The following is a 70729-nucleotide window of genomic DNA, read 5'->3' as shown; positions in this document are numbered from 1 at the left end:
GGCTGAGCCTCAGTTTCCTGGATGGGAAATGAAAAATCATACCTCTTTTCCCATGTGCCTGTGATCACGAGGGCTTAGGAACCCATTCTGGCAAGAGGCAGGTTATTCGGATTTGAATCCCACCCAATCTGTGTGGCCTTGGGCAGTTTATTGAAGCTCTCCATGCCTCCGTTTCCTTGTGGAGAATGCAGACAGTGACACGACCCATCTCCCTGAATTGTAAGGGTCCCATGAGTTTCTACACATAAAGCACTTAGTGCCTGGCACAGGGCAGCCCCGTCTAAGTGTTGGCTATAATTAGACAATGTCTGGAGATCACTTTCCTCAGCCTTGGCTCCTAATAAGCTCTTGGTGAAAGGTAGTTATTTTTAACTTCTTTCTCCTTCACTCTTTTAATCCCCTTCATAAACCCACCTTCACTTAGCCTTGCAAGTGCCCTCTAATCTCTCCTCTTTTGTTGCTAATCTGCTGCCACTACCAATAAAGGCATGTGTAAATTATATTCTCAGGTGTTTACATTCACAAAACATTTCACACACATTCCTGTTTGGGCTTCACAGCAAACCCAGGAGCCAGCCATGCAACTCCTGTCATTGCCCTCATTTTGCAGAGCTCAGGATAAGGTGTGATCTGTCCAGAAGACTCAGCTGCTAAGGGGTGTGTCCAGGACAGCAGTCAGGGTATTCCGACCTTGGGCACCGGAGCACGCCGGATGAGGCGGCCAGCCCAATGCCAGCCCATGCCAGCCCCCCGCTGCCAGTGCAGATTAGCACAGGGGGCCCTCCTGCTTCCGGTCCCAGCCTGACTGAGCGCCCACAGAGTGGGAGGAGAGAGGCCTGTGGGCTTTATAAATATCTCCATCCTAGTACCAGCCCTGGGAGACCCCAAAATGCTGTGTGGTGGTGCCCTCTACTGGACAGAAGTGGCTTCTACTGGGCTGCTGCCTCTTTGAAGGAAGAAAGGCAAGTGGTAGATTTATTCATATTTGCACAAAAATCTGTCCAGGGCCTACTATGTGCCAGGCAGTCTCCTAGGAGCCACAGAGGTGGAGGAAAAACTCAAAAAGTCCCTCCCTTCCAGGGAGATACATTTAGTGGGGAGATACAGATAAAAACATATGCAAACTTACAAGCTTTTGTACAGCAAAGGAAACCACAAACAAAACAAAAAGACAACCTACAGAACGGGAGAAAATATTTGCAAATGATGCAACCAACAAGGGGTTAAGTTCCAAAAAATACAAACAGCTCATACAACTCAATAACAAAAAAGCAAACAACCCAGTCGAAAAATGGGCAGAAGATCTAAATAGACGTTTCTCCAAAGAAGACATACAGATGGCCAAGAGGCACATGAAAAGATGCTCAACATCACTAATTATTAGAGAAATGAGAATGAAAACTACAATGACGTACCACCTCACACGGGTCAGAATGGCCAGCATCAAAAAGTCTACAAATAACAAATGCTGGAGACGGTGTGGAAAAAAGGGAGCCCTCCTGCATTGTTGGTGGGAATGTAAGTTGGTGCAGCCACTATGGAAAACAGTATGGAGGTTCCTCAAAAAACTAAAAATAGAGTTGCCATATGACCCAGCAATCCCACTCCTGGGCATATATCCAGACAAAACTACAATTCAAAAAGTTACATGTACTCCTATGTTCATAGCAGCACTATTCACAATAGCCAAGACATGGAAACAACCTAAACGTCCATTGACAGATGAATGGGTAAAGAAGGTGTGGTATATATATAATGGAATATTACTCAGCTATAAAAAGAATGAAATAATGCCATTTGCAGCAACATGGATGCAACTAGAGATTATCATACTAAGTGAAGTAAGTTAGAAAGACAAATACCATATGATATCACTTATATGTGGAATCTAAATATGACACAAATGAACTTATCTGCAAAACAGACTCACAGACATAGAGAACAGACTTGTGGTTGCCCAGGTGGGGATGGGGGTGTGGGGGAGGGATGGAGTGGGAGTTTGGGATTAGCAGATGCAAACTATTATATATAGAATGGATACACAAGAAGATCCTACTATATAGCACAGGAAATGATATTCAATATTCTGTGATAAACCATAATGGAAAAGAATATGAAAAAGAATGTATATATATGTATAACTGAATTACTTTGCTGTACAGCAGAAATTAACAAAACACTGTAAATCAACTACACTTAAATAAAATAAATTTAAAACACATACGTAGGACTTCCCTGTCAGCCCAGTGGTTGACTCCGCTTCCACTGCAGGGGGCACGGGTTCGATCCCTGGTGGAGGAACTAGGACCCCGCATGCCCCGAGGCGCGACCAAAAAAAATATGTAACATAATGCCATGTAATGAGAAGTGCTATGAAGAAAAACAGAGCAGGTCTAGAGAATGACTGGAGGCTGCTAATGATGAAGGAACAGTCAAAGCGACTTCTCTGAGGAGGCAACAAGGTAGCAGGGACCCCAGGGAAGTGAGGGGAGGCGGAGACATTTTCCGGAGAAAAAGCTAAGGAGGCCCAGGATGAGTTGGAGGGCCCCAGAAGGGGAATTTCTGGATGGGCTGGAGGAATAATGAGACCCACGTGGCCAAGAATGGTGTCAGGGTGGGGCAAGCTCGGAGACGGAGACTTCTCCCTTTCTTACTGTTATGGCACATGGAGAAGGGAGAACATCGTAAGTGCTCTGAGAAGCAGGCGGCTGGGAAGGGTACTGCGCAAAACACAGGCGGCACGATAACACCAGCTAACAGGTTCTGAGCTGGCTGTGCCCAGGGCTTTACCGCAAGCCTGTGAGGTGGGTACTCCTGACATTACCATTTTGCTGAGGAGGAAACTGAGGCTGAGAAAAGGAAACGTTATGTGGTTTGCCCAAGGACGGAAATATACAGTCACAGAGCGAGGACTTGAATCCGGGTTTGTCTGACTTCCAGAAGCAGGCTTTTACGATGATTTGTGCTCTTGGAAAAAAAAAAAGACAGGACATAAAACAGCATGCAGAGTATGGCCACATATGCGATATATATGTTTATTATATAATTATATTTGAATTATATAATAAATATATTTAATGCAAATGTGACCATATATATTACATGTATATTATTTTTTTAAGAAAAGACTGAAAAGCAATGCATCAAAATGTGGTGATCCCAAGGGATGAATTAAGCCCCTCCTTCCAGAAGGCGGGAGAGAACACCCTTAGCTTTAACAACGACCACACCTCATCCTCAGATGCTCCCTTTCAGTTTACAAAGTGTCTTCTTTCACTGTCCCGCATTTGGACTTCACGACTGCTATTTCACAGGGAAAGAAGCCAAGGCTCAGGGAGACCGCGACTCTGCCGCAGACAGCCTGTAACAGAGTTGGAACCAGGACTGACATATACATAGTCGGAGTCCTGCAAGGGTCAGGTTAAGGAAAGGACAGAGAAGGCCGAGAAGTCAAGGAAGGTCCGAAAATAAGTAGCCCAGGGGGCAATGAAAGGACGCGGCGACGGAGGTGAAGCAATTCCCTGGTCTTCCCAGCAGAGGGCGACACCTCCCCCAAGCTCTGCAAACCACCCGGGCTACGTCCCCCGCCGCAGGGACAGCCCCTTCCCGAGACCCGGGGAGCCGGGCGGAGCGCAGGGGCAGCTTTCCCCGGATTCTGAAGGGTCTGCGGGCCGTGGGGCAAGGGATGAAGGGCGGGCCCGCAGGCGAGGCTTCCGGGCGCGGGGCGGGGGTGGTGGGACGGGACGGTGTGGGCGTCCGCAGTGGGGTCAAGGGTGCTGGGGCACCGCGCGCCGCTGTGGAGCGAGAAGGTCGCGGCGTGGGCGGCGGGAGGGCGTGCGGCGTGGATGTGGGACTTCCTGAGGAGGCAAGACTTGCTGCTCCGGGGAGGCGGTTACTCGCTCAGGCTTTGCCACCTGCTTCCCTCCCAGCGAAACGAAACCCGGAGTCCCCTTCTCCACCCCCAACCCAGCTAATGGCGGCCGCACCCCTTGGCTGGGACCTGCCTCCGCACCTGAGCCCCTCAGCCGCTCGACCTCAGGGTGGGCGAAGGTGGGTGCTGCCCAGCTGACTCCGGTTTGTGCACCCAAGTGGCACTCGCACCCCCACCCCCATTTCAACCAAGTCCAGAACTTGAAGGTCAATCCTGAAGCGCCTCGGGAGCTCATGGGGCTGCTCCCCCCAGCACCACCACCAGCCTGATCTCCCCCTGCTGACCCCAACTGCTGGCCTAGACACGAACCCCGGCTCAGCCCCAGACTCCTCTCGCCTCCCCCCCCCCCCCGCCCCCGACCGTTGGCTACACCCAGTCAGCCAGCAGGTCCTGGATACCTGTGTCGTGTCCCTATGCCCCACTCCAACCAAGGCAGGGACATAGATGTGTCCAGTGGGCTCTCCTTGCTCCCCAAGAGCTCCCAGTTTGGGGGGGGGGAGAGGGCGGAGGCAGGGGAGTGGCCACCACACATCCCAACACTTACACCGTGAAGCAGAAAGTGTTTCTGTGCCAGTGGGAGGCTCAGGTCCTCAGCTCCCTGAGGATGACACGGATGACAGGACCTCAGGGGGTGCCTGAGTTCAGTCAGTATTTGGAGTGCCAAGGTTCTAGGTGGGAGGGAGTTCAGAGGCCTCCGGAATCATCTTCATTCAACATCCAATCAATAAATCCTTATTGAGGGTCTGGGGTGTTTTTAAAAATCCCGATGCTCCAGCCCCGACCCAGAACTCCCAAATCAGAATCTTATGGGGGGGCTTCCCTGGTGGCGCAGTGGTTAAGAATCCGCCTGCGAATGCAGGGGACACGGGTTTGATCCCTGGTCGGGGAAGATCCCACATGCGCAGAGCAAGCAAGCCCGTGAGCCACAACTACTGAGCCTGAGCTCCATAGCCCGCGAGCCACAGCTACTTAAGCCCCTGCGCCTAGAGCCCCTGCTCCACAACAGGAGAAGCCACGGCAATGAGAAGGCCGCGCACCGCAACGAAGAGTAGCCCCCGCTCGCCGCAACTAGAGAAAGCCCGCGTGCAGCATCGAAGACCCAATGCAGCCAAAAAAAAAAGAAAGAAAAAAGAATCTTATGGGGAGGGGTAGGGTCCTATCTTTGGTTAAATGTCCCCCAGGCGATTTGTTGCTATAGTTGGTAACCACTGGTCTTGCATTCACTTAACTAGAGACCGTGTTCCTCAGCACTAGTGGGGCTTGATCTGGGCTTTCAATCAGGGTGAAATTTGGGGAAAGCTGAAAGTGGGACCTGGGTGGCCAGTCACTCTGGTGGGGGAAGGGAGTTGCTGAATGGACTGGCCAGCTGTGTGTGTTGGAGGGGACCCTGTTAGTGACTCTTTGGGGAAGCAGTGGGGAAACAGGGACAGTATTTGCATAATCTTTACTTTTCACAGATTTGTGTGTTCTCTACTGAAAGGCTAAACTCCAGGAACAGAAAATTCGCTGCCATTTAGGATGTGTCCCTTATGGCAGCAATTCTTTGTGTCGCAGTTTAGCAGCTGTGCTTCCTCCCCTCTCCCCCCTCCCACCCCAGTCCCGGAGCCTCCAGACCATGCGGCGTTCCCTGCAGAGAAGGTAAGCTGGTTGAAATCACTGGAGTTGGATGACTTAAAAGTTCTGAATTCATTCTTCACTCCCTTCAGGCATACCTGCCTTCAGTGTTTTTTGAATGCCCACTCATTACCAGGCCCAGGAATGGTGTCCGAGAGCTTCAAATGGGTTGTGCGGTTCCAAGGAGGCCCCGCCTTGTAAGGGCGTGGGAGCGTGGCTGAAGAGGTGGGCTCGAAGGCGGGGAGCTGCCTTCACAGCTTGTTGGCTGAGGGGAAGACCCTACTTCTGCCCCACCCTGTTTCCCGAGCTCAGGGCTGAGAGGTGCAGTGTCCTGAGGTTACCACCAGGAGTCAGGCGCACCTGCTCTGTTCACCAGCGTCTGTCTCATTTCTTGGCTATCTTATTCTCCGAGGAATCTTCCTTGGTCCCTTGCCCTTTCTCTCTCACTTCTCTCGGCCTATCACTCCCTCCTTTAGGTCATCCCATCCAGCCATCAATGCAGGACCAGGCAGGCTCCCAACTCGACAGCCTGACGTTTCTTCTGACACTTGGAGAGTCCCACAGCCCTTCTCACTTCCCCAGCTTCATGAGTGACGGACTGGTGAGCAGAAAGTGTCTTCTACTGTCTCATGGTTTCCCCTCCTGCTGCCGTTCAGCTCACGTTCTCTGGTTTTGTTTCCAGGCAAAACAGGAGCGTTTATAGGTTCCCTCCTTCTAACAGCTTTGCTTATGTGTGTCCACAAAGCACTTCTCTAAACCCAAGTTCTTTTGTGACCCCCCAGAACCCAGTGCCAAGAGCCCCTCCCCACCTCACTCCAGGACAGCACCCACATCCAGGAGCCTTGATCCCTGTGGACCTGATCTCCTCCTCCTTTTGCTGTCTGCTACACCTCAGACCCTGCTCCCTCAGGTCCCACCATTCATTTACCCTCCGTGCTCCCACCTTGTTCCCCACGAGTGAGTCTTACAGCTTTGGAGGTTCAGTTCCTCAAAATGATTCCTTACCACCTTGACCCTGTCCTCACACTCCTTCCTCGACGAAGACTTCCCTCTCCCCAGTCTAGGCTCTAGAGACAGACAGATCTGAGAGAATGCTCTAGAGACAGACAGATCTGAGAGAATGCTGGCTGAAGCAGGTACCAGCTGTGCTACCTTATCCTCTCTGATCCTCAGTTTCTTCATCTGTAGAATGGGCTGTCAGATATGCTGTGAGGCCTAAGTGAGGTGATGGATGTGGACGTCTTAGCACAGTGCTGGTACCTAGGGGATGCTCTGGGAGCCAGTCTCCCGTCCTTTCCTTCAGGACAGCTGCCATCCCCACTGTCCCCCAACTCCAGCCTGCTGTCAGGAACCTGCCTTTGTCTCTGTGCACTGGCTGCTTCCGCTTCCCCCACCGCCCATGGGCAGAGCTCTGGCCTGGGCAGAGGGGGACGAACCAGGGGACTCAGGGCCATGCAGCCACCATGATTGAGGGGATGGGGCAGATGCAGGGCTCTGTGGGGACCTCATATCTGAACTCCATCTGCAGGGCTGTGTCCTCAGTCTACCATGCATGAGACCTGGGATGGCGTCCACTCTCCTCCTTCCTGTAATTACTAGGGGCCCCTTATGGCCTGTGGAGGGGGAAGGGCTCCCACAGAGTGCCCTGAGGCTTTGAGAGAACCAGAACGCTGGTGGGAGGGGAGGCAGGGCAGGGGGGATACCGACCACACAATATTCCCAGTCCCTGCTCCTTTCCCATCCACCCCCACCCCTCCACCAAACACGATCCCTGGGTTAATTTTTAGCATCACAGCTCTCACATTAGTCACTCCCTGTCACCCCACCTACACGGCAGGAGGCTGCTGTGCTGGTGCCGTCATTCCGTCAGCTGAGAGGTGGGATCCAGCCCCACCCTGGGCACCCCCTCACTCTCCTCGGGGTGCATACGGCCAGCCAGGAGCCCCCCTTCAGCCTGGGTAAGCGGTGCTGACATCACTGCCAACGCTAGCTGCTTGGTGGGGGAGGGGAGGAGCAGGCTGGTAAGAGAAGGGCTGGGAATCTATTCTAGGAGGAGAAAGCCAGGGAGGCCCTGGCAGCCCCCCACCCCCAGGAAGGTGCTAGGCTGTGCCCAGGCAGCTGGTCTCCTGGCAGCCAGGGGCTCTGGGAACAAAGGTGTGAGAGGGCCCCTCCCCTGGACCTGAGCCCCTGGGAGCCGCTGTCTGTCATCACTGCAGAGCAGCTGTTCAAACAGGGAGCTTGGGGAAGCTCTGTTTTCTTAATCAAATGTCCTCCCTCCCCAGGACCAGGGAGGGCAGGGCAGCCAGGTGCGTGTGCCCTGGCTGGAGCCGACAGCCAGCCCCGAAGGGATTTGGTGAGAAGGACCCACAGATGCCAGCTACAGATGGCGCAGGGCAGGGGCCTCCCCACCCCACCCTCCAGGGCTGAGAGGTGGGTAGGTCGTGGTCACCCCTGTGCAGGGCTGGCCCCAAGGAGGCATTCCCATATATTGAGCACCTGCCACGCGCTAGGTTGTGTGAGTCCCTGGAGCGGTGTTAGTAACACAGCTGAGTTTCCTGCCTTGGAAAGGCAAAAGGCAGATACAAAAGAAGTCAGTAAAATTACCAATTGAGAGTAAGTGCTATAAGGAAAGAAAGATAGAGGGCTCAAGGTAAAGCATAATGGGGACAGGGAACTTCTGATCAGATCACGAACATCTCTTTAAGGAGGTGATGTTTAAGATGAGATCTGAGGCTGGAGGAACCAGTCTTGCAAAGAAGACTGTTCCAGGCACAGGGAACAGTATGGGCAAAGGCCAGAGGCAGGAAAGAGCTTGGCATATTTGAGAATAGGACTAGAAAGAATGGTGTGGCTTAAGTATGATGAGTGACACAGAAGGAGAAACGATTTGCGCTTGAAGAGAATAGGACTAGAAAGAATAGTGTGGCTTAAATATGATGAGTGACACAGAAGGAGAAACGATTTGCGCTTGAAGAGAACGGCAGGGCCCAGATCCTGCAGAGCCTCGTGCAGGGCATCCCAGTACAGTCACAGAGGTTGTGCACTGCACAGAGGCTTGCAGCTGCCAAATTGTTGGGCCCGCGTGGCTGCCGTCAACCCACAGGAAGGGATGCGTTTTTGTAATTTGTCTGCCCAGAGGGACAACACATTATGGCTAGGCCATGATAAAGAGTTTGGATTTGATTTTTTTATTCCAGGGGAAACCATAATGGGTTTTAAGCGGAGGAGGGTTGTGACCCAATTTCCTTTTTGGAAAGATCACCCTAACTGCTGTGTGAAGGGGTGGTCCAGGGGTGAGAGACGAAGCAGGGAGCCATTCAGGAGGCAAGTGCAGTGGTGCAGGAGGGAGAGGCCTGCCTGCTGCCACTTAGACCTCTCAAAACCACCCCTTGTGTGCTGATTACTGCCAGGGAGAAGCACTCAGGAGGCTCAAAACTCAGGCCCAACTCTGCCACCTACTTTCTGTATGACCCTGGACAGGTCACTTGCCCCGGGTCACCTCAAAGAAGGTGGTGACCACCTCTTGAAGATGCTCTGAGCACACACTGTATTTATCGAGGCTCTGTTATGCGCTAGCGTTGGGCAGGAAATAAAGCAGTGTGAGTAGGACAGGAGAGGTCCCTGAGTCCTGCTGTATGGAGTGTATATCCTAACGGGGAAGGGAGCCAGGCAAAACCCAAAACCCATCCGGGTCGAGACAGTTTCAGAAGGGGGTGAGTAGTATGATGGAAATAAAACAAGGCTCTATCAAAGCAGAGGGTGCGGCAGTATTTTAGACCAGATGGGACGGCCCTGGGGAGGCCAAGCTGAGTACCGAAGGAGTCAGCTATGGACAGAGCAAGTGCAGAGACCCCAAGGGCAGGGCATCTGAAGTGTACCGTGGGCAAAGTGGCCAGAGCAGGGAGAGGGGAGGCAAGCAAACGAGGCAGGCAGGAGTCAGATATCCCTGCGTAAGAGCTGGAATCTTATACTAGGAGTGATGGGAAGCTTTGAGGAGTTCTAGAGCAATGAGTGACCAGTGATCGGGCCTGTCACAGGTTGGGTGGGTGATGGCTAAGGTCTCCTAAGCAGGAGACCCCAGACCCCTGGGAGAAAGGATGCCAAGCAGTTGTTTACACAAGGATAGTTCAGAAGTATAGAGGAGCCTTGACCCCACCAGTTGTGGTATTTGGGGAGGGAAGTTCTAGATACATTAAACACGAGACCCAAGTTCTGAAGGGGTGTGGGGCCTCTAGTTCAGGCCCATACATGTAAGTTAAACTCTCCCAGTCTGTTTCCCTGGCTGCAAGCTCCGAGCAAATTAGATGTAAAATATAGTGTGTGTGTGTGTGTGTGTGTGTCTGTGTCTGTGTGCGCGCGCATGCGCGCGTGCTGGGGGTCGGGGTGGTGGAGTCAGAGCTTGCCCGAGCCCAACCCTCCCCCTCGGGCAGTCACCACACTGACACAGATGCAAAAAACCGTCAATTTTATACAGTCTGTGGTTCAGAAGCAACAATATGCAAAACGGTGGAACAGTCTGTGCTGCCCCCATCCCCCCAAGACAGGCCCATTCCTGTCCCCCAAGGGGCAGAGGACCCAGGACCCCTGCCGGGCAAGAGCCCACTTAGTTACAGGCTCCTGGGAGGGGCCAAGCCCTTAGGGGTCAAGGCTGGGAGGGAGAGGGACCAGCGCTGGTTAACTGGAACTAGGTCTGTGGGGGGATGGGGAAGCGACTGGGCATAGGCCATTTCTCCCCAAGGCCAAGGGTGGGGAGCAAGTAAAGCTGAGGAGAGGGCTTCGTGGGGCAGGGTCCTCTCACCCGGAGGAGGGGTTTTCTTGGACACCCCACAAGGCACTACTGACCCAGATGTAGGATGGCACGCCCCATCTTTGGCCCCGGAACCTCTCCCAACCCCGAGCTCGCCTAGCTCTCCGTGCCCACCTCCCACTGTGGTTCTGGGGAGGAGTAAAGGGGCCTGGGGCTCGGGTTCATTCACCACTCTGCACAAGCCAGGAAGGCAGGCCAGCTGGGGCTGGCGAGGACCCTCTCCCGCCGCCTTGGGCTCCCGGAGTCTCCGCGGCCAGGCGCCCGCCCCCGCCCCCTTTTTGCACTGGCTGGAAAGAATAAATAAATAAATACCTTCCCCCGCCCGCCCCCGCCCCTACAGCTGGCTCTCCTCCTCCTCCAGGGAGCGGTTGAGTCCGGGGATGAACTTGAGCAGCCGCCGGCGGAAGCTGCGGTACTTGGTTTTGCGCAGGCCGGGGCCGCACAGGGCCTGCTCGCGGGCCTCAGTCCAGAGAGCGCTCGGCGCGCCCACGCCGCCGCCGCCGCCGCCGCCGCCGCCGCCCCCGGGGCCCGCGCACCGCACGCTGGCGCTGCGGCTCAGCACCGCCCGGGGCCCTGGGGTCGGAGCGTCGGCGGGGCCCAGGCCGGGCGCGCGCGCGGGGGGCGGGGGCGGCGGGGGCTCAGGCGGTTCAGCGCCCCCGAAGAAGCACGTGTGGTAGACGGCGTCGTCCGCGTCGCCCCCGGCCCGCCGCGCGCCGCCGCGGGAGCCCCCGGGGGCGGCCAGCAGAGGCCCGAAGGGCAGTGAGCCCGGGAGCAGGCCCGCACCATACAGGCTGGAGCGCACGGACTCCAGCGTGTCATAGATGCTCGGGTCCTTCACCACGAGGCCTGCCGGGGCAGAAGACACGAGGGAGGGCCGTCAGAGGGCACGGGTAGGAGACCTCAGCTCCTTCCTGTTGACCATCTGTGTGGCCCTTGGGCAAGTCACAACCTTGAACCTCATTCTCTTGTCTGTAAAACAGGAATTATACACTCAGACCCTTAGGAGGGTCACTTATGACACAAGAGCCACGGAAGGGGTCTGAAACAAACTTTTGGGGCCTTCCTGTTCCCATCTGTGAAATGGAGATGGTGCTCTCTCGTACTTTCCTTCAGGGAACAACTGTGAGAATGAACTAAAAATGTGTGTGCATCAGCCTGGGGCAGCATTGCATCCAAAGTAGTAGCTCAACAAACCTTTCTTCACTTTGGAGGGGGAAGTAACCCACTAGTTCTGCGGGGGAAGCAGGAATGGGGGTATCAGTAGGGGTGCAAGTGGCCCTTCACACCCCTCATCTACTCACCGTGCACCAGCCGCTGCTCCTGCACCATTAGGGACCTGTATTCTCCCCATTTCTCATACAGGGTTTGCTGTAAGAGACACGCCCCGCCTCACTGTCAGGAGCTAGCAAGAAACTAGCAGGAGGTGGGTACAGACTGAGGGATCAGGGAGTACACAGAAGAAACCTTAAGGTTAAAAGGAGGTTCAGGACTTCCCTGGTGGCGCAGTGGCGCCTGCCAGTGCAGGGGACACGGGTTCAAGCCCTGGTCCGTGAAGATACCACATGCTGCCGAGCAGCTGAGCCCGTGCGCCACAACTACTGAGCCTGCGCTCTAGAGCCTGCGAGCCACAACTACTGAGCCCGCGTGCCACAACTACTGAAGCCTGCACGCCTAGAGCCCGTGCCCTGCAACAAGAGAAGCCAACGCGATGAGAAGCCCGCGCACAGCAATGAAGAGTAGCCCCCGCTCGCTGCAACTAGAGAAAGGCCGCGCGCAGCAACGAAGACCCAACACAGCCAAAAAAATAAATAAATAAAATAAAAGGAGGTTCAAGCAGATAAACGACCCCTAAAAAAGAGTGGGGCTGGTAGGGGCAGGGGCTTGGGAAGAGGAGGGTGGCGACTGGATGTTATCTGGGCTGCTTTACCTTCAGGTACTGCAGACGAGCCTCCAGTTCCGCCTTCCGAATTGATGTCCCATACAGAGTTTCCAGTCTGAGGAGGTTGGGGAATCAAAGGTTGAGTGGGCCCACAGGGTGGGGAAACACTGAGAGAAGCTGAGCTCAGGAATCCCTCAGGGACCGCGGTACTTGGACGTACCTGAGAACGTTGCCAGACGCCTTAATGATGTCAACAATTTCCCGATGCCGGATGCCTTCCACGTTCAGGCCGTTGACACTAGCGATGGTGTCCCCTGCCAGGCAGAGAGGGGATCAGAATCTGCTCCACGGGGCATGTGGAAGAATTCCAGCCACCTTCGCCAGAAAGGGTAGGGGTAATGACCCCACAAAATTCTCCTGAACTCCCTACCCCCAGTCATGGTGCTGGGGAGATCGTGTCCAGGCCCGGCACCCCAGCAGAGGCGCCAAGGCCCTCAGACACCCACATTCTCACCTCACTCTCAGGAAGCTCTGTCCTCAAAGGCTGAGCCCTCCTGGCAAGCCTGGGCTGCCCGCAGAGCTGGTTATTTTGGTCCAGCCCACAGGCTGTCATGACACCCAGCCGAGACAGGAAGGGGGCAGGGTGAGAAGCACCAAGCTGGGAACTAACGCCGGCCCCAGGCATGAGGAGCCTCAGCTCTGATACCCTGGGCCACTGCAGAGCCCCCTGACCTCAGGCAGGGCAAGGCACCATCTCCGAGGGCCCATTTCCCATCTGGAAAAGGGGGCGTGGACCCCTGCGGAGGCTGCCATGGCGATTAGGAGGGAGGGTGGATGTGAAACTACTTTGCGAAGTTGCAATATACCACTTAGCTACCAGGGGCTGCTGGTAAATAGGCAGGGAGGTAAGGGCTTAGGGAAGGAAATGGTGACAGGACTGGGTGGGGGTCAGTTGGCTGTCCCTTCCTGGGACTTGGGACTCTAGATTTGGCCAATTCGAAGGGTCTCCTACCAGTGGCACCATTTCCTTGTTAGAGGAAGTATCACAGGTACCCCAGTTTGGGGCCAGGTTGGGAGCAAGACAGACCCTGATCCTCGATATCAAGCAGATCTAATGGAGTGGTTCCACCCCACCTCCTGCCCACGCTGGACTGCCGGATCGCCAGGGGGAAGAAAAACAGCGGCACCAACACCTGCCATTTACCAGGCCCTGGCTCTGTGCCCAGGGGATTCCCTCACCACGCTGACGTGAGGACATGGTATTGCCCCCAATTTGCAGATGGCACTGCTCAGCATCACAGAGTAAATGGCAAATCTGCCTAAGTCCAATCCATGCTTCTTTCTGGCCTTCTCAAAATAGGAGGAGGAAGGGAAATTGTTTTCAGAAGAGATTTCTTACCCCCTCTGCTTGGGAGTAAGGTCATACCCCTCTTCCCAGAGCCCTGTGTCCCGGGTTCACGCCTCACCTGGTGTGAGCCCAGCCAGCTGGGCAGGGCTGGACTCATGAACCCGGCAGACAAAGGTCACCATCTCCACGCGCTGCTCCTCCCGGTGGTGAAGGCCGTAAGTCTGTAATAAACAAGGGGACCCTCAGCCCAGGGATGGGGCGAGATCCATCTAGCCCTCTGACCAGCCTCCCAAGCCGTCCCTCCCTCTGCACTCAGCTTCTCCCACCTGGATCTCAAAGCCGAAGGTCTGGTTCTCCTCCTTCTCCAAAGTCAGCACTTTCCTGCAGGAGACACAGGGGCCATCTCATCAAGACTGTCAGGATGAAAAGGAGCTTGCCAGTGCCATAGCATGGCCCCCCGCTAAAGCTGGGAGTCTGCTCTGGTACATCCAGGCAGGGTTCCCTGTCTCCAGTGACAAGTCACACTCATCACAGGTTGTCGGAATGTCCTTCTCCCATGCGCAGCTGAAATCAGCTTCATTGAGCCACACGGCATCAACCCAGCCCCTGGTGGGGGAGGCACGGGGACAGCTGACCCCCAGAGCCGGTGGACTAGCTGAGCTTTTCAGCCACACTCCCAGCTTTCTAGTGAGCCCCAGAATACTACTTACTGACTTAGCTGAGGCCCCAAATTCGGCCACAGCCTGGAGCACCGGCCGCTGCAGAGCCCTGGGGAGAGGGCTGGCCCCACCCCCAGAGGCCAGTCACGAGGCTGAGCCCAGACCACAGCTGCTCCTCCCAGCTGCGGTGAGGCCAGCCCACCAGATGTGAGGGCTGGGGGGAGGGGAGCCTCGAGGCCGCCCCTTCCCGCACTGCAGGCCTGCCCACTGGACACAATGGTCTGGAGTAGCTCCAGATTCTCGTCTGCTGGGGGAGCCCAGAGTTTCCTCTGCCCACCCCCACACCCCCTTCCTTCCCGCCCAGCCAGAGGCAGAGTTAAAGCAGCCTGCAAAGGCCCCTTCAAGCCTCAGGGCCTCAGAAAGGCCCTGGAGACCCAGGCCTCTCAGTGCCCAACCTGACCCACATACCCCCCAAATGCTGAGCGGCAACTCCCCGCCCCAGCCTGAGCTCCTCCCTACTTTGAACGCAGGGCTTTCCCCCTCTACACGTATTGGGGCGGGAAGCAGGGTGACTTCTGTGTCTACTCCAGTGCTCTCTGGTTTTCTGGAAGGGTTGGCAAACTTTTTCTGCAAAGGGTCAGACAGTAAATATTTTAGCCTTTCTTTTCGAGCCCTAAATTATTTGACAGCCTCCGTCCTATACTGTTCTTTGTTTTTATTTGTACGACCCTTTCGAAATATAAAAACAACTCTTGGCTCAAGGCCAGTCTGGCCGGCGGGCCACAGTCTGCCGATCCAGTTTGGAAGAAGCCACGCCCAAATCAGGACGGGACCTGGGCAGAGTGGGGCCTGAGTCAGCACCTACTTCTGCCCTCACCTCAGACCCTGCCTAAGAGGCCACCACAGGACGGGACCAGCAGAGGACTGAGATTTGGGGTGCAGGGGCAGACAGACTGGAGCAGCTGGACGTAGCCTGGCCATGGTTTGGGCCCTCGGAGTTTGCTGGGCTGGGAGGGCTCAGGGTAGCCCCGAAGACTTCCTGCTTCCCTCCTCCCAGATCCAGATCTCTCCGGGGAGGGGTAACTGGCAGGGACTGGGGGTGGGTTGAGGAGCACCTGATGACTCAAAAGTCCCTATCTCCTTCCTCTGCCACCCCCTTCACACAGCCCACACCTCCACCTGCCCCTCATTCCTAGCAAGGGTGCTGTGCTGAGAGGGTGGGAGAATGACTCCCCCCTGGCTGGGCTGAGATGCTGTGTCGTGCTGCCCCCAACCCAGCGCCTCACCCTTTTGGACCAGGGCAGGGGCTGCGGTAATGGTGACTCACCGCTGCTGTTCGGGACTCTGGCTGAGGTTCTTCCAGCGCAGTCCCGAGCCCTGGGTGGGAAGGAGAGTCAGGAAGGAGCAGGTGAGAGGGAGCTGCCCTGGAGCAGATGGTGAGAGCCCTCCTTTGGGGGTTTCTCACCTGGGCTCCGGCCCTAGACCCAGCACCCCACTTCCTGTTGCCTGTGTGTCCGGCCCCAGCTCCACACTTACTCTGGTGCCGGCGTAGCTATCTGCAGAGTGCCACCACCAGCACCATTCCACAGCTTTCTCCCTGAGCTCTATCCCCACAGCCGGGAGGACTGTGGGGGCACAACAGTCTCCTGGGTTCCAGATGCATGAACCTCTAAGCCCTGTGCTGGTTCCCAACCTGGAGGGTAAGGGGTTTCATTACTCTAGATAGAACAGTCTCCACCCCCAGGGTGCACGTCTGCGGCGGCTCAGGCCCCCTAGACCCCACAAGCTGAAGCAGGGGCTCTTCCCAGATGTTATTCAAGGAAGGGCAGGGGGCCCCTGGGCTTGCCTATGAAAACACTCCAGAGGCCCCTGGGCCGGTCAGGTCTCTCCTAATTTCTCATTCACACAGAGTGGCTCGGGGGAGCCGGGGTCAGAGGCCCAGGTCTGGAGGGCTGGACTCTCAGCCTGAACATGGAAAGGCAGGGGACAGAGGGGCCCAGCCTCCTCCCTCAAAGTAGACTGTTTCAGGGACCAACTATGGATTCCAGCTGCAGGTGGCCAACTGTGCCCAGCTCCACCTGGGACTCTCAACATTGCCATATATTTCGTTGCTTTCTGGGACAAAAACAAACAAAAAAACAAAACCTTGGATTTCAAACTTGTCCATAAGTCTCACTATACTTAAGGAGAGACATTGGGAGGTTTTCTGTTTTTTTTTTTTTGGCATGGCGGATGACAGAGCTGAGGGTCCCTATCTCTTTTGGGTCCTTGAGAAACTAAAGCAGTCTCTCTCCCTCCCTAAATTATTGATCCTTGGAAGAAGCCCAGTGCCAGACCAGCCCTTGTCCTGTGTGTCCCAAACAGCCCAGGGCCTTCCTGGTCGGTGCCCTTGTTAACCCTCCCCCCAGGCTGCCCCAAGGCCAGGAAGAGAAGGAAGCCCTCCTTCTCCAGAACCAAAGATTGGCCTCAGGGGTGGGGACAGTTCCCAAATGGGCCAGGGAGGAAGGACTGGGCCGCAGAGAGAGACCCCTTTGTCTTTCCACCCGATTTTCATAAAATGCAAATTCTCAACAAGCTGTTCATTGTGTTGGGGGGAGCCAGGGGCCAGGGGGAGAGGAGGGGAGCTGAGCTGGGAAAGGCCACCAGCCCCCTCTCCTTAACCTGGGTCTTGAGTTCCCCTTTCTGAGTGCTCGGGTCCCCCTCAGGCCAGAGGAAGAGCCCTGCGCAGGGGGAGACTCAAAGGGCGGGCGCGGCCCGCATCCTTCCTGCCCCGCAGGCGCCCTGCGACCCCTCCCACCGCGTCCGGTCGCGGCTGACTTCCAGGGAGCGGTGGCCTCGAGCCCCGCACCTCAGACGCAGGGCAAGGCGGCAGGCCCCGAGTCCAGGAATCCGGGCGTCCCCTCGGAAGGGTCGGCGGCGCCGCACGCACTTCCCCCGCTAGAAGGCACGCGGCGCGTCCGCCGCCCTCCCCACCTGGAACCCGCAGACTCTCAACTTGACTGGGCGAGCGGCGGGACCCCAGCCCGAGGCCTCCCCGCTCCCACGGGAGAAGCCCGGGCGAGGCGTCCTGGGGACCTCGAGACGTCTGGACGCGGGGAGGCGGGGCTCGGGGGTGGCCGAGGACCAGCTAGGGCGAGGGGAAGGGGACCTGGGGAGGCGGCAGGAAGGAGAGCAGCGAGACGGGGCGGGGGCGCATGGGGAGTGGAGAGCCGCCAGGTCGGGGGCGGCGTGGAGCCGGGGTCGCGGGTATGGGGGATTGCTCCTTCTGAGCAGAGGATCGAGGGGACCCAGCAGGATCTGGACGTGTCCGTGGGGGATCAGCGGGCTGGGGAGGAATGGGGGAACTCGGGGACCCCAGGAGAATGCTGTGGGGGTCGGCAGGCGCGAATGGGGGCTGCTGCGGGTTGCGCGGGTCCTGAGGAAGGGACCCCGGAGGGTACCGAGAGCCGGGCGGGGGGCCGCGGGAGTTGGGGGGGATACGCACCTTTCGGCGGGGCAGGGTACCCCCGGACACGGCGAGCGCGCGATACAGCTCGGCCGGGTGATAGTCCTCCAGCGCCGCGTACAGCTCGTCCCCGGGGGTCCCAGGGCAGGCGGCTGCGGCAGGGGGGCCCGAGGCCGGGGTCGGGGTCGGAGGGGCTGGAGCAGCTTCCGAGTCGGGGGCCGGGGCAGCGGGGTCTGGGGTGGCCGCCGCCTCCTCTTTCTGCTGCAGCTTCCTGAGTCGGCGGAGGGTCATGGCTCCGGCGCCCCTCGGAGGCGGCGCTCGCTCCGCGCGGCGGGGCAGGCGGCGACTCGGGGATGCCAGCCGGGAGGGTGGTGTGTCGCCTTCCTTTATAGGCTCGGGGATCGGGGCGGGCGGGGAGCGGCCTCGCGGGGCCTCGCCCCCCGCACGGCCGACTCCGCCCCCCCCCCGGGGCGGGGGGGCCCAGCTGTCCCGGAGCCCCGCCCACAGCTCCCGAGGCTTGCCAGGCTGGGGAAACTCTTGGGGACCGGAGTGCTCAATAGGGGGAAAAGCTAGCCTCAGAGGGGAGGGGGGTCCAGGGCATCGGGGGGCGGAGCATAGGTCTCCGTGATACCTGAGGGACGGGGAGCCTGTGAAGGTGCTTGTGCACGAGATTTGAAAATTTAGGGATGGATATCTTTGGAGATTCAAGCAGTCTGGCCGTGGAGCGACCGTAGGAGTCCTTAGGAGGAGGTTTGGAGGCCGCCCAGAGTAAGATTCTAGGAGACCCAAGAGGCTGCAGGAGACTTTTGGCAAGGAGAGGGAGGCAGGGGGAGGGGTGAGGTCCCTGATGGGAGGGAAGAGATGGCCCTGAATTAACTGTGCAGAAGCCGCTAGGGAGTGAAAGGGTCCAGGATTTCCCCCTTACCCAGCTGTCCCAGAAGAGTTCAAAGAGGCTGCCTCTCCTTCGCATGTCATGGGGAAAGGGAAGAGGGGGTAACCCAAAAAGTAGTAGACTTAATTCTGGCCTGTCCCCTCAGAAGGTCAGGAGTTGTTCCTCCTGGATAAACCTTTCCTCACCTCCTGGTGTTGGAGCTCAGGTATCCTTTTCCCAGCCGATACATCCTTACTATGGGGGTTGACTCTCGGCAGGGGATGTGACCGCGCTGAGTGGGTGCTCAGGGCTGGGGGATGGTGCTCAGCCATTATCTGACCTTTTTTGGGGAGCATCTTCCCCCCACCCCCGGCTGTGTTGCTGGTGGCTGCCAGGCCATGGGAGAGGTGGGAATGGCCCAGCTGTCGTCAGTGGTACCCGAATAAGAAGTGAGAGGAGGAAGTGGAAGGCCAGGTCTGGCATCTAAAGAGTGGCCAGGCACCGCAGGGCGTCAGCATCACAAGCTGGGGGCTCCACATCCCGACGTCTGCCACTGAACAGAAGCCAGGAATGTCCACATTGTCCCCTCCTCCAGTGTTCCCAAATCCGTTATGCCTTTACAGCTGACATTTATTGTGCTGTGCACACTGTTCTGTGTAATCTTTTACATCTTCTACATCCATGAATGAATTAATTTGGTCTTTATAACAACTCTATGAAAACAGATACCATTATCATCCCTTACAGAGGAGGAAGCTGAGGCCCAGAGAGGTTAAGTAACTTGCTTCAGGTCACTCAGTGGCAGAGCTGATTCGAACCTGGGCAGCCTGGTTGCAGAGCTTGCAATCTAACCACTGTGTGACGCTGTCTTCCGCTATTCTTCACTCACCCTATGTTGAAGCCCTGCTCCGGGCCAGGTTACAGAGGCTCTTGGTCAGGTAGGGAGTGATACACGCACCGGTGCTGTGTTAGATGCATGGCCTGCGGAGTACAGAGGAGCTAGTGGCCCATCAGCCTGGGGAGGCCAGGAAAGGCTTTCTGTCTCCTGTCTCTCTCAGTCCATGGGTCTGTCTCCGTCTTCTTGCTTCCTAGTCTCCTTGACTCCGTCTGTGTCTTCCCCACCCCCAGGCCCCTGGGGCCCCAGCCCCTACAGGAGGTGTGTGTGTGGGGGGGTGCTTCTTCACCCTGCAGTGATTACACAAGTCCAGATGGCAGGATGCTCGTTGGGTGGGGGGCAGGGGGTGGATTGGGGACTGCCACGAACCAAGTGCTAGCTCCCTTAGTGCCTTCCTCTCCCTCCTCCCACCTTCCCCCTTGGCATCACCAAGTGGCCATCAGCTGAGGGGCCGAGGGGGCGTTGGTGGGGAAACACGGGACTCTATTGTGAAGCATTAGCACAGATGGACCCCTGGACCGTCTGCTGCCTGCTCCTGACAGACGGCATCTGCAGCGGGGGTGGGGATGGGGAGGCGGGCAAAGGCAGCAGAGGCAATGGTTTCTATCCTCCTCACTCTGTGCTTACTCATGCAGGGACCCTCAAAAGGGCATCTTGTAAGCTCTTCCGTACCGCCACCCCACCTATCCCAGAGGCTTACCTAAGGGACAGCTCCTCGCCTGAAACCTGGAGGAGCAGACACCACGGGTGTCACAGCACCTGTGTCTGCCAGCCCCGTTGAGACATTCCTCCTTCAGACTGACGTGGAGACAGAGACTGCCCATCAGTATCCAGGCCAGTCTGCTTCCCGACCTCCAAGTCAGAGAACAGCACCAGAGAAGTGAAGCTTACACCAGTTTCCGCCTCCTGCCAGGCAGGGCACCCTAGAGAACCCCAGAGTAAAGGTGGGTCCAGGAGATGCAATTTCTGTCACGTTCATTGCATGATTTCCTCAAACCCTAGAACTTCAGAGCCAGGAAGGGCCCTGTGGGCTGGAAAGGACACCAAGTGGTCCAAGTCCTTATTCAACGGAGGAGGCGAACTGAAGCCAACCAGGGAGGGAAAGGCGGTGGCAGAACAGGCACTAGAACCCACTAGAGCCCAGGTCTCCTGACTCTGGAGACCATTTAACTCAGCTGCTGGTAGCTCCCGCTGAGAGCTCAGAGACCCGCGCCTGCTTCCTCCTCCCAATCTTCCCAGTTTCTCCAGGGAGGTGATGGAGAGCCCAGGATGCCACACTGTGGGGTGGTAGTGCCCTCTGGTGGCCATGAGTCTCGGAAAATCTTCAAATCAGACTCCGAAGGGCTGTCTGGCTGGTGCTAGGCCCCCTCCTGGAATCCCAGCCAGGTTTAAGGAGCCCCCAGAGCTCCTCTCTGGCCTGAGATGGTCTGTGTTCAGCTGAGACCCCAAGCCCCGCTTCGGTCACTGCGTTCTGGAGTTTCACACCTGTTAGGAAGTTGTGTGTTTGTCACCCAGCAGCAGGTGACACTGCTCAGTGAGAGGGCAGACAGCTGGTGGGCTTCCTCCATGCAGGAACCTGCACACGTCAGACGGTACACCAGGCCTAAAGCTTTGCTTTTTCCGACCCTCCACGACTTCCTCCTGAGCCCGAGTCTCTGGTCTAGCATCTGCTCTCCTCATCCCATCTTCTGTAGCTCTCTTAAGGCTGGTGGTGGCAGGGGGTGGGGGGTGGGGGGGAGGGAAGCATGCTGCACGCCACCTGGGGCCTCATATTAGGACACCTCCCCCTCTGTTCTCCTCCCCCCGGAAGCCTCTTTGCAAAAGCCCCATCGCTCTGGCTCCCGCAGACATCTGCACTCAATCTGTACCTTATTCCTGAGCGTGTCCCGGGCTTTCAGAGTGAACTCTCCAGGCTTTGCTTCCTTTGGGTCCAGCTGTCCTGGCCCCTGGCTCTCAGGGTAGGCAGGGCTTGGCCTGTGGTAGGGGCACAGAGAGCGGGGGCTTGGCTAATGGACAAGGCCTAGGTGAGATCCCTTCTCTTTGGGACAAGCCCTTGCCCAGGTTCCTAACAGTCAACGGTCCCCTGAGTCCCGTCTTCGCCCACCTGCTCCAGCTCTAGGCTCCCATCAGGAGGTCGGGGCACTCAAGGCAAGAGCTCCAGAAGCCCAGGCTCCTCTGGCATCTGAGTTAATGCCAGGGCTCTCGCACAGTCATTTCATCCCAGGCCTGGGGGGCTGACCGGTCCGCTGGGGCTCCTCTCTGGGTACTGCCACTGCTTCTGAGTGGAAGGTGGGAGGGTGAGGGCCTGGGACGGAGCCGGCTGTGTGGGCAGGAATGAGGGGCTGGGCCCTGGCTCTCGGATGCTGAGGGAGGCCTGGGCAGCTGGTAGGCAGCTGACTGGGCAGGGAGCGGTTGTTTTCCTTAATGGCTCATATTGCCCAACTGTTTCCACGGGCTAGGGTCTGTGTGTGGCACTGGGGTCCAGGGGAGCTCAGCAGCAGGGGCGAGGGGGAGGTGGATCCATCACAGCCCAAAGAGCTAATTCTAGGGGGTCTGAGAGCCAGAGCCAGGCGGATATGGCCGTTTATTTGTTTTGGATACTGTAGCTTCTGAGCCTAGTCCCAGCCAGAGGCCAGGGACCATCTTGCCTCCTAGGTGGGATGGCAAGGTATCTCGGGCTTGAACAGATTAGACTGGCAGGAGGGAGAAAGGGTCATCTCTCTAGTTTTCCTTACAGTATCCACAAACCACTTCTAGGACAGAGGGCACGTATTATCGTACCCCACCTCATTTCAGACAGGTACAGACGGCTAGGACAGAAAATGACAGCTTTTAGGGCCCCGGACTCCCCAGATCTCGTCTCTCTTGGCAAACACAGCTGCTCTGGTGGTCCAGCCCTGGTTCCTTCTCCCCAGGGACAGCATTGTACACAAGGCTAAGATCCTCCCGTGGACTCCACACTGAAGTCGGCTTCTCCTCACTGTCCACATCTGATCGCGCCCCCGAACTCTGCGTCCTTTCCACCGTCTCTCCCCGTCCTCCAGCTTTTCCTGCTCTACCACCTCGGCAATTACCTTCTCAAGTCAGCACTGTGTTCTCCCCCCGAGTACAAGTAAGATCACATCACTCCCCTGCTCAAAACCCATCAATGGCCTGTCATTCCTACAGCAGGAATGAAAAAAGAGGTGTTCATTCACGGGACAACTCCACATAAGCGAGCTGTTGAGAAGAATTTGGAGACCAGGTCGAGACTCAGGAGGAAAAACTACTGAGATTAGCAGTCTGAGGCAGTGGTCACAGGGGAAGTGATGGCACTGGTGGCTCTCGGGATACAGTCTTGACGGCTTAGCACAGGATGGCTCTAAGAGATCTCCTGTGTGCGCCCCTGGCTCTCTTGCTCTAGCCATACTGAACCTGTTGTTCTTGAGCAACGCACTTTAAAAAAATAATTCATTAACTAATTAATTTCTGGCTGCGTTGGGTCTTCGTTGCTATGCGTGGGCTTTCTCTAGTTGCAGCGAGCAGGGGCTACTCTTCATTGCGGTGCGTGGGCTTCTCATTGCAGTGGCTTCTCTTATTGGGGAGCACGGGCTCTAGGTGCGCGGGCTTCAGTAGTTGTGGCACACAGGCCCTAGAGCGCAGGCTCAGTAGTTGTGGCGCACGGGCTTATTTGACCCGCGGCCTGTGGGATCTTCCAGGACCAGGGCTTGAACCTATGTCCCCTGCATTGGCAGGCGGATTCGTAACCACCGTGCCACCAGGGAAGTCCCGACACACTCTTTTTGACCAAATCTCCCTCCTCCCCAGTCAGCAGGCCAGTGCCTATCCCTAAATAGATGTCACCTCTCTTGACCCCATCTTCCTGTCTGTTCTGTGTTTCCAGAGGATTGTGTGTCTACCCCACCATAGCACTTACCTCAGTCCATTGTAATTACCTATTAACTAGTCCATTCCACCAGGTAGGGAGCCCCTGAAGGGCTGGCTTTCCCTAGGCACCTCACCTGAGCTTCCACGACGCATTACATACGGCTCTGTAATGGGACTTGCTGAAACCTGCTCTACTCTCGATTCTCTATACAAATCCTCTCGGTCTCGAAGGGCAGTGACCACAGATTGTTCGTCCTTGTATTCTGCCTCCTGCTTTACACACTAAGGTTGCTGAACTCATGCTTGTTATTTAATAAGAATGTATTTAGAGCCCAGTCCATCCTATTGTTCCTTAAACCTTCCTATCCCATTATCCTCCATCCTTGGCCTCCAAGGAGCATTCCCAGGTGGATCCAGAGCTGTCTGCCTTATTCCTTAAATCCCACCCTGTCTGGCCATGGGATGCCTAACACTTTTCAGGGTGTGACGCCAGGGGTTCGGTCAGACCAGTCTGGATGTTCCTGTGAAGGTCTGATCCAGATGTGATCAACATTTAAATCAGTAGACTTGGAGTAAAGCAGGTTAGGTTACCCTCCACAGTGTGGACGGGCCTCATCCAATCAGTTGAAGGGCTTAAAAGACCGAGGTCCCCTAAGGAAGAAGAAAGTTTGCCTCCAGACTGCCTTCAGACTCAAGACTGCAACATCAATTCTTCCCTGGGTCTCTAGCCTGTCAGCCTGCCCTGTAGCTTTCAGACTTAACAGCCCCACAATTGTGTGAGTCAATTCCTTTAAATATCTATCTATCGATCGATCGATCTATCATCTATCTAATCTATCCAGCCCTATTAGTTTTCATTTCTCTGGTGAATCCTAAGAAACCATTCCTGTCTTGATCTACAGCTCTCCCTCCCTCTCCCTCCCCTTCATTATGCACCCCTCACATGTTCCTGCATGTCTCTTGAACTTTACTACTCTACCCCTCATTTTGTTTTGGTTGTATTTAGCAAGCATGTTCTCCAGACTATAGATCAGAAGACATGGCCGGGGGTAGGGGGTGGGGACAGAAATTTAAAACGTGTGAAACAAAACCCCTAGTGATACACCATTAAATGAACGCAGGTCTCCTGGGTCGTGGGCCTTACAAAGGTGAAACGTTAGTAACCTTCAAGGGCACATGAAGAGGTCCCAGAATTGCTGCCTTTCTGATTTTCAAAACGGTAAGGTTGAACCTGCAACCCACAGCCTAGTGAACTTTAGGTCCATGCTTGGCAAGATGACTGATCATTGATTGGCTTCTGAACTAGGCTGAGATCCACTACAAGCCACTTCACCTTTCCTTCCGACAGACAGATCAGAGATGCAGCAGCCACAGGAATACCTTGCACTTCAGCAAGGTACCTGGGATTCTGCTGTTATCTTTGTCCAAAAAGAATTAGGGCCAGGGTGCAAGGACAGTTTAATTAGCAGCCACTCTGGGTTACTTGGATATATGCCAAACTTCGAGCCAACTTCTAGAGGTAAGTTACTTGATTTGCTCCGGCCCAACAGTCTCAGATGGGAGGACAAATGGAAAACTCTGGGCGACAAGCAGAATTCTAAAATATTGCCAGGCTGCAGCCATGGACAGGTTCTGTGGTAAAATTTCACAGGGTAAACCTGTAAGGCGTATAAGGTCCCGCACTTGAGTTCAAAATACCAACTTCTCATATACGGGAAAGAGGAAGGGGGCTGGATTTTACTCAACCCAAACATAAGATGCAGTCCTGGGATGTGACCTGAAGGTGTCAAGCAGAGTCTGGGATTCTCCTTCTAGTCTGTGCTGCCAGTGAATGCCTGGGTGGAATGTCATGTGCTCTCCGTGGCCCCAGGCTTGAGCCAGGTTCTGGGAGAGCAGCCGGCGTGGGGGAAGGGCATGGCGCCATGGAGGCAGGATGTGCAGAGGCTGAGGGGCTGCAGTCTCTGGCCAGACACCCTGGACCCAAGGTCTTCTCCACCCTTGTGAGCTATGTGGGCAATTTATTTGTTTTCCCTAACCCTCAGTTTCCTAATCCAATCTCATACATTGTTTTGAGGATGAAAGCAGTTCATGTACGTAAAGCCAATTTTGGCACACTGCGTAGCACAGAATAACTTTTTTATTTTTTTTTGCCGCCGCCGCCGCACAGCATGCGGAATCTTAGTTCCCCAACCAGGGATCAAATCCATGCCCCCTGCAGTGAAAGCGCGGAGTCTTAACCACCGGGCCGCCAGGGAAGTCCCACACAGTAACTTTTTAATAAGTATCTGCTAATATTAACTGAAAAAACCCTAAGCTTTGCCAGATTAATAGTAACGTAACAGCTGCCTTCAAATATGTTAAGGGACCTTATATGGAAGACAGAATAAGTGCTCTGAACCATCCTGGAGAGAAGTTGCAGGGAGGTTTCCCAGTTCTAGGTAAGGAAGGGCTGTTCACCGAGCAGATAGCCGGCAGGTGGAGGTTGTGGTCCTGAGTGTTACAGCACGAGGCCCCCGCCACTCGGCAGGGATGCTGTGGGGGAGGTCAAATGCCTGATGGGTGCTGGACCTCTGGAGTCCCATCCAAACTTGAGAGTCTATGATTCTAGGACTTGCTCTCTTGGTTCCTCAGCCTAGAGATGTTGGGTTAGGGCTGTTCCTCACAGCCACCCGCACACTGAAAACCCTGGAGTCGCCACTGAAGACTCCCATCTCAAAGTCGCTTAGCCAACCCCAAATTCACATTTATACTCCAAGTCAGGAGGGGGAAAGCTAAAACTGAGGAGGGCCCAGGCTGCCTTCGAGACTGGGTGGTTTGTGACTTACCAGGATCAAGACCCTCTTTTATATAAAGAGAAAAATGCTAAAAGACAAAGACAAATACAGGCAAAGCCCAAGAAAAGGTGCCGAGTTCGTCCTCCGCTCCCTCTCACACGCCAGGCCCTCCTTCTATGAAACACAGGGGAACAGCCTCAGGAAGACCCCCGATGTTCCGACAGGGTCCTCTTCTGACATGACCTGCTGCAGCCGGTGTTAACGTCGTACCCCAGCCAGTGGCGGGAGGGACGCTACCTGAAGCACCTGCCCAGCTCCTCTGATAAAGGCTGGGCAGCCAGTCCACAGATGTAAAACAGATGGCACCAGAAAAGCTCTGTGAATAAAACTTTAATAATGTACAGCAGAAACTGGACAGGCTCATTCTTATATTAAAACAAAAGATTTCCTATATTACAACTTATTTACATTTGCATACTGAAGAGGTAAAGTGTCTAAGTGGCTATCTTACAGTCCATTCTAATAAAATGTACAAAAACAAACAGAAGTACCGAGAATGCCGTTCGGGGGCCTTGACGGCGACCTAAGAACGGGCTTGGACTTGGTCTGTGAATCCAGAATCCAGAGGTGCAGGTAGCCCTATGGATCGGGGTTGGCCTCAGGGGGCCAAAACCACAGCTGTAGTTTCTTCCCAACTCTCTCACTCCTAACTCTCGGGTTAAGAGTGGCGGCGGTGGGATTGGGAGCTTCCCCCCAAAACTGCTCAGTCTTCCCCAGAGGTGGAGAAGGAGGAGTGTGTGGTGAGGACAGCAGGGCCACCGGGGGAGTGGGCTAGTGGCTTGGGAGTCCCTGGGTCAAGGAGTGTTGGCAGATCCCAGAGGCTGGCTGCGGCGGGGTGGGGGGGAGAGGAGTCTGAGTTCCGTCATCTCCTCTAAACCGCTAAGTTCTGCCGCAGGGCGGACAGATGGGGCATCGGCAGGGGTGGGGAAGAAGGTCCCCCTAATGACACAATTGGTGTTCGAGGGGAATTAGGCAGGAGCCAGTAAATTGGCTCAGAGGGTGAGGGGAAGATCTCCTTTAACGCAAGGAAAGAAGCGATACAGCAGGAAAATAAATAGGAAGGCCAGGGCACGGGGGAGACCAATGGAAGTGCGGGGAGGGCTCTCCCCTCCTCCACAAGCTTTGGCAGAGAATCGCTGGGCTGGAGGCAGGGATGCTCTGAGGCTGCACACAGTCTGTGCCTCCCCTGGGGGCAGGAAGGGGGCTCCGGATGAACGCAGCGACTGGGGGGGTCTCACTGCCCACCACCGGCCTCTTTGGTGGGGGACAGGTGGGCATCCTCACTCCTTAGTGGTCTTACATAAGAGCAATCACTCCAGGCTCAAAAGGCTCAGAAGCAACTACAAAAACTTCTGGTCTCAAAACAGTCACCCACTAACTTGAATGGGTCCCGTGGTCGGCGCTCCAAGAGTAGGACCCAAGCCTGTCTTGTTCACAGCTGTATTTCCCAGCGCCCGGCGCACTGCTTGGCATCCAGCAGGCACTCAGCGATGTCTGTAGCGTGAATGCCTGCAGGAGAAGCTGCAACCTGCTGGACAACACACGGAAGGCCAGGGCCCCAGTGCAAAACCCACTTGTGGAACTGGGAGGGGGGGCAGAACGCAAGCGAGACCAACCCCCAGGGCAGAGGAACTCTTGCTGCTGGGTGGGGGGAGCAGGCTCAGGTACAGACATTTCCAGTGTGATTGAGCTGTGTGCGTTTGATTGAAGCATTTTTTGTGTGGTTGTTTTTATAGGGATTTCCTTAAAAACAAATAGACTGAGAGGTAATCATCACATAGAGATGGTTTTCCTTTTATAAAAACTTAACAATATTTAAAAAAAGTTAAAATCCAGACCCTCCCAATTAAATTAAAAAAAAAAAAAAAAAAGAAAGAAAAGAAAACCAAACCACTCCAGTTAAGTTATGGCTTCGAAGTTAATATATACCTAAGATATGCTGACGGAATCACCACCCACAACCGCGCTTCCAGACGTCGTTAAATACTACACTCAGGTTAAACAACAGGTTCAGCTCGGGCTGTTCCCTTTAGTAAAGCCCCTGAAGTGGATGCAAGTCTCACATCTTCCCTCCACCGTGATCAGATAATCCAGTAAAAGACCCATGCAGATGCCTCCCTCCCGCCCCAGACTCCCTCCCCACTCCTTGCCCCCCCTTCCCTTCCCCACCCTAAATCCACTACCACCAAAAATATACACTGCTGTTTCCAGAATGTGGGATATGAAAGACAGATGTGACATTCCGATCTGAGTCCCAAGATCTGGGCTTCAGATTCCTCGGCCCTTCCTCGACGCTGCCGAGAACGATGCCCTTAGGCTGGCTCATTTCCCACGGTGGCCGCTGACCACAACACCCAGACCGCCACCGAGATTCTCTCCCTGCCCATCCCACCCCGCCTCCCTTACGTCTGGACCCAAGAGCCTTGCCTGCCACAGACAACCGGGCCAGCTTTGGTTCCACAGTCTGAAATGGAGAAGGAGGGCCAGGCGACACAGGGCAGGGAGACCCACCGTGGAGGGGGGCTTCTGGAAGGGAGGGGAGGGAGACCTCCGGGAGGGGCACCAGGGAAACCAGACGCTGCTCACTACTGAACAGAGGCCCCAGCGCGCAGAGCCGGCGTGACGACCACACGCCTGACCTGCACATGCACGGAAAGCTCGAGCAGGTAAGTGCGCACCTACAGACACACGTGCGCGCGCACACACACACACGCACACACGCGCACGCGCACACACACGTGTAAGGGCGCGGCACAGACCAGGCACAACAGGGGACGCACCTCGGCACATGCATACACGGCTGGACAGACGGGCACTGGCAGTCCCTCCAGGTGTCCCGACGGGGCGGAGGGGAGCACGAGGCCCGGCGCTGCCGAGAGGAGCCATCCTTCTGGTTCCCCGGGCTGCCTCGCTGCGCTGGGGTTGGTCCCAGAGGAAAGCCCTCGGTGCCGCTCAGCAGGGGCCACGCTCGCTCCTCCCGGGCCCTCCCAGGCCGCCCGTCACCATGCCAGGCTTCTCGCCAGGTGCGCCGGGCTTTGCAGAACTTCCCACTACAGCCGGTCCAGGCTGTGGCACTGAGTTCTCCACACCGTTTGCTCTCAGAGGCTCCGTGCCACTAGGAGGTAAATATAAAAGGTGTCTGTGTCTCAAACCCAATGTGGGAGTGAGCGAGTCTCCCGGGCTCTGTCCCTCTTGCGGGCCAGGCTCCTGGCCACAGAGGGCTGGGCAGAAACGAGAGGTAGGCCTCCATCGGACGCTCAACACGGCAGCTCGGCTGTAGGTCCCGCTGCCCAGCAGCGTGTGGGGAGGGGCAGCTAGATCTTCACGTCCTCCTGCACGCTGAGCTGGGAGAGGGTCTTCTTGATGCGCAGCGCGGTCAGGCGGGCCGCGCCGTTGGCGTACCAGCACTCCCGCATCATCTTCCCCATCACCCGCAGCGCCTGCACAGAGACCCGGCGTCACTCGAGCCTGCCCCCGCCCCCACTGAAGCCTTCCTGGTCCCCAGGCTGCTGCCTCCCTGACCCGTGCTCCGCCTGCCCCCCACCCCCTGCCCCGGGCTCCCCCTTCCTTAAGGGACAGCCTGGGGAGGGGGACCTTCTCAGCAAGCATGGTTGGTCAGCCACGCCCCGGTGTCTGGGTGATCCTGAGAGAAATACCTGCAACGGCCTGTGATCTGAAAATCATTTCTGGAAGGTTTGAGTATCCGTGTTTATGACTGTTTACTGACTGCTTTTTGTAAAGTAGCGCTCGAGCCAGGCACAGCAGGGACATCCCCCAGCATGAGCACGCACGCGGCTGTGACCCCACGTTCACGTGCAGAGACAGGGTGGCGGAGGAGAAGGCAGCAGCCCCTGAGAGGCAGCCTCGTCAGAGGCAGAAGCTCACGGCCAGGGCCCGGACGGCACAGGCCAGGGGCAGCCAAGGGGCGGACCTGGAAGTTCACCTGTGGAGGGCTACGGAGTCCCCAGACTGCTGCCTCAGGCCAGTGTTTTCCAGGTTCCTTTTAGCAGTGGGACCCGTTTTCCCCAGCGGAGTCCCAACACACAAACAGCCCCGACTGAAGAGGGAGCGGGGTGCGGGCAGCTGAAGACCAGCTCTTTCTGCTTCCCTCACCCTCTGAAGTGAATAAACCCTGAGGGTTCCAAGGACCATTTTGGAAAAGGCTGCTCTGTCAGGCAAAGCGGAGGCGTCCCCAAAGTGTGAGCTCAGTAATTCTGCTCTTCAACGCAGGCCTGCCCTCCAGTGGACACACTCCTTAAAGCAGAGCCACGAGAGAAAAGGGGGCCCAAGAGCACTAGCGAAGCAAACCCTGTGCCGCCAAAGACCCCAAGACCCCGCAACTCCATGCTTCTTAGGAATCTAGATCATACATTTGTCCTCGTTTCTGTTACTGCCATCGAATGCCACCCCCTCCCCGCTTCATCCGCCATCACTCCCCAACCCAAATTCTCTACACCCTCCTCGCTTCTGAGTTTTTAGAAAGGCCACTTCCCTCGCAGACATGTCTTCTCACTGAGTCCCACCCCCTCATTCTTCTACACCGTTCGTGGACGCCTCTTCTTAACTCTTCCACGAAGCTCAGCTCACCCCTTGGCTCCAGAGCCATTTTTCTAGTTGGACAGGTCTAACAGCTCCCACTCAGTCTTTGTTCTGTCTCTTATCTGTGTCCTGGGACCAAGCCTTTTTCTTCTTCTAGGCTGTCAATTCCAAAGGGGACCCGTCTACAGTGCCCAGGACAAGGGCTCAGTATATAATACAACAGCACATAATAGTTTGCAATGACCGACACGCTCAGGGGGTAGCCCTGGGGTTGGCCCCACTTTTGGCAAACCCTCTTCTAAGGGAGAGAAATCGGGCAGATAGAAAGGCCACGGGGGAGAGGGGAGCTTCCCACCTCGTAACTCTGCCACCAGTTGGGGATGTTGGGGCGGAGCTTCTGGTCGCATACGACCTTCCGCATCTCCTCAATGGAAGGGTCAGAGGGCACTAGGTCATAATATGGTAGCTGATATTCCTCATGGACTCCTGGGAGAAAAGAAAACGTCCACCGGAGTTATCAAAAGAAGGAAGAGATTACTCAAAAGCCAATGACAACACCCATGTTGCGACCTGTAAATGCCACTTCCCACTAAGAGGAACTAGGGCTCCTTGGAGAGCCTGGTCAGTGCTAGTTATGGGACAAGAGACACACAGGATTAGCCAGGAATATCTTTTTCGTAACAAAAAGCAAGGAAACTATCAAAGACTACTGAGGCCATGTCAAAAGGTACCGACCTGAAAAGCTCCCAACTGGCCAAAGATGAGAACATTTAAGCAACAGTAAGACCTACGACTTCAATGGAAACAAGTATTTTAAATCACCAGTTCGTGATGACACTAAAAACAAACAAATAAACCAAAACCTCCGTCGCCTTTGTAGAATGAGAGGGAATAAATTCATTATTTTGAAAAATGTCAAATAAATGGAAAGAATCAAGTATTTATCCTGCCTTTCCTCTTCAAATTAAACATCTTGGTAACCAAATAGACAATAGGGGAAGTTTCTCTTTAAAGAAAAAAATCTAGCTAATACATGAAGTTTGACAGGATCGGAATACTGGCATTTTTCAACCTCTAATACATTTGGATTTGGACAATAATCAACAATAGCTGTTAACATCACAAAAAGAGAGGTAACCACCATTATCTGTGTCTTTTAACAGAAGGATTTTGGGGGAAAAAATGATTCTAGTCTTTAGATGGAACTCTCATAGGAAATTCACAGAAACAGTAGAACGTGTGAACTGCGTAACAGGTTATCTGGAAAATCTAGACAGGAAAACCCTACAGGATAAAGGACCTGGATTCTCCAATTTTGAAAACTGCAGGAGAGGGGACTTACTTCGTGTTCCAGTGGTAAAGAATCCACCTTACAATGCAGGGGATGAGGGTTCGATTCCTGGTCGGAGAACTAAGATCGCACATGCCATGGGGCAACTAAGCCCATGCGCCACAACTACTGAGCTCTCGCGCCTCAACTAGAGAGCCCGCGTGCCGCGAACTACAGAGCCCACGCGCCCTGGAGCCTGCGTGCCACAACCAGAGAGAGAAAGAACCCGCACGCCACAACTAGAAAGAGAAAACCTGCATGCCGCAACTAGAGAGAAGCCTGCGCGCCGCAACAAAAAGATCCCGTGTGCCTCAACGAAGATCCTGCATGCTGCAACTAAGACCCGACGCAGCCAAAAATAAAATAAAAATAAATAAATAATAAATCTTAAAAAAAAAACCCAAAAAACTGCAGAAGAAAAAAATTGAGGGGTAACCTGTAGATTATGAGACTTGGGAGTTATATCAATCAACTGCAGTGGATGGACATTTAAATTAAACCCTGACTTAACAAGCTGTTTTTTATAAAAAATTCGCAGATAACTGGGGAAATCTCAACGCTGGCTAATGTTATATGATATTAAGAATTAAGATATTAAGAAAACAGAATTACTGTTTTTTAAAGTGTGATAATAGTACTATATTTTTGAAGTCCTTATCTTCTAGAGCTACAAACTGAAATATTTTCCGTAATAAAAAGTTAATTTAAAAAAATCCAATGTAACTTCCTCATGCCTTTTTCCAGAAAAAAATTCTGCTGTTCTGAGCTGATGGGACAGATTTTTATTTTTATTTATTTATTTATCTACTGTTTTGAGATTAGCATTTATTTTATTATTTCTAAAAAATATTTATTCATTTATTTGGTTGTGCTGGGTCTTAGTTGCAGCTGGCGGGTTCCTTAGTTGCAGCTCGCTGGCTCCTTAGTTGTGGCACGTGGGCTCCTTAGTTGCGGCAGGCAGGCTCCTTAGTTGTGGCATGCGAACTCTTAGTTGCGGTGTGCACGTGGGATCTAGTTCCCTGGCCAGGGATCGAACCTGGGCCCCCCTGCATTGGGAGCACAGAGTCTTATCCACTGCACCACCGGGTAAGTCCCGGGACAGATTTTTAAATAGAGTCTGACTTGGTTAATCATCTAAGGAGCAATTAGCTTAAACTCTGGCCTCAGTCTGCCAGAGTCTGAACCCTAGTTTGTCAGTGGTGTGGCCTCGGACACATCACCCAATCTGTGACTCATCTTCTTCATCTGCAAAACGGTGACAATAATAGTACCCACACAGACCTGTGCGACCAGATTTAGCTTGATCTGTTTTATCTGTATATCACGATCAAAATTTAAGATGTACAATACCTGGGTGCCTCCTCCATAATCTGGATCTTACCAAATGTATCACAGATGGAAAAAGGCAGTAAAATACAGAAAAGGGCTCTGCTGGAACACTCATCAGTTCTTTTTAATTAATTTAATTCACTTCCACTGACCTGGAATCTCTTACATCAAAGATAAATGGGTAAGGGCGGGGTTCTAGTGGTTCTTGAACTTGATCATGTGGCAGAATACTTGGAAGTCACCATAAAATTCTGATATACTAAGCCGATGATAAAAAATGTTTTCTGCTGGGCTTCCCTGGTGGCGCAGCAGTTGAGAGTCCGCCTGCTGATGCAGGGGACGTGGGTTCGTGCCCCGGTCCGGGAAGATCCCACATGCCGCAGAGTGGCTGGGCCCGTGAGCCATGGCTGCTGAGCCTGCGTGTCCGGAGCCTGTGCTCCACAACGGGAGAGGCCACAACAGTGAGCGGCCCGAGTACCGCAAAAAAAAAAAAAAGTCTTCTGCTAAATCTGATACTACCTTTCATTGAGTTCTGACGTGGTTGAACACTTGCAAATGCCAAAGACTTAGGAGAAAATTGCATAAGAAAAGACTCATTGTGAGAAAATTCTACGCATTAGTAAGCTTTCTCCCACAAATTGAGAAATCACCACTATTATTTTATCAGTGAAACCCCACATTCCCCAGGAACGTGGCTTGAGAGCCAGTGTGTTAGAATACCCTGCCTCCTGTATAAAAGAGACCCCTGCATTAGTCCTGTGCTATTCCTACCCAGGGCTTTCCCAACCTCGAAAGACCAAGAAAGACAATGTGTTACCAAAAAACCCCCCCAAAAGCCCAAATGAGTCCCCGGAACGGTCACCACAACATAAAACACTATTCAACAAGCTGGTCCAAAGAGTCCCTGCGGCTCCCCGGTCCCCTCCCTCCTCTTGGATGAGAACCCTAAGTATGATGGGTGCTGGCACCAGGCATCTGACAGGCCGTTAGGAGAAAGAAGGCAGGACAACTCTAGCCCCTCAGGACTCTGGACTGCGAGGGAGGAGCCAGAGAAGGCAGGAAGAAAGGTACCTCCAGAGTTGCATCTTCGAGCAATCTCCCAGTACACGAGCCCAAGGGCGTAGATATCAGCACACTTAAAGGAGTCGAAGTGCTTCATGTTGATGGTTTCATCAAGTACTTCGGGGGCCATGTATCTGCGAGAGCAAAGGAAATGTGATCACGCATAGAAAATGATGACTTCTTTCTCGACTCAAAGTACCGATTCAAGGGCCCCCTGAATGTGGGACAGAATCACCCCAAGACAGCCCCCTGGGGAGGAGGGAGTGATGGATTCTTATTATTGCAAACTCCCATGCTCTGGATTCGAATCTAAACACCTTAGCAAGGTTTGGTAACACTAGCCTACTCTTATTTCTACCTCTGTTTTTTAACCGCCAAGATTTATTTTAAGCGTGTTTTGACTTCTTGGCAGAGGTATGTGTACTGTAGGCCACAGAGCAGGAACAGTACATAATATCTGGTTGCTACTGGGGGCTTGGACTTTACTCAGTGCAGCCAATAATGGGTTGAGCTTAAATTTCAGTCTGAACTTCTTTTGTTATCACCCGTGCAGGTTAAGTGAGAACTAGTTCTAGGTAGTCATCAGAGTCCCACTCAGTTAGTTCATGAGCACTGCTTGAGCCACTCCCCACTGCCCACAGAAGGCCAATCAGCTCACCTCAGGCCTCACACTTTGGGGCCTGGGTGGCTGCAATCATTCAGGTCAAAAGGAAGGGGAAAAAAAAAAGCAGCAGCACAATTAGTGAAATTCACTGATACTCAGCAGAGAAACAGCCCTCCTCTTCCATCCTATGAAAAGTTGCATTTCCAGCTCATGAAGTCGACCTGGAGTCACAGTCAATCTGTTCCTTATTTCCTTTTTTTGGGGGCCATGCCACGCGGCCTGTGGGATCTTAGTTCCCCATCCAGGGATTGAACCCAGGCCCTCGGCAGTGAGTGCTCGGAGTCTTAACCATTAGGCCAGGGTACGCCACGTTCCTTATTTCTTATGTCACTTCTCTGTGACGCGGGGAGGAGGCCCATAATCCTTACACGGGGCCCTCATCTCCACACTGGACTACCTCTGCTCTAGCTTGGCAAACCTGCTCTCTACACCCTAAGCAAAGCATGCTCCCTGCCTCCTGTGGGGTCCTGCCCAGGCCACCCCTTCAGACTGCAACATTTTCCCTCTCCCCCAGCCAAGCCTGGTGCCTGTCTCCCTTCTAAATCTTGCTCCAGGTTCTCTTTCTCCATGGCCTCCCCTGCCCAATGCACCAGCACCTATGGGTATAGGGTCCTCCGGAGCTGTGCCGCTCGCACTTGTATCTGCGCGATGCAACCTGTGTGGCTTTCCAGTGTGGGGAGCGGGCGTTCAATTCAACCGCCAGCTGTCAGAGTAAGGACCACACTGCCTTCTCCCACGCAGCTGGGCAAGGGCTACTCAGTACCAGTGTCGGGCAAGCGCGAAGGCCCAGGGCCTTCCTACCGTTTGGTTCCCACCCTCTGGTTGGGGGCAATGTCAATGGTGTCCGTGACTGCATCGTGACGGACAGCCAGGCCCAGGTCTGCAATGGCACACATGCCATTTTTCTTCACCAAGATGTTCTTTGACTTTAAGTCTCGATGAGCAATTCCAGGCTTCCCTAGCAGAGAAAAAACAAACAAACAAACCAGGGATCTTTAAAGACAGGCAGTACAAGTGTTAAAAGCATAGTCTCTGCAGCCAGACGTATGGGTTCGAGTCCTCGTTTTGCTCCCCACTAACCCAGTAACCCTGGAAATGCAACTTCACCTGTCTATGCATTGGTCTTCTTGTCCATAAAATGAGACTAAACCCCAGTACTGACTCCAGGGGAATGTTGTAAGGATTAAATGTACTGTATTAACTTAGGTAAGTCAAGAGCTTAGAAGGGCATGCGTATGAGCTAATATTGCTATATTAATACTACTCCTGCTCGCCTTCCCCGAACTAATAAGCTCCTGTACAGAACTGCTGAGGACTTCAGAGAGAAGCTGCTGCGCTAGCTACGTTCTGAGAACCAAACGGGGGAGGTAAGGACTGCTACTTGCCCTGGAGAGCCCAGCAACAGGGTCAAACTTTCGTGGCTGGTTTTCTGTCACGGGCAGCAAGAGCTGCTGCCCGGTTGGCCAGGCGCCAAGGAGCAATGTGCCACCTGCCAAGCCCAGGAGCTCCCAAAGAGCTGATGTCAGGCCACAAGCAGGGGTGCCCGCGGTCGCCTTCCTCCAGGAGGGCCCTCCTAGTTTAGTAGAGCCCAGGGTCGAACCCATCAAGCTGACCCACCGATGAGGGTGTGAACCCGCTACACTGATGCTCGGCACAGCAGCTCCTTCGATTTTCTCAGCCCCTTCCTCTACCAGTGATCCGTGGGCGTCTGAGATGACCACTCAGTCAACGGCAGCCTCCCAACCAACAGCCACGCCAGTCCATCGGGGACAAACCACCCACACTTCCGTCAGGAGTCCCCCCGAGGAGCTCTGAAGGCAGAGGCACCTCTTGTTCTCGCTGGAGTGAGGCCCAGGCTCCTCTCGCTTAGACCAGACCCCAGGCCCTGAGGCCCAGATCCCGCATCCTCAGTGAGAAGGGGGTCTGGGAGCTCGGTGGGGATGGGACAGGCCCGCTCACCTTGGGTGCCCACAATCTCCATGTGCAGGTGTGCCAGACCGCTCGCGGCAGACAAGGCCAGCTTGATCATCCCCTCGATGGTCACCGTGTACCGGTTTAGATAGTCAAACAGGGAGCCGTGCTCATGATAGTCGGAGACAAGCCACAGCTGTGTCCAGGTGCCGTTATCTGCAGAGAGCCACAGAGCAGGTCCAGAAAAGGCACAACTACCAGCAAAAAGGTCAAGGTAGGAAAGGAAGAGTCTGTGTGCAAACCCCAGTTGGACCCCTGTACTCCCCGCTCCCCGCCCCTACACCTCCTGAGGCCCCTCTGTGCCCATCTCATCCACCACCGTCCACAGCTTTAAGCTCCAGGAAGGACAGAACAGCCTTTCTTTCTTAGACCCGCTCCCTTACTTCTCGTAGGCAGGATTCTGAACCGCACGCACCCTGATTACACCCAAATTTGAAATGCGAGGCACCCCGAAGAGGAAGCACATGCTTAGGCAAAGTAACAGGATCATCTGTTTCTTCTGCAACACTGCTTCTGATCCTGACGAGACCCGCTCATCAAAACCATGACCGGCCGCACCCACCCCCGCCGAGGAGGAAGGCTGCGCAGGCCCTCCTCTGTGCTCCAAGACCCTGCGAGCACAGCCCAGCCCGAGCACCAGGCTCATCTGCAGCGGGTCCTTGAAGTCCACTGCTCTACCAGGCCATGAGCTCTCTGTGAGAGGAGGAAAGAGCTCCTTTGCGTATTATTGTGTCCAGGCCAAAAATGCTTTTCAACGCATGAAGAGCACACTTACAAGTATTCCAGAGAGGAATCTTATCATCTCATCCTCAGAAGAGCAATGGGAGGTGGCGAGCACACACTTTCATACTAGGGGAGAGGGGTGTGCAGTGTACAGCGGGAAGGAGGAGTGGGAAGAAGGGAGGGAGAAAAAGAAACACCAAAAGCTGGTAGTCTAATTAGCTTGTGCTGCTGTCAGTAAGAAGACTGGGAAATTGGATCGAGATCGCCCAAATTCCAAGCTGGCCCTAGCTCCAGGACGCTATACTATCCGTATCATGTTAAACAGGCAACAACAAAGGAGTCGAACTTCCTCCTCCCCTGGCCCTCGCGTGGGTTTCAACAGCCAGATCCTACTCACACAAGCTGCCAGAATCAATACAGGCAGCGGCTCCTGGAAGAGCACCAGCCTGTTTCCCTGATTACGAACGAGCGGTCCACCGAACACACCCCTTTACACTCAACTGGCCCTGACATCTTGAGGACCCTGCCCATGAGTTAGAAGGGAAGACATCTTTTGACCCTCTAAAGAAGGGAAGACATCTTTTGACCCTCTAAAATATATGTCAGATTTAAATGAATAATCAAAAGGTAATGCTGTTTTACAAAGGCACAGCTTACTCAGAGGGAGTAAGGAATTCTCTCTTCCCCTTCCTCCCTTGCGTGAGAGGTCAAGTCTCTTCAGCCTGGGGGCAGCTGAGGCCACTACAAACCGCCACGGCAACGTGAGGAATGAGCGCCCTGCTGTTGTTTTAGGAAGGAAAAACAAACACTTAGCATCTTCCGTAGCCTCTGCCAGCACCAACTTCTAAAAATTACTGGACCACGGAGCAAACTGTGTCCTGACCGCCGGAGACACTCTTCTAAAATGCAAATGCCTTCACCCACAGTCTTTCTGACTTCAAGTGCGCTACCTGCCCAGGTGTCAGCTGTCCCCTCTTTCTGGGCACTGTAAGGTCAGGGACTGTGTCTTGTTCTTATATGTGATGATTCCAGGACCAGACAGCAGCCAGTGAATATTACTGAATAAATGAATGCAATTTCGATTACTACCCACTCTCTATAATAAAATACAGTCCTCTCAGAAAGGCCCTTCCTAATCTGGCCTCTGCCACCTCTCCACCCATGTCTTTGGCTGGAACATCCCAAGTTACCTGCAGGTTCCCAAAGACACTTCCCCTTTGCACATGTGTCTGGAGTGCTCTTTTCATTCGTTTTTCTTTCTGACCAACTCCCTGCCACCTTCGCCTCAATCAAGCTCAGGTGTGATATCTGTGATCCCCATCTCACCCCCAATTTGCGCTCACCAGAACAGCTGTTGTTTGATTACTTCCTATAAACAATCATTAGTTTGTCTCTTTGCTAGTCAGCGAGGTCCTTAAAAATGAGCACATGCCTGGGCACACGAGAGAGACTCAAAAACTACAGCAAAATCAGCAGAGAGAGGGAGGAGGAAATAAGGAGCCTCAGGTACAAGCGGACCCAAAGCTGAGCTTGAAGGCCACGGGGGAGCACCCGGGGGGAGGCAGGCCGTGTCTCTGCTGCACCCGCTCCACTGCAATAGTGCGTATGATGCTGGACTGTCACTCAGTGTGGATCGCATTCTTTTCCAGGGCCAGCCTTTCCTGGCAGGGGTTGAAGCCACCCTTCTTCGTTCCAACTGGAATGAAGGTAAATTTACTGGAGCCCCTGCAGGGACTACCCTAGGGGTGGGTTTGGGAGTACCACAGAAGGGAAAGTGAGCAGGTAGGATGAGGGTTTACTTATCTGCTTAATAACTGCTTATTTACTTGCTTAATAACCTGGATTTCTGTATAAGCTTTTCATAGACGAGAAGTTTGAAAACCATCGCCTTACTCAGATCCTCTTGCTATGGGTAATAACTATAAAGGCAAACAAAACTGTGCTGTCCCACAACCGTTCAGTTTCCACAGTCACTCCTCCATCTGGGACTACTGTTGGCTTTGGGACACCCTGTATCCAAACCCAGCCCTTTACCTTTATTGTCAGCAGCAATAAACCCAAGGATGTTTTCATGGCGCAGCATGACTGTCTGGTATATCTCTGCTTCCCGGAACCAAGACCGCTCTTCACGAGAAGAGAATATTTTCACAGCCACGTCACCACCCCTCCAGCGGCCGCGCCACACTTCTCCAAACCGGCCCTTGCCAATAATCTCCTGTAAAACGATGGTTCGGGCCACTGTGCGCTGGACAAAAAGGGGTAACCCTACGGACCAAAGAATGAAAGAAAGCAGACATTTGTGCATTTGCTGAACTTTGCAACGCCCACTCTCACTGCCACACTGGAAAAGCCCTTATCACAGTGCCTCCGTTCGACACTGGTCCAATGACCACGGAGAGCTCGGCTGCCCCTACATCCGTCCAGGTAATCCTCCGGAAGTCTAAGCTGTGCAGCGCTGAGAGTGAGTGAGCGAGGACGGGGCAATGTATACGATTAGCTCCTCCTCATCTAAGCGATTTCTCCTCCCAGTTAGTACGGACGACAGATCTGAATGTAAATGTGTGACCGGATTTACTAACTCTTCAGCCAGCCTCCGGGGGGCCAATCCACCTACAGCTGCTTTATGTGGAAGAGGAAAGCGGAGGTTTGAGTGCTGGGGGCCGCCTCTGCTGCTCCACTCATTGGCCACTGGAGGGCAGTGCTGCGTGGCCCATGAGAGCCGACATGTGGTCAGGGCCCACCAGGTTCCCACCTCTCCAGGGAGATCAAAGTTCTGCTCACTGGGAGCTCCGGATGCAGGACGGGGGGCTACCCAGGCTTATTCTAAGAGTACATTTACTGCCTTTATAGGACTCGTTTATCGCCTCATTTGACCCATGCAGTAAGTGTCTCCCTGTCTCTCCAATCACCCCCACCATCGTGACCCTTAACTCTCTCCCTCTCCCTGACCAAACAAATAACGTGTCGTTAACCCCTAAGTTGTGTACTGTATGTTTAATACTATGCAGGAGGCACCTGCATAAATGATCTCATTTCCTCACAACCACCTATACGGTAGGTGTTGTTATTATGCCCATTTTACAAATGAGAAAACTAAGCATCAAAAGGGAAGGTTAAGTAACTCATTCGAATTCCTACAAGCTGTAAATGGCAAAGCATCTAAGACCGACTCTAAGGTTTATGCTTTTAACTGCCACAGTACAGAGCCACCAAATGCTTCTCAGTGCAGCCCCCTCCTCTCCAGGTCCCCCCTCGCTGGCCCTTGTCCCGGCCCTCCTTCGAAAGATTTCCCGTGGGCCTCTGCGCCTCCCAGCTCACCCGCCTAGCCCTGCCCTCCCCAACAGGGGGCGTAAAGCACAGCAGCCCGAGGCTTTCCCACCCTGGCCTGGGGACTGCGTGCGGGCCTCTTGATCATTCCCTAAACACCCAGTGAGCGTTCATGCCTTTCTGTTCTTCTTTTGCTCAAGGGTTTTCCCTTGGCCTGGAATGTTCCCTGCCCTCTTACCACTCTCAACACGTCCGACTCGTGACCCCTTTAGACACGACCTCCTCTGTGAGACCCTTCTCCACAATCTCTTCTCTCCCATCCTGGCTCGGCCTCTTTCTCATTTTGTTCGCCCTGTATCACCCAGAGGGTATTCAACGCATACTTGTTAGTGTGAACTGAACGTCACACAAACAGCAAGGACTGGGCTTCCCTGTGGCGCAGTGGTTGGGAGTCCGCCTGCGGATGCAGGGGACGCGGGTTCATGCCCCGGTCCAGGAAGGTCCCACGTGCCGCGGAGCGGCTGGGCCCGTGAGCCATGGCCGCTGGGCCTGCGCGTCCGGAGCCTGTGCTCCACAACGGGAGAGGCCCCAACAGTGAGAGGCCCGCGTACCGCAAAAAAAAACAAACAAAAAAAAAACACAAAAAAACCCAGCAAGGACTTATTACTTTAAGTCCACAGAATTAAAACCCCAGCACTTTGGAAGCTTTGCATATTCTGAATTAAGAATGGACTAAACCATCCAGAGAGGAACAGTTATTAATCATTTTACTCCAGATGACCGGGTAACTGCCCTAACCTCAGCTAATCCTGATCTTACAGAAGACTCCAAAAACCCCGAGCAACCCTCCTCCAGCAGCAAGTCAGGTCACAGAGTCAGTCAGTTCTAACCACTGCCCTACCCTCCTTCAGCAAAGAACAAGCCATATATTTTCTCTCTTCCAAAAATATGCAGCTTTTAAATATATCCATCATCTTGGCACTCTCTACTGCAGAGCTTAATAAAGGCAAAACCACAGAAACTCAGGAGATGTCAGAGCTCAAAGTATTCCTGTGCTCAAGAAGGGATGTCTGGCCATGACTGATGGCGGCATAATTTCCCTACAGAAGAGCCTTGTCACATGGCGAGAAAACATACATAAACACGCACAAAGCTCTCACAGATATGATCCTGTCTGTCTGAGTTAGAATGGCAACAGTGACCTTTGTGGATGATTTTTTTCTATAGGAAGAGAATACCACCGTCACTAAAATAATCGTCTGTCTTCACAAAAAGACTCTTTTGCAGTCATAGCCACATCTACTAGCTAGCTGAGCTCTACCCTGAGACTGAGACAACCCAACTCTCTTTATCCTAAATTCTAGTCTCAAGTCAAGGTCCACCTAAGAAAGGCTTGGTCGCTCACAGGCAGCTCTGCAAGTGGTGCTGACGCCATGCTGGAGGCCCCAGCTGCCTTTATTTCAACCGCCACCAAAAACCCTTGGGCAACTGGCACAAGTCAACGACTCACCCAAGCCGGGCTCTCGGCTTTACTCGGTGTCCTTAAACTCCCCCTGCGGTCGCGTGCAGATCAATGATTAGCTGCCACCGCCTCACAGGAACCCGGCACACTCCTGTTTCTCAAAAGGGGCCCTGAAACTGAGTACTCCACTGCTCAGGTGGAACCAGGTGAATTTTAATAGCTGTACGGTTACAAGACTTGGAGAGGCAGGGATCCTGGAATGGAGAGCTTTGCACCTGACCTTTGGAATTCCAGAGAATGAAAGATTTTCTGTGAACCCCATTATCTTATCTTATTACGTGTCAGACTCCCAAAGAAGGGGAATTATGAACGCAAATGGCCAGCCTTCTTCCTGAACACTCCATCCTGCTGGGAGGCAGTGATGGAGGCCAACAGCAGACACGAGGCCTGAAGAAGCGGTACCTGAGCCAGACCCCGACGTGGAGAGGTCGTAGACGAGATCCTGGAGCGTCTTGTCCTTGGAGAGACACATCTCACACGAGGGGTCCTCCACGTCCAGCCTCTGGCGGTTGTGATAGACGCGCTGATGATAGTTAATGACAAGGAAAACAATGATGATGATGAGAAACAGGAGGAACACTGGGCCGGCAATAATGCCCACCAGCTCCACAGGGCCCCACATGGAGGGGTGCTCAGGCTCCTTGAGGTGACCTGGGTCAGGTGAGAGAGGAGAGGGAAAGAACAGAGTAAAAATGAGGGAACGCCATGGCCTCATTTTTCCCCGGCTCCTCCCTCCAGGTGGAAACGCCCTTTTCCTCTCCCTGTGTTCAAGGTGCCCTTGATCTCTCTGGTCTTACTGGGCTCTGTATCTGCCTGGATGCTCTCAGATACAAACCTCTCCAGTTAAGGTACCCTTTGCAACAGTCAAACCCACAACCCGCTCTGTAATTTCACAGCATGTCATGGTGCTCTTCCCACCTCCACGCCCCAGGCACGTGCCATGTTCTGCTCCCCCACTTGTGACGGCCTCCTGAAGCTCGGCCTGGTCTCTCTCTTCCTCCTCTCGCCTCCCCAGTCATACCTCCTAAGTGGCGGACCTGCGAAGGCTGGTGTCTAACACTCCTCAGCCTTGATGGCCGTCCTTTCCAGCTCTAGCTCCTCTTCCCATTTTGCCATCACCATCACGCCAGAAGCTTCCTTCAGATGGCTTAGGGGCCGCCCCCTTCGGGATCAGCCCCAGGCCCTCCCGTGGGGACCCCTGCCTGGCCCTTCCACATCTCACCAGCCGCCAATGGCTGCTCAGCCACGACCCAAGTCGCAGCTTTCACCTCTGCGGCTCACTCGACAATCTGTTTCCCCCATCCTCGGAGCTACAGACCGGACCTGGGAGGAATGCCATCCCATGTCACCTCCGGGAGCATCAAAAAGGCACCTTTACCTATCCTCCAACAAAGGGGTGGGGGCAGAGTAGAGAAGGATGAAAATGACAGGGGTGCCCTACCTCCACGATGAGCCAATAGTCCAACAAGGGTGTCCACTCACCGCTGGGCACCCTCAGGTCGATCTTGTTGCAGAAGTCAGTGTAGCAGCAGTGCGTGTTGCGCAGGTCCTCGGAGCTCAGGCAGTAGAAGGGCTTCCCGGCGGGGACCAGCTCCACTTTGGGGATGCAGGTGCGCACATGGTGCTCCATCCCGTCCAGGTTGAAAATGGAAACCATGCAGGCCCCATCTGTCTCACACGTGTAGTTGGCCTGTAAGCAGCTGGTGCACGCACAGAGCAGAGCTGCGGGACATTTGGGAGCGGACATTGACATCAATGGCGAGGTCTTATCCCAGGTCCTTTTCCAGACTTAGAATACAATCCCCCAGCATACTTGATGTTCCAAAATAAGGCGCTTTTATAGAGATGGGGCCAGAAAGATGACATCGTCAGTGGGGGCCCAACCTTTGCACCTGTTTATTCTGCTCACAACAAGGCTTTCTGGGTCCCACCATTGTCCTCTAAGTGCTCTAGTTTATGCCTACAAGAAACAGAGAAACTGCCTTTTTAACTTTTAGACTTTGACTTATTTAAAAAAATTGTTTTGTGGCTAGGAAAGCCTGAGGATGGGAGGAAGGCACCTTCCCTTGGGAGACTAGAGGACCCCTCTCCCCACGCACTCCAGCTGACACCACCCGGGCTCCCTGGAGTCATCATCAACCCCATCTCCTTTCTCTGCACCAGGAACGCCCACAGTTTCCTGAATGCAGTGTGCGTGCTCTCACACATGCTTTTGCTGCAATGCTTTTTTTCCTAGCTAATGCTTACAAGTTCTTTAAGATTCAGCTTAAACGTCACTTCCTTTGAAAAGCTTCCCGACTAGTCCAACAACCACCTCCATCCTTTAGTCCCCAGCAGGTGCCCCTCTCAAGAGGGGGCAAAAAGAACACCCTCCAAAGAAGACAGTATTAGTGCCTACCTCATACAGTCACTGTGAGGACTAAATGAGCTAACGTACAGAAAGTGCTCAATAAATCTAACCCATTCGGAAAGACAACTGGATATCACTTTATTTTTTTATTTATTATTTTTTTTTAAATTTATTTATTTATTTTTGGCTGCATTGGGTCTTCGTTGCTGTGCGCGGGCTTTATCTAGTTGTGGCAAGCGGGGGCTACTCTTTGTTGCGGTGTGCAGGCTTCTCATTGCGGTGGCTTCTCTTGTTGAGGAGCACGGGCTCTAGAGCGCAGCCTCAGTAGTTGTGGTTCGCGGGCTCTAGAGCGCAGGCTCAGTAGTTGTGGTGCACGGGTCTAGTTGCTCTGCAGCATGTGGGTTCTTCCCACACCACGGCTTGAACCCGTGTCCCCTGCATTGGCAGGTGGATTCTTAACCACTGCGCCACCAGGGAAGCCCTGGATATCTCTTTTAAAAGCAATATATATATATATATATACATACATATATATATATGTATAAATTTTTTTTTCTTTCAAATAGGTAGTGCACACAATCATCTCTGGAACTAGTGAGTTTGGCTGGGTGTGTATTATCCGTAAGTGTGCACTGTTGACAGGAAATTACTGTAAATGAATTTGGTGCCTCTGAAAGCCAGCTCGGCAGCCCTGGAATCTGAAATCCTTTATTTATCCGTCTAACAAGAATAGCACAGACAGCAGCCGTTGGTTCTCCCCAGCACTGTCTCCCATGAGCCTAACCCAGCCCTGACCCCTTGGGATGGGCAGGAGGGTGGCTTGAGCCACTAGGATACTGAGGTCGGGACTCACAGTGCTGAACAAAGCATTCACCCAGCGGGGATGCAGGTGGCAGGGCCCACCCGAGACCCCGACTGGACACTAAGCGAATACTATCTGGATCCCAAGAGGGAACATATTCAAACTATGGCCCCTAGAGAAGAGACATTTATGACCAGTCCCGTGAAAAACCAGCCTGTCGTAACTCACCCCTTTCGGCTGTAAACAGTCTATCTTTGTCTCTTCCTCTAAAACACTGGAAGGCATCTCCTGGCTTTTCAAGTCCAAAGACAGATTCTAAATATCTCAGGGTCCAGCCCCCTCCTTCCCCAGGCTCTCTGTAAGTGACACGATCCTTGCCATCCCCACCGAGGAAACAAAGGAGGGCGAGCACAGGCAGGTAAGTGGACAGTGTGGACCTTCACTGCACCGCCTGTGGGATTTTTCTCACAGCGTCTGATCAGAACCCTTTCTTCTGGGAGAAATTCCAAAACACGCAGCTACCTGCTGAAGGGCTCGGGTAGTGTTCTATTTTAAAGGCAGGAAGTTTAAAGCAGGTACCCTTTAGACTAGGATCCCAAACATGAAAGGAATTTTAAAAGTAAATTCCTCCTAAACTTCCTTCTTCTTGCTAACTGAAGTTTACTTCTGCGACTCTGAGAACACTCAGCCCAAACCGCTTTGTCTCACCCTGGAGTCCTGACTACTCATCCACGAGCGCAAACGCCCATTTCTCTTGGTGTCAATGGGGACATTCAGGCACAAAAGGGGTCCCCGTGGCGCGCACACCTCTCAGTACACGCGCCCCGACGTCCGGCGATGAGAACAGCCTCAGGTCTATTTTGGGAAGCAAGAAGGGAAAGTGAACAACTCCCAGAGGGCTATTCTGAGCACAGTGGGACACGCGGGCCAGACCCGCAGCCGCCTTTGGAAAAGCAGCTAACTTCAGAGTCCGTCAATTAGCAGGCAGCGAACCAGAGCCTCTGCTCCCAGACACGCACTCTCCTTTCCTTGGTTCATGGCCTCTTTCACAGTGATTCATTCTGGAGAACGAGCACACCCACACGTGGCTCATTATTTTTGGGAAGTACTTAAACAATCTTGGTGTAAGACAGGAAAGAACAAAAGTGGTGAAATCTATGCTAGACGGGACGAAGGACGGAACTGGGAGCAGGGCCATGCGGCTTTGTGATAAGGGATTGGGCAATAAGCCCCTGACTCTATCTGGGCTTCGGCCGCCCAGCCAGAAAATACCATTTATGTTACAGAGATGGTATGAAGATCAGCCCACATCTGCTAAGTGCCGTGGGTACGCTGAGAAGACTGCTCACATCTGTGTACATCTCTGCTTTTACAGAGTGAGAAGTCTGAAAAAGCTATTTTTGCAATAACCATCACTACTGCCCACACCCCTGCAGAGGTTTCAGTTACTCTCACTAGAGCCACAGCAGAGCATCATGGCAGGAACAGGCCACACAGACCCAGTGCTCAAATACCAGCTCTAGTGTTAGTCACATGGCCTTGAGCAAGTTAGTAACCTTCCTGAACCCCAGCTGCCTAATCTGTAAAGTGGGACTGTTAATTAGTTCACAGGACTATGTAAGAATTACATGAAATAAGAGATTTAAAAAGTGCTCAGCAAATAGATGCTCAATGCATTTTAATCCCTCCCTTCAGTGTAAAACTCAAGTAAACACATCCACGTACAATGTGTCTCTCTAACCACTAATTAGGAAGTGACAGCAAGACCACAGCAAGGAACTGCTGTTTGAGTCTCAGCTCTGCCAGTAACTGGTCGCGTGGTTTTGGGCAATTCATTTAACCTTCCTGAACCTCATTTTCCTCACCATTAACCAGAAAGAAGGGGTTGAACCAGATGACCTCTAAAATCCTCCACTTGAAATCTGAATCTAGTTTGTTTTTAAATTCACATTGTCTGGATCACTGATTCAACACTGGGAAGTTCTGCTTTAATTCCATATACCTTTTCCTGAACTTTAAAGACAGACTAGTCTTTAAATTGTCTTCTGTTAATATTCATTTTTCATTGAAACAAAGTAAGTGACAATAAAATTACAAAACATCTGAATTTACTAAAACTCCACTAGTACACTACATCACAAACCTAATTGTGATTTCTTTGAAAAGTTAAATCTGGACTAATGATAACAGCCCTTTATAATCTGTTTCATAGTGACTCATCAAGTGAAATCCGCCTACTACACATGTGTACATAAACAACACATACCTAAAACTCCCAGTGTTCCATCACCAAAGAGTTACGCAGTAGAAACAACACAATTAGGAAAGCCGATGGCAGAAGAGTAACAAAATCAATCTACAGAAAAGCAATTAAAAAGTGGTCAGAGTGAAATTCTCACTAGCACAGCATTTTGTTATAACAGGCGAGTCAAACCTGAACTAAAGACATTTTGGCAGGATTTGAACGTGGTGCCAAAGTATGATTAGGAGGCGGTCTGTGGTAGGATGTCAAAGCAAATTTGATTTGTGAGACAGGATGTGTTTGGAGGAAGGCTGACAAGTCCCGACCTGGGCAGACTCTGCCTCACTGCATGTTATGTAGGCACTAACACACTGGGCCTGAGCAAAGGCAGGCCCACCGCAGGCCCCTCTCTCCTGCCCACGGCATACTCTAGGAGGATACAGTAAGGCTGTTGCTCACTGGAAATTCCCAAGAACCACCATCCAGGACTAAACTCACAGCCACTCAATCCACATCACCGGGGGACAGGATGTGGGAGGAGCAGGGTGGGGGCACCGACCTCAAAAGGTAAGAGGCATGCTGCAAAACACCCACCTTTGTGCTGGTAGATGAAGGTCCACGAATGTTTTAAAGCTACAGTTTCTATGATTTTTAGATTATGTATATGCTCCCTGGGGATGGTAAGTTTCATCAATTTAGCGTGGAACAGGGTCCCATTTAGGGACACTAAACCTGCCTCTTCCAAGCTTCACTGGGCAACCTTCTAGTTCTACAGGAGCTAAAATGTGGTGCCCAAATAGCCCGTGCCACCCTTCCTCTTCATGATTTTACAACTTGATCATAAGCTGCCTCTGAGCCCTCATCTTACCAGATGACAGCATCCATCAGGCAGGCCAAACTGATAAGAACAGCCTATTACAACCCATGATTATTTTAATTATTCTTCCATGGACCCTATCCAAACTCCCTACAGCTTACTTGGGATAGAACAAAGACTACAATTCTACACAACTCTGTGATCCTGAATAGCCAAGATGATCTTGGGAGGAAAAAAAAAAAGAGAAAGAGAACAAAGTTGGAGGGCTCACACATCCTGATTTAAAACTTACTACAAAGCTACAGTTATCAAAACAGTATGCTACTCCCCGAAGTACAGACTATAAATCAATGGAATAGAATTGAGAGTCCAGAAACAAATCTATACATCTATCATCAACTGATTTTCCACAAGAATGTCTACAACATTTTGGGGGTGGCAAGACTAGTCTTCAACAAACGGTGCTGGACAACCAGAAATCCACATGCAAAAGAATAAAGTTGGACCGTTACTTCACACCATATACAAAAATTAACTCAAAGTAAGTCAAAGACCTAAATATAAGAGCTAAAACTTATATTCGAAAACTTCTAAAACTTTTAAAATGAAAATAGGGGTATATCTTCATGACCTTGGATTTGGCAACAGTCTCCTAGATATCACACCCAAAACGCAAGGAACAAAAGAAAAACAGATGAATTGGCCTTCACCAAATTAAAAATTTTTTGTGTCTCAAAGGACAATATCAAAAGAGTGAAGAAAAGAGAACTTACAGAATGGGAGAAAATATTTGCAAATCATGTATCTAGTAATGGTCTTGCACCCAGAATATGTAAAGAACTCTTAAAACTAAACAACAGGGCTTCCCTCATGGCGCAGTGGTTAAGAATCTGCCTGCCAATGCAGGGGACATGGGTTTGAGCCCTGGTCCGGGAAGATCCCACATGCGGCAGAGCAACTAAGCCTGTGCACCACAACTACTGAGCCTGCACTCTAGAGCCAGCGAGCCACAACTACTGAGCCCTCGTGCCACAACTACTGAAGCCCACGCACCTAGAGCCTGTGCTCCGCAACAAGAGAAGCCACCACAATGAGAAGCTCGTGCACCGCAAGGAAGAGTAGCCCCCGCTCGCCACAACTAGAGAAAGCCCGCATGCAGCAACAAAGACCCAATGCAGCCAAAAATAAATAAATAAATTTATATTAAAAAAAACCTCAACAACGACAAAAAATAATTTTAAAACAGGCAAAGGACCTGAACAGACATTTCTCCAAAGATATACAAATGATCAAAAAGTACATGAAAAGATGTTCAACATCATCTCAAATGCAAATGAATTTCAGATTCAAATGTAAATCAAAACCACTTGACACCCACTAGGAAGGCCATAAGAAAGTGTTGCTGCAGACTCACAGGAAACTGGGACCCTATACACTGACAGTAGGATCATAACCCGGTGCAGCCACTATAGAAAACAGTTTCATGGTTCCTCGGTAAGTTAAACATTGAACTACCATGTAACCCAGCAATTCCACTCCCAGGTGTATATCCAGAAGATTGAAAACAAGTGTTTAAACGAAAACTTGTACTCGAATGTTCATAACAGCACTATTCACAACCATCAAAAGGTGGAAACCCAAATGTCCACCAAACATAGAAAGGATAAACAAAATGTGGTATATTCATATGATGGAGTATTACTCAGCTATAAAGGGGAATAAACTACTGATAGTCACTACACTGTGGATGAACTCTGAAACATGATGTTAATTGAAGGAAGCCACATACTGTATGGGTCCATTTATATTAAATATCCAGAAAGCATTATGAGTGGTTGTTAGGGGCTTGGGGGAGAAGATGGGGAATGCTGGCTTAATGGGTTACTGGGTTTCCTTCAGGGTAAAGAAAAAGTTCCGGAACTACAGAGTGGTGATGGTTTGGGTACCATTATGAAGGTACTTAACACCACTGAATTATACACTTCAAAATGGTTAAAAATGGTTATATGTGTTCTACCACAATTTTTAAAATACCATAAATCTCTGTAAGATAGTATGTATAATATAATCTCAATTACAAAACAATAACAACAAAAACCTAACACGAGCATACCAAAAAAAATGGAGGTACAGTGTCCTTCCGATGTCCCAGGAACCTGTAAACTCCTAAAGGAGGGAACCAGTGTCCTTCTCTTCTTCATTTTCTCACTGGTATCCAGCACAGTGATCAGCAAATAGCGCCATGATTAATAAGTCTCATTCAACAGATCTCAGCCTAGCAATCTGAGAGGGAAGGGGCTCTGCCAGAGTGGACATGCTTTTATCCGTTTTATATACCTGTCTACATTTTCATTTCTGAAAGAGTTTTACTGCTTTAAGAAGACAGAAAGAAAAAAGAAAGGGCTTCCCTGGTGGCGCAGTGCTTAAGAATCCGCCTGCCAATGCAGGGGACACGGGTTCAAGCCCTGGTCCGGGAAGTTCCCACATGCTGCGGAGCAACGAAGCCCATGCTCCACAACTACTGAGCCTGCGCTCTAGAGCCCGCGAGCCACAACTACTGAAGCCCGCGAGCCTAGAGCCCGTGCTCCGCAACAAGACAAGCCACCGCGATGAGAAGCCCGCGCAACGCAACGAAGAGTAGCCCCCGTTCGTTGCAAACAGAGAAAGCCCGCGTGCAGCAACGAAGACCCAACGCGGCTAAATATAAAAATAAATAATTTTTTTTAAAAAAAGAAAGAAAAAAGTTGTTCAGTAACTACTGATTTAGACAACTGCCAAAATGTTTATGAAAATCTTGAATCGGGTTTGAAAATGGAGGTGTCTGGCACTAAACTATCAAAGTAGAGGTAATGTTTGTTTCTCCAGGGGGTGGGGGGTTGGGGAGAAGACAGCGGGTGAGGCTGCAGAACTGACACAGTACCAGGCAGAAAAGTCCTGCTGCATTAAAATACAGCAATCAGATGCTATTGCTAACAAAGAATCAAGTTGCATTTCCAGCCTTCACAATCATCAGAATTAGATTGTGAAACTACACTAAAATAAAACAAAACAAAAACTCTTAAGCACCCAAGAGCCATGATAAAGTCAAATTTTACATGTGTAGTTGGTGGTATCTAAAACATCCAAAAAGTATACTGGTAAAAAGCACTTATGAAAAACATGTAACTGACTTAATAAAGGAAGCTATTTGTATGACGAGGGGGAAAAACACACAGATTTAACAATAAGACATTTGATAAGCTTGGTGTTTAATTCCAACCTGGGACAAGGTCTCAGAGTGGGTTTTGCGTAAGAGAAGGGTGTCTGAAAAGCCAGCTCCACACTCTATCTATTCTACAAACTGCCTTTCTGACATTCTACTTGGAGACAAACCCAACCCCAGAGAGCTGTTTAAACAGGTCACCCTTACGCCTCAGGTCCAGAGAATGAAAGCTTCGTTCTCACTCAAAAAAGACGTTTGATGTTTATGCTAAGGAGACCTGTCACTGCGACTTAACTTACGGCTGACTGTAAATGCCTGAACACCTAGCAAGGGCCCACCTGCTGCCCAGGAGAGCGCCAAGGTAAAGCTGGAAGGAGTGGCATCACTATGACAGAGCATGTCCAGTGCTCCTGGGACCTAAATGTACAGACTCAGCTGTCACATTCAGGCTGCCTACTAGTAACCTGGTATTTCTCCTTTACTGACACGTTTATATTGACACGTACAGCCATTCTGTTTTCTTTCTTTGCTGTACTTAAGCAGACACGCTCGTGGCTCGTTAGAGCAGGGGAGGGTACTTACCAGTGGCAGTCCTCTTTGCTTCCTGACCTACTTACTATACTATGGATGTGTGGAGAGCCCACAGTGTACATCACAGTTTTGAGGGAGAAGAGGGGTAGGAATGACTGTTTCAGGCAACTGGGACAATGAAGGAGAAAACAAAATCAGCCAGGACGGAGAATAAAACTAAAGAGGTTGAGATCAAGTTCATCTGGCTGGAATAAAATGGGCAGGTGGTAGAATAAACAGAGTAGAATAAACAGAGATGCAAGAGGTGAGGTAGGAAGTGCGATTAGGATGTTCCAAGTAACTCACAAATGTTTGCAGCATTTCGAGAGACTGGGATAAAAAACTGTACATACAGGAGACAATAAAATTACAGCAGGACAGAACCAGAATTATTTACCTAGGATTTTGCTGAGAGGATGGAAAAGAGATGAATGAATTCAATTAAATTATTAAGTACTTAAAATACGCAAGGCTCTGTGATAGGACGAAGACATATAAAGAAAAATAAGGTAGCTCCTAGCATCAATTTTTATGGGGTAGAGAAGCGAGAGTGGGAGAAGCAGAAAACTATAAACCAGTGTGAACCTCTATACCACTGATATGGACCAAAGAGAAAAGCAGAGAGGATGGAGTCACTGGCTGGGGGATAGGAGGAAGACAAAGTGGGTCCCACACTGGAGGATGGCTGGATTTGGACTAGGCTAAGAAGAGAAGGCCAAGACCAAGAAAAGCACAAGGCATGTTAGGTCCAAAGTAAACAGATGTGACAACAATGCCATGGTTCCAGTCAGAGACAAGGGCAGTAAGGGAGACTAGGCCAGACTGCGTGGACTGTGATGCCAGGCTAAGGGGTCTGGAGTTGATCCTGGAGGCCACATAAAAGTGACACAGAAGGTGCACTTTCCAAAGTTAAATCCAGTGGTAGGAAGGATGACAAGGGAGAGACAGGAGGCAGGGACTGGTTAGAAAGCTACTTTAATAGTCATTACAGTACATAGTAGAGTACAGGATTTAGAGCATGTGCTTTGGAGTCAGACAGACTTTAGGTCCACTGCTTAACCTCTCTATGTCCCAGTTTTCTCACCTGTAAAATGGGGATGAGAGTGCCTCAGAGAATAGTTGTACAGAGTAAGCGATGTAGCACAAAGGCTCCGTGTAACACTTGAGTAGATGGCATACATTCAGTAGATCAGAGGCTTTTATCACTACTGTCATCCTAGTGAATGAGAAGGGTCAGAGCTCTTTGTGGTTTTATGGTTCTTCTAACAAGCAGAAGTCAATTTGTGTGTAAACGTCTCAGTGGCAAGGACAGATTCGTTCCTCAGTACCCCTCTCAACATTAAGCTTGGCCCTGCATATTAGGAATGAACGTTGACTGAATGTGATTCAAGCTTATCTACTACAAGCGTAGAATGTACTGTCTACAAACATACACCAAGACAATATGCAGAGATTTGGGGTGAGGCAGGTTCAACACAAATACTTATGTAAAAAAAATATCCTTCAATTCACAGATTCCTCAACTCAAAACATCAAAACCATCTAAAAAGTTTATCTCCAAAGCACCCACAATCTCCTCTCTCCTCCAAACACTCACAGATATCTAGGAAAAGGTAACAGGCAGTAGGTGAAAGCCACAGGTGGTCAAAGGACTTCTTTCCACAGGCAAGGTCCATCCATGGGATGACAGGTCTCAAGGCGCCTCAAGCCTATCTTGGGAGAGTCCTGTTGTTTCCCTCTGCTGTTTTCCTTCTCCTCACATCACCATCTGACTCACCACACACACATTTTTAAAAGCAACACCTATTTACTATTTCACAGTTTCTGTAGGTCAGAGTCCAGGCGCAGCATGACTGAGGTCAGCCGGGGCTGCTTTCTCACCTGGGGCTGGGGCCTCTCCCAAACTCACTCGTTGCTGCCGAACTCTAATGCCCTGTGGAAGAAGGACTGAAGCCCCCGTTTCCCTCCTCGCTGATGGCCAGGGACCACTCAGCTCCTGAAGTCAGCCTGCAGTTCCTGCTCACGTGGCTCCCATGGGCAGTTCACACATGGATGTTTACTTTCTTCCAAGCCAGCTGGAGCATCTCTGCCTTCCTCTTCTGCAATCAGCTGAGAAAATGCTCTGTTTTCAAAGGGCTAGCTTGATTAGGTCAGGCCCACCACGACAGCCTGCCTATCTGGAGGCGCACTGACTTAATCCCATCACAATACAGTTGACCCTTGAACAACTCAGGGGTTAGGGGCACTGACCACCATGGAGTCAAAAACCCAAGTATAACATAACGATCATCCCTCTGGATCTGTGGTTCCGCACCCATGGATTCAACCAACCTGGGACCGTACAGTACTCTAGTCTGTATTTACTGAAAGAAATCCAAGTATAGGTAGACCCATGCAGTTCACACCCACGTTGCTCAAGGGTCAACTGTACCACCTGCATTCATGTGCGACTGAGTAACTGGGAAAAGGTGTGTATATACCTAAGGCTAGGAAACTTGAGGAGAGGAGAGCCGCGGGGGGGACTGTGGTAGACAGAATCACCTTGTATTTTATTTCTTTATTGTCTATTTCACCAGCCAGAAGGTACACTTCACCAAGGAAAGCATTTGTCTCCTTTTGTTTACTGTTGTATCCCTGCACCTACAGCAGTGCCAGGTATATGGTAGGTGCTCAAGGGTTAAAGGAACCCTTAGATCACCATAGCAGTATTCGATATACGTATATATATACCTGTTTAGTTTATTCACAGGCTGGAAATGGGACTCCTAACTGTATACATTAAACTTTTGGTTCAGTGAAACCATTCAGGAATCCTGGAAATTCCACATGATATAATTTTCTCTCTGCCACAATCATTGTATGGCTTTTAACAAGATACAGTTGATTCTCGTTATTCATGGATTCGTATCTGTGAATCTGCCCACTTGCTAAAATTCATTTATAACCCCCAAATCAATACTCTCAGTGCTTTCATGGTCATTTGCAGACATGCGCAGAGTGGTGAAAACTTTGAGTCACCCAATGCACACGTTCCCACTGAGGCTGAACAAGGCAATGCTCTGGCTTCTTGTTTCAGCTCATACTGTTAACATGTGTCCTTCTCATGGTATGTTCAGTGCCAGGCTTTTTGTGTTTTTTCTTGGTGATTTCACTGTTTAAAACAGCCCCCAAGAGCAGTAGCTTAGTGTTCTGAAGCTCGAGAAGACAGTGACGTGCCTTACGAGAAAGAAAGTACATATACTGAATAAGCTTCATTCAGGCACGCATTATAGCGCTCTTGGCCCTGAGTTCAATGTTATTGAGTCAACAATGTAAATTAAATGAGGTGTCTTTAAACAGAAACACGAACAACACAAGGTTATGTACCAATCAGCTGATGAAAACGTGTGACCAGCAGCTGCAGGGAACCAACCCTGTGTCTCCCCCAGGAGCAGTGGTCCAGTATTTGCGAATCCTGTGTTCAAGTGGGCCTCACAGAACACAGTTACGGCAAATAACACAACCTGACTGGATTAGCCCCATTTTACAGATGAAACAGTGAAGCGGACAGGGATGTGACGTGGCAGCCCCCCACGCACTCCAGCACACCATCCTGCTTTATTTCCTTCACAGCCCTCATGACTGATAACTGTGTTTACTCATTTATTTTCGGTCTGAGCCACTGCAATAGTCAGTTCCATGAGAGTTCGGGATTCTTGTCCACCTTGTTCCCTGTTACCTCCTCATGCCAAGAACCATTCCAGGCACATAACCAACCGAACGAATAAAGAAACCTCCTATATGTAATTGTGTAAATATTAGGGGGATTGATACTTTAAAGGGAAAGGCAGTTACTTTCATTGTGTTAAATTCAAAATATTTAGCGAGACAAATGCAGGCTTCAGACTAAGTGGAGAGGGAAGAAAACCCGAAAAGAACACCAGAGCTGCCTGAAGTGGCGCTGTCTCAGACACCCGTGGGCAGGTACGACTGCTGGGGGTGGCAGCTGCACAGCTGCACCACGCTCCCGAGACTCTACAGAGGAAGAAGAAAGCTACACTCTGGAACGGTATTTATCCGCGACGGAAAAGCCAGCAAAGCAGAGAGAACAGGCAAGAGCAGAGATGCTGCCTCCAGGCCCAGCCGCAGGTTGGACCACGTGTGAGAGAAGCTGAGGAGAGCAAAACCCAAGAGCTGGACTCGAACCTGGCCGTGATGCCGCCCCTGCAGAGTGACAGAAATGTAGCCGAGACTGCCGGGGACTGGCGGCTCCGGAGCCAATTCCCTTCAAAGGTTTGGACACTCCTAGGCCAGGCGGAACTGATGGGCTCCGGAGGCCCGCAGCACTTCCAGCATCGGGGGGAACTGATGAGCAAAAGGACTCCAGGATTTTCTTCTTGTGAATACAGAGAGGAAAATGAGGTAAGACCCTCTTACATCAACCCTACTGTAACAGACAAATAGCACAAGAACTCGAGACAAAGAGGCGGGATTCCAGAATTAATGTTCACGGCTGCTCTGAGCAAAAACTGAACAGTAAACAATAAGGATTTCAAAATTAAAACAAAAGAGCCACTCCAGTATTCTAATTTAACCTTCAAAAATAAAGAAGATCTCAAGCACCGTGGACTGAGAATTCCATTCCACCTCAACACCCCGCACTCCTGAGTTATTATGAGAACAGACTGCGAGGCAATTCAACTCGTGCTCCGAAATGCAACAAGCAGCTTCAGCAGGCCATGCTGGAAGAGGCAGCGCCTCATCATCACCTCCTGATTCATATTCTGGTAGCAAGGTTACAATTAGCTCACCGGTGGAGAATACACCTATTTATAACACAGCAGTCCACCTGAAAGACACAATCATCTAAAAAGGTTTTTAGACAAAAATGAAGCACAGCTTCTTCCTGTACTGACTGCAGATTCCCAAGGTCCTTTCCGATGAAGTCCTCAGTCTAACCTTCCTGTGTTCACAGGCACCATTCTGGCCACCTCTCAGCCTCCATGTTCTTATGTAACATTTACATAGTGCCATAAACATACCCGGAGTTGCGTAAGAATTAAAACGTTGCCAAACCAATAAAGCCTAAAGCAGGTCACTCCCTCCAGACTGCCTTTGATTAGCAAAGGTATGCTGCCCGGCCTAAGATGTAAGGGCCTGTCAAGAGACAGAAATTAACTTGAGGAAATCTGAACCGGGTCCACAGAAATGCACAAAGAAGAAGAAATTAACCACACTGTGACATATGATGCTTCTATCAATCCCAAGAATTACTCTGCCCCATAAGATAAAAAGTAACCCAACATTGCCTGGTCTCTGAAGTCAGAAACTGTGTCTAAAAATACCTCCCAGCCAACTGGCTATCAGTAAGTCAGTCTCGCAAATGTCCCAATAAGAGCGGCACAGACTAGTTCCTTACTTTACAAAGGCAAAACTGAGGCAGTCACAGAAAGGTTAAGTGCCTCATTCAAGGACAACCTGTAAGGGAGCAAAGTTCAGGGGCTGGAAACCAGCCTCCTCCCTCCATCTGGCTCTAACCTTTAACCAGAGTAGCCATTTTATTGTTTTAATCACATCTGTTCCCGGAGCTCTTAACAAAACTAATCTGAGATTCTCTTTTTCTCTATGAGAGTTCACTTTCACCGTAGTTCGAATTCATGTCCACTCAACAAAATTACAAGACTTGGCCTGAAAGTAAATGTTTAGTTTACTCACAGAAATTAAAAATATTCCTATCAGAGCCTCAAATGTCTCCCTTGTTGCTTTTGTCTTAAGAAATAAATATCACGCTCCCCTGCTACTAATTCAATTTTAGATTTTCAAGTACTAATGTGAAAATTCCAAAGGCAGGCCTTAAAACATGGCCCACCTATCAAATGATGCTGTTTATAACCTGGAACTCATGCTTCTTATCACTGGCCTTTTACTAAGTCGACATTAGTTCACTACTTAACGCAGACACCGACCCCTTGCTGCCCTCGTGTCCTGTCCAAGTACCAGGCATCAGGGCTGGCTGGTTCTGCCATTCCTCCAGCCCGCCTCGAGGATCACAACAGAGGAAGTGCAGAGGAGGACAGCAATCAACTTCTTGTTATCCCACAGCCTCTACTTTCCCAGAACTGATGTCTTACTTGAAGCCTTTTGCAACAGTGGTCTCTGTAGCATGCACTATTGGCAACTAGATGTGTCCCGGAAAAAACTGTAGTGTCTGGCCAAATTTAAAGGCCTTCGAGAATGCTTGCTGGACACACAACCTAATTTCCAATTTACCAAAAAAAGAAAGCAACTTCCTATTATGCCCACCCATCCTCACGCCAACAACATCCATTTCAGGAAGGTTACAGAAAATGAACTCTGCCCCATTCAGAACCAGCTGGATTATCAATTAAACGTTCAAGGCTCACAACAAGAAATATCCCACCAGACACTACACCAAACCAACAGGGACACGGCTGTTAAAAATCTTGGATATATTAGGAACAGGATAAAAATTCCTATGGAAGGAATTTAAAGATTTATTCATCACATGTAAAATAACAAACCTGAAGGCTGAGTCTCCTTACTTACTACCCTACTAGAGAAACAACATCGTGTTACACACTCCAAGAACATGGCCCATAATAAGGCCCAGTAAACAACATTCATGAAAACCATTAATTTACCACCAATGTCAGACTGTGTACATACACCTTCACCATGTCTATCAGACCCCACGACACATTACCTATGCCACAGAGCGGCGAAGACCCAGGAACACGGCATGAGGCGCCTTAGCAGAAGCATTAGCCTGTGAACAAAGACCCCACCGCACAGGCTGCACCACTGGGAACAAATATCAAGGCTGGAGGTAATGAACTTGTTTTTGAGACTCCAAAGTGGGATGAGGTCTTTTGTTGATTGTCTGGTTTACGAAGGAAGCCAGAACCCACCTAAGAACCATTCTTTTTAGTGGAGAGAAGAGAGCCACAGGACATACATTTGATCTCCCACTGCTGGAAGGTTAGGGGCTGCTGAGAAGTCAAAGCAGCAGGCTTTGTACATCGGGAGCCGATACAGGCCTGGATCAGCTCTCCCAGATCTATCTGTGGGTCAATAATCAGTTCAATATAACTGCCAAGTATAACCTTCATCTGCTACCCCAATGCCAACACGCATTTGAGACGACACCCTTAAGTTAAATATTTTAGGGTTTCATCTGCTCTCCTCAAGCCCCCCAAGCCTCACAAACAAGACACCCAGCTGAGTGTCCCACAGAAAGGGGCTACCTCTGCAGCGGGAAGGGTGCGGGTGCTACCAGGGAGCAGAAGCCTGTGGGGTTTGGAAGGTAAGGGGTGTGTGAGGTGGGGGAGTGTGTAGGGAAGGGGCTGTGCTGGAAGGTAAATAAATCCTGCCCAAGGGCCGGGAGCCGCTCCAGTGCTGGGGTCTTTAAATGATCTTGGGGGTGGGAGGCAGGTTCTAGGATGTCACCTGAAAGGCATCCACAAAGTGAGGAAGTGAATGGGCCCCCTGGGGTAGGGTGGGAGAGGCGAGGTGAAAAGCAAATACACCTAGATGCAGATTAACTGTTCTGGAACTAGGTTTCCTAGGGTTCGAGAGATTCCAAAGCCAAGCTCCCAAAACGTTTAGGGCCCTGTTGGTCCTATTGCCTCCACAGAGCTTCCGCGGGGCATGTGTATTGGAGGGGTGGGGGGGCTGGCCCCACTGAACTCAAGGGACTGCGCGAAGGGGAAATGTGACTCGCTTTCCCAGAACATTAGAGAGGAAGGATAAGGAGGGGAAGAGGCACCCCGAGCGCAGGAGCTCAAGGAAAGGTTTGAGACCCCTTCCCCTTTCATCTGAGGTGCGCAAGGACTCTCAACATGAGGATACCTCGGAGAGGCAAAGACCCCATCGCCCGAGCCCCACAATCTTGGCGGGAGAAAAGGCGCCCCCCAAGGAGCATCTGGAGAGAGGGAATGAAGACCACCGCCCCTGGAAATGCTGAGGGGCAGAAACGTGGACCTCCAAATATTGGGGAAGGAAGCCCGCACTCCCCTCTATGGAACATGGGGGTGCTGGGAGCGCGACCCCCGAGAGCGCCCCGAATCCAGTTTCGCCGGGAAGAGGGATCGGGTCCCCAGGGGCCCGGCGTGAGCTCGGTCCCGTCTGGACGGCCGCGCCTCGGGGGTCGGGGAAAGCCGACTGGGGGTCACCGCGACTCCCCCGCGCCCCCCGCCCGGCCATATTGAGTGCGTGGGGAGGGGGCGCGCTGTAGCCAGGGGCCGCTGCGCGAGGCCTCGCCCTCGCCCGGCCCTCTCCATCCTGGCCCCCGCCCCGGGACTCACCCTGGATCCCCCGCGGCCCGGACCCGCCGCTGCCGGCCAGCAGGAGAACAACAAGGAGGAAGAAGGAGGAGGCTCCGGCCGACTCCGCCATAGTAACCACCACCACCGCCGCCGCCGCCGCCGCCGCCGCAGCCCAGCAGCGCCCAGCGCGCGCGCGCGCCCCCGGCGCCTCCCCTCCTCCCGCGGCCCGGCTCCCGCCTCCCTCTTCTCCGCCCGGCGCCGGCACGTGCACTCCCGGCGGAGCCGGCGCCGCGGCCGCCGCGCGCGCCCCCGAAGGGCGGGGCCGGGTGCGCGCGGGCGCCCGCCTTAAAGGGGAGTGTCCCAGTTAAAGGGGTGGGAGGGGTTCGCGCCTCGGCCAACCTCACCCGTGGGTGCAGAGCGCGGCGCGGGGGAGGCCGAGCCGGACACGCGACTTCTGCTCTGTCCTGCGCTCCCCGCAGCGCAGCGTGATCTTAACGGCACCGACCCCCATACCCCGCATCGAATGTTCTACGAGTGCCGTGCGTGTTCCCGTTCCCTTCATCCCTACTGCTTAGCCTCAGGCTCCCGTCACGTCCCATCGCGATCGTCGCAACCGTCTCCTAACTAGTCTCCCAGCCCCAAGTGGCCCCCCTGCGATCCGCGGGACGCAGAGCCACCTGTGTGATCGAATCATGGGATGCCCCTTTTCAGAACATACCGGGCTTTTTAATGACAGTACTCAGTCTTGGTGAGGGTGCCGTGTGAAGCACTCCCACTCTGCGGCAGGTAGAACCCTTTTGGTAAACAATTTGGCATTACGTATAAAATGTCTTAGAATATTCATATCCCTATCCCCTGTCTTCAAGAAATAACAGAGATGAGGACAAATATTTGTGAGAAATGTTAACTGTTGCATGTTCATCATTGTAAAAAAGCTGGAAACAAGTACTCAATAACAGAAGACAAATTATGGCCCATCCATATGATGGAGCATTATTTAGTAATTAAAAATTATGTTTGTAAAAATAATGACGTGAGAAAATGTCCATGAGATGTTAAATGCAAAAACAAAATACAAAACTATTTACAGTACTGTTCTAATTTTGTTGACACTATATATCTGCATGGAAAAAAGACTGAAAAGAAATTGCCAATATTATCACCAGAATAATTTTTTACTTTTTCTGTAAACATTTCAGTATTTTCTAAATATTTTACAAAGAAGCTAGTGTTACTTTCAAATTTAGAAAAAAATGCTTATAAAAGGTAAACTGAATCACCCATATCTTTCTGAAAAGAGGTCACTTTCCTTAGCTTGAAAAAGCGCTTGAGATCACAAAAAGGACAGGGTTTTGGACCCAGAGTTCTGGATCTGAAACCTCCTTTTCTTACTAACTGGCATGAAAACGTAGGCAAGCTTTTTAACCTCTCTAAGCACAATTTCATCATCTGAGATGTAAGGGTGGAGAGGATGACCGAAGGTGGGAGTCGGGGTACGGGGGAGCTTCTCAAATGGAATCCCCACCTTTGAAGTTGTCACAAACCTGAAGAACACCCCTCCTCATATAAAGAAAAAAACTGGACTGTAGACACGCTCCCCAGACACAACTCACACACAAACACACATGTGCAAAGTCTTGCAGAGGCACCATGTACACAAGGGTCAGTAGCTGGATGAGCAAACACCTTATTTTTATACTGCTCTGCCTCAGGCCCCCAAAATGGGCATTCCCCCCTCCATTTTATCTAACTGGTCTCCCAAACTCTGTTCCACCCACCCTTAAGGGCTCCCAGCTGTGGTGGGCACAGTGTAAGGTTACTGTGTTAGTTTCCTAGGGCTGCCTTAACAGAGTACCACAAACTGGGTGGCTTAAAAGAACAGAAATTTATTGTCCCAATTCTGGAGGCTAGAAATCTGAAACTAAGGTGTCAGAAGCCCCATCCTCTCTCTGAAGGCTCTAGGGAAGAATCCTTTCTTGTCTCTAGTTTCTGGTGGTTCCCAGAATTCTTAGTGTTGCTTGGCTTGTGGAAGCATAACTTCAATCTCTGCCTCTGTCTTCACATGGCTGTCTTCCCTCTGTGTCTGTATCTCTGTGTCGAAATTTCTCTCTTCTTATGAAGACACCAGTCATCAGATTAGAGCCCACCCTAATCCAGTATGAGTTAAAATCATTTTAACTTGATTGCATCTGTGAAGATCGTATTTCCAAATAAAATCACATTCACAGGTTCTGAGTAGACATGAATACTGGGGGCACACTATTCAACACAGGACATTCACCAACACACGCAGTTGGGAAGGGAAAGCTGACCCCTCAGGAGCACATTACTGAGACCAAGGGAGAGGAACTGTCCTTCCTTATACCTTGCTAAGTGCTGCCACTGTGGCTGCAAGACCAAGAGTCGCAGAGGGGACCTGTGGTTGCTTCACTCCTGAATTACAAGGGCAGTCACATAGCTGAAGGCACAGCCCAGGGAATCAGAACGCTGGGTCCACAGACCAAATACCAGCTCACCTGATAGCCTTTGACTGTGGACAAGATATTTTACCCCCCTAAACCTCAATTCCCTCATCTGTAAATTGGAACTGATGTTAGTTCTACCTCATAGAGATATTGTGGGGATGGAGGAAGATACTGTCTTTAAAGCATTTGGCACGGTCTCTGACACCTAGGAAGTGATATAAAAAGAAAAGCTATTGTGATGATGATGATTTAATCTTTACTATAATCCTATGAAGTGGTTGAGGCATGTCAGGGTGTGCTCAATTTACAGGTGAGGCAACTGAGACCTAAGGAAGGTAAGCCACTCGCCCAAGCTCATGTCTAATTTAGTGCTGAAGCCACAGCCTCCTGGTCCTGTGCTTCTTCAACATCACAGCATCTCATGCTTTTCCAGAGACTGGTTTTCAAGAGCCAGCTGAAGGTGGGAAATTAGACTTGATGGGGTTGGGGAGGGGTGCGTTATATTCCTCATACCCTATTCCTGAGAGTTTGCAGCAACTCCTCAAGTCAGAGTTTTACCAGATGATGCATCTACCTTCCCTTTTAGGTCCCAAGCAGTACGGAGACAGACCGCCCAACCTCCCTGCGCTCCCTCCCACAGCCTGGCTCTCCTCCCATCCCTGAAGACCTCAGCAAAGCATCCACTTCTGTAAGCCTCCTGAATCTTAGGACTGGACCCACATCACATCTACGAACTACTCATCCGCCTGGCTCTGTCCCTTTGTCATGGGATTCCCCAGAGCTACCAGGATTTACTTCTCCGGGGAAAAGTCTTACTCCCCAGGCTCCACTGACTAGACCACCCAGTGTCACAGCTGCCATCTTGTTTACAACACACCAAGACACTCCACGGCAGTGAGAGGCCCGCGTACCGCAAAAAAAAAAAAAAGATACCAAGGTAAAATTGCCCGATGTTTAGGCGTGGCAGTACATGCGGAGAGTGGAGGGTGAAGGGGGCTGGTGGTGGAGCTGAAAAGTAATGTGGGAGAGAGAGACAGAGGTGGAACTCCACATGGAAGTGTCCTTTTCTCCAGTATTCCTGGACGGGTTCTAAGCAGGGGGGGAAAGTGATCATATTTGTATTTTAGAAAGACCACTTTGTTGAACCAAATGAACTTGAACTTTGCGCAGATGGTTTGGTGGTAAGGAAACCTAAGAGCTTGTAGCTCAGACAAGATAGGAGGAGGACCTGACCCTAGGCAGCAGCAATGGAGATGGAAAGAAAAATAGATCCAAGAGATTTTAAAGAGGTAGAAACTACAAGGTCGATTGGATGTGAGAAGTGAGGAGGAAACAGAGAAACCCATTATGTTTCCAGTATAATCTGATGTGGGTGACTGTCTGCTTGGTGGCTAATTCAGCAGATTAGCAAGAGCAAGTTTGGGAAAAATGAAAATGAGGTCCCCGTTGGACATACTGAGTTTGAAGGGCCTCTTGTAGGAACCTGGAGCCATGGAGCTATGGATTGGAAATCAGCAGCATATCGTAGTTACGCAGACAGCTCGGGGTGTGCAGTAGTTCTGGAAGTACAGCAACACAGACAGGAAAGAGGAGACAGAGAAGGAACGCTCAGAGAAATAGGAAAAGAACCTGGAAAAAACCAGAATCATGGAAACCAAGGCAGGAGAGGGTTTCAAGAGATCAGTAGTTTCTAATGTTGAGAAGGAGTCAAGTAAAATGGGAAACAAAGAAAGTCTAGGATTTGATAACTTGAAACCCAGCGGTGACTTTTACTTGAGCAGGTTCAGCGGAAGGTGGAGTGGAGGCCTAACTTCAGGGGGCTACAAGTGAACGAGAGGTGAAAGCTTAGAAAGACTGAGTGTCAGACTTCCCTGGTGGCGCAGTGGTTAAGAATCCACCTGCCAATGCAGGGGACACGGGTTCGAACCCTGGTCCAGGAAGATCCCACATGCCGCGGAGCAACTAAGCCCATGGGTCACAACTGCTGAGCCTGTGCTCTAGAGCCCACGAGCCACAGCTACTGAGCCCGCGTGCCACAACTACTGAAGCCCGTGTACCTAGAGCCCGTGCTTCGAAACAAGAGAAGCCACCACAATGAGAAGCCCGTGCACCGCAACAAAAGAGTAGCCATCACTTGCCTCAACTAGAGAAAGCCTGCATGCAGCAACGAAGACCCAACACAGCCAAAAATAAGAAAGGAAGAAAGGAAGGAAGGAAGGAAGAAAGGAAGGAAGGAAGGAAGGAAGGAAGGAAGGAAGGAAGAAAGGAAGGAAGAAAGAAATAATTAAAAAAAAAAAAGACCGAGTGTCATCTGTTCTTTAAAAGAACTTGGCTATGATGGGAGGGGGAGATTTGAATTTCCTTCAGAATGATAGACCAGGTTCCCTGAGCAAAATTTCTGCTAAAGAAACAACCCAAAATGCTTGGCAAACTAGCAAGAAAGTGAAGAATACTCAAGTCAGAAACTAAGGAACAAAGAGAGGAAAGCAGAGAACCAAAGCTGGCTTTCACCTTGAGAGCATTTGTATACCAGGTGAACTTGAACTTTGGTGTTCTGAAGGTGAGCAGGATGCAGAGGACAGAAGAGAAAGTCCAGGACTGCCCAAGGTGTGGGAGTCTAATAAATCTTCCTCTGCTCAAATCTGAGACCCACAAGAGATAAGACGACACTCGGTCAAAGGATGAACTAGAAACAATTCACTCCTCCAGGAGGCTGCCAGGAAAATTGCCTGACTTGAACCTTGGTCCTGAGTGAGAAAAGGGGAACATCTTCCCTGAGAATTCCGAACTACAAGTTGGCCTGCATCATTTAATTTAATTCCAAATTAACCCTACCTGGGTGGTCTGAAAAACTATACACTATTTAGATTCAAGCAGGCCTGGGCTGGTAGTACCCCCTGGTAGTACCTGGAAGAAAGAAGAGCAAATAATCTCTAGAAGACCCACCTTCAACTCAGGCTACAAGGAATTCTCACAGACAAAATTCCAAGAAATATAATCTATGTAGTCAAAAATCCAAAAACAATTAAGTAGGGCTGAGAGAAAAATAACGGTCAACCTAGAATTATATACTCGTAGAAAATGTCTTTAAAAATATATATAAGTGGGCTTCCCTGGTGGCGCAGTGGTTGAGAGTCTGCCTGCCGATGCAGGGGTCACGGGTTCATGCCCCGGTCCGGGAAGATCCCACATGCCATGGAGCGGCTAGGCCCGTGAGCCGTGGCCGCTGAGCCTGCACGTCCGGAGCCTGTGCTCCGCAACAGGAGAGGCCACAACAGTGAGAGGCCCACGTACCACAAAAAAGAAAAAAAAAAAAAAAAAAAAAATATATATATATATATATATATATATAAGTTATGTATGAATTCATGCCTACTTTACTTTACTAATTGTCAGATATTCCCTATTAGAAGGGAAACAGACTATATAACTTCCAGGTTAAGAGAAGGAAAAAAATAGAATAAGAAAATATAAGCAATCCTGGGCTTCCCTGGTGGTGTAGTGGTTAAGAATCCATCTGCCAATGCAGGGGACATGGGTTTGAGCCCTGGTCCAGGAAGATCCCACATGCTGCGGAGCAACTAAGCCCATGCGCCACAACTACTGAGCCTGCACTCTAGAGCCCCCGACCACAACTACTGAGTCCCGTGTGCCACAACTACTGAAGCCTGTGCACCTAGATCCTGTGCTCTGTAACAAGAGAAGCCACTGCAATGAGAAGCCCATGCACCGCAATGAAGAGTAGCCCCCACTTGCCACAGTGAGAGAAAGCCCGTGCGCAGCAACGAATACCCAACACAGCCAAAAATAAATAATAAATAAATAAATTCTTTAAAATAAATAAATAAATAAAGGCGGGAAGAAAGAAAATATAAGCAATCCAAAAGGAGGCAAGAAAGGGGAGAAAAAAAGGATAGTATTAAGGTGAGATAAATAGAAAGCACAAAATAAGATGGTGAAAGTAAATTCAAATACATCTGTGATTACAATAAATATGAATGGGCTAAATAATCCAAATTAAAAATACAGATTTCTAGACTAGAGAAGAGAAAGAGAGAAAAGGGGATTTCCAGAGGACATACAAGGTCAAAGAAGTGTTTGCTGCGTTTTGTTGCTTTAATAAGAAGGGAGAGATTGCAACTTAGACTGCAATAAAGGAGTCAGGAAGAGTTCAAAAATATGGAAGAAGAAGAAGTAAGTGATGGAGCGAGAAGCTGGAGGAGGAGGTGAAAGAAAGTTTATAGGCATGAGAGGGTCACCTGGATGTTCTCAGTCAAGTTTTGGGCATGGCCTGTTTTGGTACAACATGGTCAGGAGGCAGGATAGCATATGATGGAGGACATGCTTGAAGAGAGTAGGGAAAATTTGCAAAAGCCACTGTGGGATGGTGTCCAGGAACATAGGAAAGCAGAAGGTAATTGCCAGGGTGGCTCTGGGACCCAGCCAGAGTTGCCGAACGTTAAGTTGAGGTCATAACAAGCCTCTTTGATGGTACAGTTTCCTCTAGAAATGCTCAGCATCCCAGAGTGGGAGCTGAAGAGGGGATGTTTGGAGGCTGAAGGGGTGGGGGAAGCGGTATAGGTCTGGTGGGAGAACAGGTGGGTCCGGGAGTTGAGGGAAGCAGAGGGAGGGCAGCTAAGGCAATGGAAGTAAAAGGAATGTGATGTGGCTGGTGGCTAAGGATGGGAGGCTGGCTAGAGGCACTGTTATGGGCCTGAGAATCCCGAAGGCCCCAGTCAGTGTTAGGGACCTGACAGAGTCAGCGGCTGCTGTCTGTGCTCAGGGGCCCCATGGGATGGTGCTGAGCTCTGCTGTTCTTGAAAAAAAACCCTCCCCAGGCTTTTCCCCCTCACTTTCTGCTCCAGAGGCCATGGCATGATTGTAGATTACTATAACCCCCACACTGACCTCGTTCCACCCCAGTGCCTCCTTGGTAAACAGGCCCAGTGCCCTCAGCCTTGATGATTCATACTTTAGTTCTATCCGGACATGCCCAGAGGCCAAGCAGGGTGGCTCTCCTGGTCATTCTCCTTTTGCTGTGGACCTCTGAGCTTTTGCCTATCTGTACCCCCCTCTTCTCCATGCCCCTAATGAAGCCCCCATCCAGAACCTCATACCATACACCTCTGATATTGCTAGCACTGTAACCTCCCCAACCTCCTGGTCACCCTTCCTGCAGTTACCAGGTACGCCATAGCAAACCCGTGTTCCCTCTCATTTTGTCATCTGCCTTCCTGAGAACATATGAGCTCCCTATTGCCCATGACACCAAGCCAAAAGCATGGCATTCTAAATCTGCAGGGGATTTTTAGAGATAATTTAGTCTGACCTCATTGTTTTACAGATGGAAAAACTGAGGTCCAGAGAAGATAAATGACTTTTCCAGGGCAAAACCAAAACTGGTAGTCAAGACCTCTACATGACAAGCCCTTAATATCCATCCAGACTTACTTCCCCTACACATAAAAATAGCATACAGAGACTGACCATGTACTCTCCTAAGAGCGCTTTGTGGATTATTTATTTAATCTTCACGACAACGCCGTGGGAGCAGTACTACTGTCCACCCTCTTGTAGAGATGGAGAACTGAGGTACAGAGAGATCAGATAATTTACCCAAGATCACCCAGCTAATCCCAGTTCTGACAGCTCCTCCGTCATCCTGGCTCCTCTCTCTCTCTCTCAATTCCTCCCCCTTTTACACACTTATACACTTGCAAGCACGCCTGCCAAGTCCTCAGTCATAGTCTTACCCCTGCTTGGACAACCCCTGCTCCCTTTTTTTCCATGTGGATTACAAGGGGGTATCGCTGTCACCTGCCTACACCCCCTTCTCCTAGGTGAATACATGGTCTGCCCTCTGGCCACAGATGATTGCACCAGCGTTGGGCATCTGAACCAAGGGAAAGTAGTAAATAGACTGGCTGAGGTATTCAGCTTCTCTCTCATGAGCATTTGAACTAAGGAGGCGTAGAAACTGTGTTACTTAGATGGTGGCAGGAACTACAGAGTAGTAACTGGAAGCCATGTGGTATCAGGATGAGCTAGGAGAAGAGAATGGAATGGAGTCAAGGCAGGGAGAAGGCCGGGGGTGGTCACCAAGGTGTGCCTGTGCACACGCACCCTCCAGCCTCAGCCCCTCTAACAGTCAAATTGTCCTCCACACATACCCAGTCCAGTGTCTTCAAGACCCCATGAGATCTGGCCATATTTTCCCGTTACCAGTTTCTCTGAGACTCCCATGTACCTTTCCAGGAAATCCTCTTTTTTCACTTCTACTGGTTTGAGTGTGTTAATCCTTGTAGCCTAGGGTTCCTGGCTAGAACCCCAGGTCAAGGAATTCTACCCATCGTTCAGAACGAGCTCGGATCCTGACTGCTGTAGGAAGCCTCCCCCCTTCCTGGGTGGGTAGCCTCTCCTTCCTCAGACAGATCATTAACCCTACCACTTCCATTTCCCTCCCAATGTTCAGGAAATACTAACTTTGGGGCACCCAGTTCTAATTTTGCCATTTGAAGCTGGACTATCTTTACTGTTACCATTTTCTGTTCTAGAAAAATCCATGGACCCAGGCATCATTTATTGATCCCGGAACATGTTTTGAGTGTCTTTGTGCCAGGCACCGGGCTAGGCCCTGGGAATGATTCAGATGAAGTTCTTAGTTCTTTGCCCTACAGGAGTTCACAGGCCAGGAGGGAAGTCTATATTCCCCTTGCCAAACTGGTCACACCAACACGGCCTCCGGTTTCATGATCCCAGACACACACACACACACACACACACACACACACACCAGACGTGACTATGAACGCTGTCACATTGTCACACACACACTCAGACACGGGCTCTATCTTGTCTTCTCCTCCCCGTTCCTTCATCACCTTCCTTATGCCATGTGCCCACCCATCTGCGGCCTGAGCTCACACTCACACTGCTGTCCGCTCAGGAAGATGCCCTGGAGTTCCTGCTCCACTCACTTTTCGATCATTCTGTGGTACGGGAATTGACACCATAGTCTGAGTGTGTGTGTGCCTTCATGCTATTTTAAGACCCCAGCACTTTGCAAAAACCTGGTGGAGAATACTGCCAAAGCCAGAGGGCGGGGGAGGGGAGGCCAAGCAACCTGAGCCCAGGCGGCCGGGCCTCTGCGAACCCGGTTAGCGGAGCCAGCTGCAGACTCCGCTGTGAACTGCTGCTTGCCCGGCCCGGCCTGACCTGGCCCTCTAACATCTCTTTGCCACGTCCAGCCCTCATCCCTCCCCAGGAGTTGTTTTGGAGTTTGCACACCATGCAGCATGTAAAATTGTTTGTGTTTCTGGAAACGCACGCGCACGCAGAGAAGTCTTGAAATTCTTCTTGGAACGGTTCCAGGGATTTATTTATGAAATTCCCAAGGGGTGGGAGAAACAGAAGTCTGGACTTTGCAGACTGAGTGCTGTGCCGTCATCTCATCAACATAA

At 51.5% G+C, this 70729-nt stretch overlaps 2 protein-coding genes across 4 annotated transcripts; both read right to left on the bottom strand.

The window, feature by feature from the left end:
* Positions 1-10686: 10686 nt before the first annotated feature.
* On the bottom strand, positions 10687-17974 carry TAMALIN (trafficking regulator and scaffold protein tamalin; the record flags this gene model as incomplete). Of its 2 annotated transcripts, XM_082849234.1 has the most annotated exons (8): positions 10687-11198; positions 11654-11720; positions 12280-12346; positions 12452-12545; positions 13698-13800; positions 13906-13960; positions 15566-15615; positions 17723-17974. In XM_082849234.1, the coding sequence occupies 8 exons, from the start codon at positions 17972-17974 to the stop codon at positions 10687-10689; spliced, it is 1200 nt and encodes a 399-aa protein (XP_082705360.1). The 2 variants fall into 2 exon arrangements, with proteins under 2 accessions (XP_082705360.1, XP_082705361.1); XM_082849235.1 differs by lacking the exons at positions 13698-13800; positions 13906-13960; positions 15566-15615; positions 17723-17974 and adding an exon at positions 13631-13655.
* Positions 17975-28608: 10634 nt separating this feature from the next.
* ACVR1B (activin A receptor type 1B) lies at positions 28609-60934 on the bottom strand (the record flags this gene model as incomplete). Of its 2 annotated transcripts, none has more annotated exons than XM_082851002.1 (9): positions 28609-29590; positions 31045-31175; positions 34420-34544; positions 35876-36032; positions 37034-37201; positions 39803-40033; positions 42960-43208; positions 44040-44279; positions 60844-60934. In XM_082851002.1, 9 exons carry the CDS (start codon positions 60932-60934, stop codon positions 29465-29467), a joined length of 1518 nt encoding a protein of 505 aa, XP_082707128.1. In that variant the 3' UTR covers positions 28609-29464. The 2 variants fall into 2 exon arrangements, with proteins under 2 accessions (XP_082707128.1, XP_082707129.1); XM_082851003.1 differs by lacking the exon at positions 60844-60934 and adding an exon at positions 44371-44529.
* Positions 60935-70729: the final 9795 nt, after the last annotated feature.

This window comes from Leucopleurus acutus (assembly GCF_964270905.1).
Source record: "Leucopleurus acutus genome assembly, chromosome: 11".
In the NCBI taxonomy this organism is placed as follows: Eukaryota; Metazoa; Chordata; class Mammalia; order Artiodactyla; family Delphinidae; genus Leucopleurus; species Leucopleurus acutus.
Note: the sequence above shows the minus strand (reverse complement) of the source record. Positions and strands in the feature narration are given on the sequence as shown.